Source organism: Mesoplodon densirostris, chromosome 2 (assembly GCF_025265405.1).
Source record: "Mesoplodon densirostris isolate mMesDen1 chromosome 2, mMesDen1 primary haplotype, whole genome shotgun sequence".
NCBI lineage: Eukaryota > Metazoa > Chordata > Mammalia > Artiodactyla > Ziphiidae > Mesoplodon > Mesoplodon densirostris.
Genome location: NC_082662.1, coordinates 99,850,024 through 99,922,112, shown reverse-complemented (window position 1 = coordinate 99,922,112; position 72,089 = coordinate 99,850,024). Strand labels below are relative to the sequence as shown.

At 38.8% G+C, this 72,089-nt stretch overlaps 1 protein-coding gene and 1 non-coding gene across 3 annotated transcripts; both read right to left on the bottom strand.

The window, feature by feature from the left end:
* Positions 1–12,212: 12,212 nt before the first annotated feature.
* Positions 12,213–12,315, bottom strand: LOC132484693 (U6 spliceosomal RNA). Its single transcript, XR_009531255.1, has one exon. It is a non-coding gene; the product is annotated as a U6 spliceosomal RNA (small nuclear RNA).
* A 24,713-nt stretch (positions 12,316–37,028) lies between these two features.
* Positions 37,029–50,595, bottom strand: CD53 (CD53 molecule). Of its 2 annotated transcripts, XM_060086465.1 has the most exons (7): positions 50,533–50,595; positions 49,451–49,639; positions 47,311–47,385; positions 46,642–46,737; positions 39,085–39,165; positions 37,956–38,039; positions 37,029–37,100 (listed from the first exon to the last, which is right to left on the bottom strand). In XM_060086465.1, exons 1-7 carry the CDS (start codon positions 50,593–50,595, stop codon positions 37,029–37,031), a joined length of 660 nt encoding a protein of 219 aa, XP_059942448.1. The 2 variants fall into 2 exon arrangements, with proteins under 2 accessions (XP_059942448.1, XP_059942450.1); XM_060086467.1 differs by lacking the exons at positions 39,085–39,165; positions 46,642–46,737.
* Positions 50,596–72,089: the final 21,494 nt, after the last annotated feature.

Below are 72,089 nucleotides of genomic sequence, written 5' to 3'. Positions count from 1 at the left end.
TATGTATTTTTTATGCCAAAATCATTCTGTTTTGATGACCATGCTTTGTAAAATAGGTTTTTAAAAAATATTTATTTTTATTTTGGCTGCACTTGGTCTTAATTGCAACGTGTGGGACATTTGTTGCAGCATGTGGACCACTTAGTTGCAGCATGCAAACTCTTATCTGCATGTGGGATCTAGTTCCCCAACTGGGGATTGAACCTGGGCCTGCTGCATTGGGAGTGTGGAGTCTTACCCACTGAAACACCAGGGAAGTCCCTGTAAAATAGTTTGAAATCAGGAAATGTGATGCCTCCAGCTTTGTTCTTCTTTCACAAGATTGCTTTGGCTATTTGGGGTATTTTGTGGTTCCATATAAATTTTAGGGTTTTTTTCTTATTTATGAGAAAAATGTCATTGGAATTTATAGGGACTATGTTGAATCTGTAGATTGCTTTGGGCAATATGGACTTTTTTTCTTTTTTGGCTACGTTGGGTCTTTGTTGCTGTGCGCAGGTTTTCTCTAGTTGCAGTGAGTGGGGGCTACTCTTCGTTGTGGTGTGTGGGTTTCTCATTGTGGTGGGTTCTCTTGTTTTTGAGCACAGACTCTAAGGTGTTCAGGCTTCAGTAGTTGTGGCAGATGGGCTCAGTAGTTGTGGTACACGGGCTCTAGAGTGCAGGCTCAGTAGTTGTGGTGCATGGGCTTAGTTGTTCCACAGCATGTGAGATCTTCCAGATCAGGGCATGAACCCCTGTCTCCTGCATTGGCAGGTGGATTCTTAACCACTGCACCGCCAGGGAAGTCCCCAGAATGGACATTTAACGATTTTCTTCCAATCCGTGAACAAGAACATCTTTCCATTACTTTGGGTTTTCTTCAGTTTCTTTTAGTTTTCAGTATATAGAACTTAGAACTCCTTGGTTAAATGTATTTCTAAGTATTTTATTCTTTCTGATGCTATGGTAAATAGGATTGTTCTCGGTTTCTCTTTCTGATAGTTCAATGTTGGTGTATAGAAACAATTTACATTTTTATATTAATTTTTATCCCGCAACTTCACTGAACTCGTTTATTAGTTCTAGCAGTGTTTCTGGTGGGGTTTTCAGAGTTTTCTATACATAATATATGTCATCTGCAGATAGAAATAATTTTATGTGTTCCTTTCTTATTCAGATGTTTTTTATTTCTTTTTCTTGCCTGATTGCTCTGGCTAGGAATTTCACTACTATGTTGAGTAAAAGTAGCAAGAGTGGGCATCCTCGTCTTGTTCCTGATCTTAGAGGAAACTAATTCAACTTTTCACTGTTGAGTATGATGTTAGCTATGGGCTTGTAATTTATGGACTTTATTACTTTGTGATACATTCCCCTATAGTCAATTCGTTAAGAGTTTTATCAGGAAATGTTGTTGAATTTTGTCAAATGCTTTTTCTGCATCTGTTAAGATGATCATATAATTTTTATTTTTTCAGTTTGTTAATGTGGTATATCACATTGATTTATTTGCGGATGTTAAATCATCCTTGTTTCCCTGGAATAAATCCCACTTGGTTATGGTGTATGATCTTTTTAATGTAGTGTTGAATTTGATTTGCTAATATTTTGTTGAGGATATTTGCATCGATGGTTGTCAGGGATTTTGGACTATAATTCTCTTTTCTTGTAGTGTCCTTGCCTAACTTAGGTATCAGGGTAATGACGACCTCATAAAAAGAGTTTGGAAGTGCCCCTCCCTCTTTTATTTTTTGGAAAAGTTTGAGAAGGATATATATTACTTCTTCAAATGTTTGGTAGAGTTTATCAGTGAAGGCTTCTGATTATAAACTTTTCTTTCTTGGGAGGTTTTTGATTACTGACTCAAGCTCTTTACTAGTAATTGGACTGCTCAAATTCTTCATGATTCAATCTTGGAAGGTTTTATGTTTCTAGGAATTTATCACTTTATTCTACATTGTTCAATAAACAAGCATATACTTGTTTTTATGGGTTTTTGTATTTCTGTGGTATCAGTTGTAATGTCTCTTCTTCCATTTCCAATTTTATTTATTTGAATCCTTTCTCTTTTTTTCTTGGTAAATATAACTAAAGGTTTGTATATTTTCTTTTTCTTTTAAAAAAACAGCTCTTGGTTTCATTGATTTTTTTTTCTATTTTCTTTTTAGTCTCTATTTCCACTCTGTTCTTTATTATTTCCTTCCTTCTACTAACTTGGGGTTTAGTTTCTTCTTATTATTCTAGTGTCTTGAGGTTTACAGTTAGTTTATGTCAGATCATCCTTTTTTCTTAATGTAGGCATTTATCACTCTAAACTTTCCCCTTAGTACTGGTTTTGCTCCATTCCATAAGTTTTGGTATGTTGTGTTTCCATTTTTATTTGTCTCAAGTTTTTTTGTTTTTTTGTTTTTTTTTTTGATTTCTTCTTTGACCCTTGGTTGTTCAGGAGCATGTTGTTTATTCTCCACATATTTGTGAATTTTCTAGTTTTCTTTTTGTATTTGATTTCTAATTTCATACCATTGTGGTAGGAACAGATGCTGGATATAATATTAATATTCTTAAATTTATTAAGACTTTTGTGGCCTAAATTATGATCTGTCTTGGAGAATGTTTCATGCGAGCTTGAGAAAAATGTATATTGTACTACTGTTAGATGGAATGTTCTTTAAGTGTCTGATATGACCATCTGATCTAATGTGTAGTTAAAATTGAATATTTCTATATGGATTTTCTGTCAGGATGATCTATCCATTATTGAATTGTGGTATTTAAGTTCTCTATTATTATTATATGGCTGTCAATTTCTCTCTTCAGATCTGTTAATATTTTCTTTATATATTTATGTGCTTCTATATTTGGTTCAGAAATATTTACTACTTTTATATACCCTTTGGTGAATTGATCCCTTTCTCATTAGAGAAAAACCTTCTGTGTCTCTTGTAACAGTCATTAGCTTAAAGCGTATTTTGTCTGATATAAGTATAGCTACCCCTGATTTCTTTTGATTTCTATTTGCATAGAATATCTTTGTTCCATTCCTTCACTTTCAGTTATGTGTGTCCTTAAAGCTGAGGTACATCTCTGGTACACAACATATAGTTGGGTCTTGGTTTTTGTTTTTTTGGTTTTTTGAATCCATGTAGTCACTCTGTGTGTTTTGATTGGAAAATTTAGTCCATTTACATTTAAAGTAATTATTGATAGATGTGGACTTACTATTGACATTTTTTTGTATTGGTATTGTTTGATTCCTTTCTCTTTATCTTCTGTGTATCTACTATAAGTTTTAACTTTGTGGTTTTTTTGAGACATATAAAATATATTATATTTATAACAGTCTCTTTTAAGCTGATCACTTGTCTTTGAATGCATACAAATGCTCTACATTTTTACACTCCCTCTCTCCACATTTGGTTTTTTTTTTTTTTTTTTTTGCGGTACGCGGGCCTCTCACTGTTGTGGCCACTCCCGTTGCAGAGCACAGGCTCCGTATGCGCAGGCTCAGCGGCCATGGCTCACGGGCCCAGCCGCTCCGCGGCATGTGGGATCTTCCCGGACCGGGGCACGAACCCGTATCCCCTGCATCGGCAGGCGGACTCTCAACCACTGTGCCACCAGGGAAGCCCCACATTTGGTTTTGATATCACTAATTTATACCTTTTTACAATGTGTATCCATTAACAAATTGATGTAATTATAGCTGTTTTTTTAATACTGTTGTTTTATACTTTCATATATTTTTCTGTTATTAATTAGAGCCCTTTTGTTTCAACTTGGAGATGTTCTTTAACATTTATTGTTAGGTCAGTCTAATGGTAATTAATTTCATAAGCTTTTGCTTGTCTGGAAAACTCTTTATCTTTCCTTCAATTCTAAAGGCACACCTTGCCAGGTAGTGTATTCTTGGTTGGCAGACTTTTGTTCAACACTTTGAATACATCTTCCTGCCTGCCAAGTTTCTGCTGAAATATCTGCTGAAAGTTTATGGGGGTTGCCTTGTAAATTATAAGTTGGTTTTCTCTTGCTGTTTAAGATTGTCTCCTTGTTTTTAACTTTTGACAAGTTAATTATAATGTGTCTTGGTATGGTTCTTTGGGTTTATTTATTTGGGTCCCTCTCTAGGATTCCTGAACCTGGATATCTTTATCTTTCTCCAGGTTAGGGCAGTTTTCAGCCATTATTATTATTAATTTTTTACATCTTTATTGGAGTATAATTGCTTTACAATTGTGTGTTAGTTTCTGCTTTATAACAAAGTGAATCAGTTATACATATACATATGTTCCCAAATCTCTTCCCTCTTCTGTCTCCCTCCCTCCCACCCTCCCTATCCCACCCCTCTAGGTGGTCACAAAGCACCGAGCTGATCTCCCTGTGTTATGTGGCTGCTTCCCACTAGCTATCTACTTTACGTTTGGTAGTGTATATATGTCCATGCCTCTCTCTCGCTTTATCACAGCTTACACTTCCCCCTCCCCATATCCTCAAGTCCATTCTCAAGTAGGTCTGTGTCTTTATTCCTGTCTTACCCCTAGGTTCTTCATGACATTTTTTTCTTAAATTCCATATATATGTGTTAGCATACGGTATTTGTCTTTCTCTTTCTGACTTACTTCACTCTGTATGACAGACTCTAGGTCTATCAACCTCATTACAAATAGCTCAATTTCGTTTCAGCCATTTTTAAAAATAAGCTTTCTGCTCCCTTTCTCTCTCTTTTCTCCTTGTGGGACCTCTATAATGCATATATTGGTTGGCTTGATGATGTCTTCTATCATCATCAGGCTATATTCACTTTTTTTCATTCTTTTTTATTTACTCATCTGATTGGATGAATTCCACTGCCTTGGAATTCTTTCCTCTAATTGGTCTAGTCTGCTATTGAACCCTTCTAGTGAAATTTTCAGTTAAGTTATATTTTTCATCTCTATGATTTCTTTTTGTTACTTTTTAATATTTTCTATCTCTTCATTAAAATTCTCCCTTTGTCCTGCATTACTCTTCTGATATCAGTGAGCATCTTTATGACTATGATTTTGAACTCTCTATCAGGTAAGTCACTTATCTCCAATTCATTAAGATCTGTTTCTGGAGATTTATCTTGCTTTTTTGTTTGGTACTTACTCCTCTGTTTCTTCATCTTCTTTGACTGTGTTTGTTTCTGTGCATTAGATAAAACAGCCACCTCTCCCCATCTTGATAGAGTGGTCTTTTATAGGATACTGAACCTCATTGATGGCTTGGCCTGAGCTCCTAGCTGTCTTTCAATCTTCTGTGACTGTCCAAGCCTCTGTCTTCATTTTCAGTGGCTCCCAGTAGTTTAGGGTATGCCAAGACATCTCAGTGTCCCAAAAGGGAGGATTTCAATCAGCATCTAGATGCAGGTTGATTAGAACCTGGATCCTCAGGTAGCAGCTGGGAAAGTATGCATTTAAGCTCCTCCAAGGGAGAAACTGGGAGATGGCCATTTTGCCTGTCCCTTCTGTACTGATCCTGATGTACAGCCACGGAGAAGGGGATGCTCCTACACCTGTTAAGAAAGTTTTTCTATATTTGTTACAGTCCTGTGGGACTCATGAATGCAAGCAGCACTAGCTATAGAGCCAAGTGATCCAGTGACCTATCCCTCATATGGGACCTGCAAATCCTGGGGCACTATATGTGTGTACAAGCTCCTTTCAGGAAGACACAGCCAACTTCATCTTGTTATTGGATCAGGGTGTACATAAGCTTTCTTGGTCTCTGGGGAAGATGGCAGCCAGTCCCTAGTGAATGCTAAGTTAGAAGTCTGGCATTCAGACAATAGTTTTTAAAGTATGCAAATAAACCTCTTTCAGGGAAAGTTTTAGAGATGTATGATTTTGCCTGCTCCCTTTGCACTAAGCCTTGAAGGATAGCCTGTTAAGAATTATTTCTTTATATGCTGTATGAGTCCTATGGGACTTTTGAAGGAAGTCTCTTTGGTTATCAGAGCCACGCAATCTGGGGACATTCCCTTTTTGTGGAAGCTCTAAAAACTTTGTTGCACACATGTGTACAATCTCCTTCCAGTCAGATACTAATAATTTGGAATGGGCTGAAGGGAGATGGTGGAATGGGTGTCTGCCATTTTCCCTGGTCTTTGGGGAGAATTTCAGCCAGTCCCTAGTACCTGCAAAACTGGAAGGCTGGCCCTCAGATAGAAGATTTCAAAGTATTCCGATAAGTTTCTTTCAAGGAAATACTAGGAGATGCGTGATTTTACCTGCTTCGTCTGTGCTGAGCCCTGGAGGGAGAGGCATGGTGAGTTCTCATGCACCCATTAGGAATTGCTTTTTTTTTGTTTGCCATTGTATTGTGGGTCTCTTAGACACAAGCCCCACTGGGTTTCAGAGCTAGATGCTTTGGGAACCTGTCCCTCTGATGGGAGTCTCAAAAGTTGGGGTCCAAACTTTTGTGGGGTCCAAACTCTTCACTCTTTGAGAAGAATCTGGGAGTTGGGTGTTCCCTCCCAACTGTATGGCACTGTGCTAAAGGTGGGATTTATGGTGTAAGAGAGTTTCTCAGTCTTTCCTACCCATTTCAGTGTCAGTGTTTTCTCATTAGTCTGTTGTGTAGAAATCACTCAGCTAGTTTCTGGATCTCTTTCAGAGGGAATTTCTATGTGTGTAACTGTACATTCATTGCATCCATGGGAGGAGGGAAACTCAGGATCCTCCTATGTCACCATCTTGTTGAGTCCCAATCTAGAATTTCTTTTAATGAGGTTTTCCTGGTGATAAATTCCTGTATTATTTTTGCCTCAAATTGTCTTTATTTCACTTTCATTTTTTAGATTGCAAAGTTTATTTTAGAGCAGTTTTAGATTCACAGAAAAATATAGCAGAAAGTACAGAGTTTCCATATACCTCATGTCCCCATACATGCACATCCTTTCCCCACTGTTGGCACCCTTCTCCACATACTTCTCCACAGTTGTACATTTGTTAAACTTGATGCACCTACATTGACAAATCATGATCATCCAAAGCCCATAGTTTACATAGTGTTCACTTTGGTGAACATTCTATGGGTTTTGGCAAATGTATAATGACATGTATCAACCATTATAGTATTGTACATAATGGTTTCACTGCCCTAAAAATACTCTTTGCTCTGCCTATTCATCCTCCTTCCCCCCAACCCCTGGTGATCACTAATCTTTTTTACTGTCTCCATAATTTTTCCTTCTCCAGAATGTCATATAGTTGGAATCATACATATGTAACTTTCAGATTGGCTTCTTTCACTCTGTAATATGCATTTAAGATTCCTCCATATCTTTTCATGACTTGATAGCTAATTTCTTTTTAGCACTGAATAATATTCTATTGCCTGGATGTACCACAGTGTGTTTATCCATTCACCTACTGAAGGACATCTTGCTTGCTTCCAAGTTTTTGCAATTATGAATAAAATTGCTATAAACCTGTGCACAGGATTTTTTGTGGGTATAAATAAATTTCAACTCCATTAGCCAGGATGTCTGAGTGACTTCAGTGAGAAGTGGCCCTCTCCCAACAATAAATATGTAATACAAGCAAGAAATAAATCTGTGTTGTTTTCTGCTAGTGTAGAATTATCTAGCTTATTCTAATAGATGATGCTCTTATTATCTGTTTAATATCATTGCAGCATCTGTAATGATGTCCCCTTTTCCATTCCTGGTATTTGCTTTTTCTCTCTGGTTTTCTCTCTCTCTCTCTCTCTCTCTCCCTCTCTTTCTCCTTTCTCCCCACCCCACCCCTAAGTCTCACCACCAGAAGTTTGTCTTTTCAAAGAACATACTTTGGACTTTGCTTATGCTTGTTTTTTTATTTTTTAACTTCTGCTCCTTTGTTTAATTTTCTTCCTTCTGCTTTAAAAAATGTTTATGTTCAATTATTTTGCTTCTCTTTTTCTAACTTCTTGAGATGTTAGCTCATTAATTCTCATCGTTTCTTTTTTTCTAATATATGTATTTAAGGCTGTAAACTCTCTCCAAATTGCAGTGCCTTCTCATAGATCATGATATATAGTATTAGTGTTATCATTCAGTTCAAAATATATTCTAATTTATATTGGAAAATTTATATTTAATATATATTTCTTCTCTGTTCCATGGGTTTCTAGGAAGTGTACTTCTTAAATTCTAAACGAATGGAAGTGCTTTTTTGTCTTTCTTTAGTAGATTTCCAGTCTAAATGGATTATGAGCAAGGGACATATCCTATATATTTTCATTCCTTTGAAATTTTAGATATTTCTCTTGAAAACAATATATAATTTAATGTTAAAAAATTCAGTATGATAATTTGTCCTTTGACTAGTTAATATCATTCATTTACATTCAATTTAATTACTTATAAATTAGGGTTTCTTTCTACCCTCTTATTTTGTTCTTTACATTTATCATATATGTTCACTCTGTTTTTTTTTCTTGACTTTGCTTTAATTGACTAAATATTATTTTATCATTATTTTATTCTCTTGGAAGATTTAAAATGTTATTTCTCCTCTTATGGTGCCTACCCTAGAAATTATAACTTGCACACTTTACTTTTCAAAGTCTGAATTTTAAAAACTATTTATCTACCTCCTAGATATACAATGAACATTTTAACTCCATTTATCCTCTTTTTGACTTGTTGTTGTCTAGTGTTTTAAATCTATCTCTTTTTCCACCCCAACAATACATTATTATAATTATTCTATAGAATCAATGGTCATTTACATTTACCCACATATTTACTACTATTTTTTTTCTCCTTGATTCTATTTGTATTTCAGACCTTCAATCTAGGATCACTTTCTTTATGCCTGAAATTTATCCTTTAGAATTTTCCTTAGTGAAGATCTGCTGATGACAAATTCTCTTGACTGTTATTTCTCTAAGAACATTCTTATTTCAAACTCAGCACTTTGAAGTCCACTGTCTTCGGAGAGATTTACTGCTGATCAATGGTCAATCTGTCATTTCTTCAGAAATAATCTTTCTTTGGCTGCTGTCAAGATTTTTCTGTCTTTGGTTTTCTTCAGTTTTCATATGATAGTCATGACTGTGGATTTATTTTTACTTATCCTTAAAATTAAATGGACCTTTTCAATCTATATATTGGAGCCTTTCATCAATTCTTAGATATATTCTCTTCAAATATTTCCTTTGGCTCATTTCTCTCTATTCCTTCCAGGACTAAAATCAAATGAACTCAAACTGTATTTTATGTATCTTTTGTCCTCTGTACATTTTCTATATTTATATATATCTATGCTGCATTCTCAATATATTTTTCTCTTCTATCTTCCTGGTCACAAATTTTGTCTTTTGTTTGTATTCAATCTGTTACCACATACATCTGTTGAGGTTTTTAATTTCAGTTATTGCTTTTTTCATTTCTAGATGTTATTTGGTTCTTTTTAAAGTCTGTGGGTTTTTTTTATAGTTTCCTATTTCTGTTAGAAATTTTAACATTTGTGACTTACTTTTATAACATGGTAAACACAATTGATTTAAAACATGTGTCTGAAAATTTCAACATCTGAACTCTGTCTCTGATGACTCTGGTTTATGTTGGTTCTTGCTCATGTTATATTGTTGCTTTCTTTTTTGGCTCAGAAACTTTGTTTGCTTGCTAGCCATTGTCCTTGAAAAATTATTTTGGGACATTTCCTGAGGCATAAGATGGATTTTACCTCCTCAATATATGTTTTTGATTTACCTCTCTTAGGTCTCTGGGCATGTTTAATTGGGACAACTTCAAACCAAATTTAAGTTCTGCGAGTCATTAGTCCACCTAGACCTTGCTTACCTAGTGTGAAACAACATGGGAGACTTGGTCTGCTGTTATAACCACACAAGTATGTTTCTTTTGCTTTTCCTGTTCTTTTTCCTTTCCTACTTGGTTCAAAACCACAGTAGTCCATTACACAGTTAATCAGAGTTTGAAGGAAATATAGTGGGTCAACCTCTGGTTTGTTATGACTGAGGGTGTGGTTCAATATAAAGGTCTCCCACAAGACTTTTTCCCCACCCCCAAAAAATCAAAATGCAAGTACTTGTGGCATTAGTTCATACCTTTGGACATAGGCAGCTTTGGTGTTCTAATATACTTCTGTTTGCCCATTACTAGAACCACAACGTCTATGGCTGCTTAAAAGTTCTTCTCTTTATTTTTACTGGGCGTCATCATGCTATGTCTAGGTGTGAGTTTCTATTTTCCCTCATGAAAAAATTCATTGGACTTCTTATTTATTAATTTTATTTTTCAGCATTTCTGGAATATTCTCAGCTGTTATCACTTCAAGTATTGTGTCTACCATGCTTTGTATCTCCTCTCTCTGGAACTCCAGTTACATTTATGTTAGACTCTCTAACTCAGTCCTCATCATTTCTTAACTTCACTTTTATATTTTTCACTCTTTCTGTGTGATACTGTGTTCATTTGCTAGAGCTGCTGGAACAAATTTCCATAAATTTGGTGCCTTCAAACTACAGAAATTTATTCTCTCATGGTTCTGAAGGCTAGAAGTCCAAAATCAAGGTGTCTTCAGGGTTTGTTCCTTCTGGATGCTCTGGGGAAGAATCTGTTCCATGTCACTCTCTTACTTCTTGTGGTTATTGGCAATTCTTGGTGTTCCTTGGCTTGTAGACCCATCACTCCATTCCCTGCCTCTGACTTTACATGGTCTTTCCTTATGGGTCTTCTCATCTGTATCTGTGTTTCAAATCTTCCTCTCCTTTCTCTTATAGAGACAACAGACATTGGATTTAGAGCCCACCCTAAATTTAGGATGAACTCATCTCAAGATTAACTTAATCAGATCTGCAAAAACCCTATTTCTGAATAAGGTCATATTCATAGGTGCCAAGGATTTTTTAAAAGATTTATTTATTATTAATTAATTAATTAATTAATTAATTTTTGGCTGTGTTGGGTCTTAGTTGCAGTGCATGGGATCTTCACTGAGGCATGCAAGATCTTTCATTGCAGCACACTGGCTTCTGTCTAGTTGTGGCATGTGGGTTTTTTCTTCTCTAGTTGTGGTGTGCAGGCTCCAGGGTGCGTGGGCTCTGTAGTGGTGCACGGGTTCCAGAGCATGTGGGCTCTGTAGTTTGTGGCACACAAGCTCTCTAGTTGAGGTGTGCAAGCTCAGTGGTCATGGCACGCTGGCTTAGTTGCCTCATGGCATGTGAGATCTTAGTTCCCTGACCAGGGATTGAACCCATGTTCCCTGCATTTGAAGGCAGATTCTTTACCACTGGACAACTAGGGAAGTCCCAGTGCCAAGGATTTGAACATATCTTTTTGGGGGACACAATTCAACACACTGCAGCTACATTCTTATTAATCTACTTGTATGAATCTTCCTGTTTATTAATCTATCTTTAGTTGAATCAAATCTGCTGTTAAACGTATTAATTTATGTTTTTAAAATTTCAATGATTAAATTTTCATTATTCAAAATGCTTAGTCTTTTAGATTCTTCTCCACACATTTTTAAAAACTGTCCTTAATTTTTGTAAATATATAAAAACATGACTATATTTTGTGTCAGGTTACTGCAATATCTGAAGTTTCATGCGTTCTTTCCTATTTTGTTTTTTCTCTTGGTTAAGAGTGCCTTGTTTTCTCATATGTTTAGTGAATCTTGTCTATGAGTAGTTCAATTTCATTGAAAATTTGCTTTTAAAGATTCATGGAGACCTGGTATTATGTGGGTTCCTTCAGAAATTGTGTGATTTTGTTTCTGTTAGAGCTAAAGATAACATTTTATTTGGAACTACATTAAATTTTTAGTTTGAGAGTTTAAGAATGATTCAGACAGTATAAATTTGCACCTTAAGTGCAAATTTAATCTCACACCTTAAGCCAGATTATGAATTCAGTTTTTTAGGGCTGTTGCCTTCCTCTGGTAAACTGCCAAGTTTCAGACAGATTTTCATGTAATCTTTGGTGAAAGTGAGCAGTATTTCTAGTTCTCTCTTACACTAAGGTGAAACCCTTTGGGGTCTTTGACGTAAAGGGAGAAAGATCTCTTCTTATACGCCCCATTTTGAGCAGATCACAAAATTTTCCTCGCGTACTCCATGTGCCACGAGACTACGAAAACGGATACCCAAGTTCACCTAGTTTGGCAAAGGCCCTCAAATTCCTTTTACGTCTCTGGTTCACACCATAACTATATCCCTGGATTGAGAATTTCTTACTTTCTTTGCATCTCAAAAGTGCTTTTTTAAAAAATATGGAATGCTTCGCAAATTTGTGTATTATCATTGTGCAGGGGCCATGCTAATCTTCTCTGTATCATTCCAATTTTAGCATATGTGCTGCCAAAGCAAGCATTCAACAGTGCTCATAATAAAACGTTTTAAAGTTTTTATCTAGCATCTTAGTTATTTAAAATAGGAAATTTAGTCTAGTAATATTGTCTGTTGTCTTATCAGAAACAGAAATCCTCTTTTTCTTTTTTAATTAATTTGGATGATTTCTATTATTTTAGAAAATTATCTCCACCACCTACATTTAAAAAATTGATTGGCCTAATTTTTTTTTTTTTTACCATATTCTCTCAAGGGCTGTAAAATTTTAACTATATCTGTGGTTATGGCCCAATGTATATTTATAGTTAATTTTTACATTTCCCCTCTCTTTTTCTAATGTGATCAGACCAATATAATTAATTTAGACAAATAATTGATAAAAGAAAATGTGATAAGAACTATGAAATTTCTATGAGTGTGTTATGGAGATAAACACAAGAGACATTTTGTTAAGATTTAAATAGGAATATGTATGTAAACCTCTTAGCACACTGTCTCATACTTGATAAAACCTCAATAGATATTGATGCCAAAAGCTCAGCCTCTGTGCACCAGTGCCAAATCGAATCTTGGAGACAGAGTTTTGGTTGAAGTAGAAAAGAATAGCTTTACTGCTTTGCCAGGCAAAGGTGGACACAGTGAGCTCCTGCCCCAACAGCTATGTGTCCCAACAGGGGAGGATTTGATGAGGAGTTTTATAGCAATGGTTCAAGGGTGAGGTTGCTGATAAGATTAGGGTGTATGCAGGGCCTCCACTCCTCTAATCTGATCTCAGGTAATCTTCTTGATGAGTTTCTCTGGTTCCTTTAATGTAGCCTCAGGGGGTCTTTCTCTGGTATGAAGAATGATGACATGTTAAAGAGCTTAAAGACATTGTTATGTGCATCCCTTGAGGTGGAACCAGGACCATGCCTTAAGGCTGCACTATTGTTTCCTGGCTGCCCCTCCCTTGTCTTTGCATCCCTTCCTTTCCCAGATTAGAAACTGTTGGAATCTGCCCTTTGGAACTCAGGGAAGGTCATGGAGCCCAAGTCAAGAAACAGGAGACAGAAGGGCTTTTGTGCCCAGGAGCCCCTCCGGGTTCTGCTCAATTTCAATATTAAACTTTACAGTATTAAGGAAAACTTTCTTAGAGAAAGCAGAAGGTAAGAATTGTCCAGACAAAGGGTATCAGTGGATGAGTGGGAAAAGTTTAGTACTGATAAAGTTTAGAGCAACTAAATAAATTTTAACATAACTAAAGCATAGAATAAAAGAGTGGTAAAGGCAGGGGTTGAGGTTGAAGACCTAAGAGTAAAGCATATCATGTAGAGCCTGGTAGGCATAATAAGGAATCTGGACTTTATTCTAAGAGAAATATAATTATTGAAGGGTTTCAAACAGGAAAGACTCCTGATTTTTTTTTATTGTAGTAAAAGTCACATAATATAAAACACATGATTTTAACCATATTTAACTGTACAGTTCAGTGGCACTAAGTACATTCACATTGTTGTGCAAATCTCACCATCATTCATCTCCAGAATTTTTCAACTTCCTAAACTGAAACTTTGTCCTCATTAAACACTAAATCCCCATTCCCCCTCCCCAACCCACCCATCACCCCGGCCCCTGGCATCTTTCAATGTACTTTCTGACTCTATGAATTTAACTATTATAGGTATCTCGTATAAGTGGAGTCAAACAGGATTTGTCTACAGCTACTGTATATTAGAATGCATTTTTAAGGTTACCTTAATATATGTCTTACAAACAGATGGTATCTTCTTTTTCTTTCCCCCTGTGCTATAAAGTAAGTTCTCATTAGTTATCTATTTTATACATAGTAGTGTATATATATCAATCCCAATCTCCAAATTTATCCCACCCCAACCCCTTTCCTCCCTTGGTGTCCATAAGTTTGTTCTTTATGTCTCTGTCTCTATTTCTGCTTTGCAAATAGGATCATCTGTACTATTTATCTACATTCCACATGTATGTGTTAATAAACGATATTTGTTTTTCTCTTGCTGACTTACTTCACCCTGTAAGACAGTATCTAGGTCCACCCATGTCTCTGCATATGGCACAATTTTATTCCTTTTTATGGCTGAATAATATTCCATTGTATATATGTACCAGAACTTCTTTATCCATTCCACTGTTGATGGACATTTAGGTTGCTTCCATGTCCTGGCAATTGTAAATAGAGCTGCAATGAATATTGGGGTGCATGCATCTTTTGGAATTATGGTTTTCTCTGGGTATATACCCAGTAGTGGGATTGCTGGATCATATGGCAGTTCTATTTTTAGTTTTTTAAGGAACCTGCATACTGTTCTCCATAGTGGCTGTATCAGTTTGCATTCCCACCAACAGTGTAAGAGGGTTCCCTTTCTCCACACCCACTCCAGCATTTATTGTTTGTAGATTTTTTGATGATGGCAATTTTGACCAGTGTGAGGTGATACCTCATTGTAGTTGTGATTTGCATTTCTCTAACAATTAGTTATGCTGAGAATCTTTTCATGTGCCTCTTGGCCATCTGTATCTCTTCTTTGGAGAAATGTCTATTTAGCTCTTCCACCCATGTTTTGATTGGGTTTTTTGTTTTTGTGATATTGAGCTGCACGTGCTATTTGTATATGTTGGACATTAATCCCTTCTCAGCTGCTTCGTTTCCATATACTTTCTCCCATTCTGAGGGTTGTTTTTTCATCTCATTTGTGGATTCCTTTGCTGTGCAAAAGATTTTAAGTTTCATTAGGTCTTATTTGTTTATTATTGTTTTTATTTTCATTACTCTAGAAGGTGGTCAAAAAGATCTTGTTGTAATTTATGTCAAAGAATGTTCTGCCTATGTTTTCATCTAAGAGTTCTGTAGTGTCTGGTCTTACATTTAGGTCTTTAAACCATTTTGAGTTTAGTTTTGTGTATGGTGTTAGGGAGTGTCTGAATTTCATTCTTTTACATGTAGCTGTACAGTTTTCCCAGCACCACTTATTGAAGAGGCTGTCTTTTCTCCACTTATATTCTTGCCTCCTTTATGAAAGATAAGGTGACCACATGTGCGTGTGCTTATCTCTGGGCTTTCTATTCTGTTCCATTGATCTATATTTCTGTTTTTGTGTCAGTACCATACTGTCTTGATTACTGTAGCTTTGTAGTATTGTCTGAAGTCAAGGAGTCTGACACCTTCACCTCCATGTTTGTTTGTTTGTTTTGTTCCTTTTTGTTTTTTTCTCAAGATTGCTTTGGCTATTTGGGGTCTTTACTTTTTCCATACAAATTGTAAAATATTTTGCCCTGGTTATGTGAAAAATACCATTGGTAATTTGATAGGGATTGCACTGAATCTGTAGACTGCTTTGGGTAATATAATCATTTTGACAAACTTGTTTCTTCCAATCTAAGAACATGGTATATATTGCCATCTGTTTGTGTCATCTTTGAATTCTTTCAGCACTATCTTATAGTTTTCTGCATACAGGTCTTTTGCCCCCTTAGGTAGTTTTATTCCTAGGTATTTTACTCTTTTTGTTGCAATGGTAAATGGAATTGTTTCCTTAATTTCTTTTTTTGATTTATTTTTTACATGTTTTTTTACATCTTTATTGGAGTATAATTGCTTCACAATAGTGTGTTAGTTTCTGCTTTATAAAAAGTGAATCAGGGCCTCCCTGGTGGCGCAAGTGGTTGGGAGTCCGCCTGCCGATGCAGGGGATACGGGTTCGTGCCCCGGTCTGGGAGGATCCCATGTGCCGCGGGGCGGCTGGGCCCGTGGGCCGTGGCCGCTGAGCCTGCGCGTCCGGAGCCTGCGCGTCCGGAGCCTGTGCTCCGCAGCGGGGGAGGCCACAACAGTGAGAGGCCCGCATACCGCAAAAAAAAAAAAAAAAAAAAAAAGTGAATCAATTATACATATACATATGTTCCCACATCTCTTCCCTCTTGTGTCTCCCTCCCTCCCACCCTCCCTATCCCACCCCTCTGGGTGGTCAAAAACCACTGAGCTGATCTCCCTGTGCTATTCAGCTGCTTCCCACTAGCTATTTTACGTTTGGTAGTGTATATATGTCCATGCCACTCTCTCACTTTGTCACAGCTTACACTTCCCTTCCCCATATCCCCAAGTCCATTCTCTAGTAGTTCTGTGTCTTACCAGTCTTACCTGTCTTACCACTAGGTTCTTCATGAAATTTTTTTCTTAAATTCCCTATATATGTGTTAGCATACTGTATTTGTCTTTCTCTTTCTGACTTACTTCACTCTGTATGACAGACTCTAATTCTATCCACCAGATTAAAAATAGCTCAATTTCGTTTCTTTTTATGGCTGAGTAATATTCCATTGTATATATGTGCCATATCTTCTTTATCCATTCATCTGATGATGGACATTTAGCTTGTTTCCATCTCTGGGCTATTGTAAATAGAGCTGCAATGAACATTTTGGTACATGTCTCTTTTTGAATTATGGTTTTCTCAGGGTATATGCCCAGTAGTGGGATTGCTGGGTCATATGGTAGTTCTATTTGTAGTTTTTTAAGGAACCTCCATACTGTTCTCCATAGTGGCTGTACCAATTCTCATTCACACCAGCAGTGCAAGAGGGTTCTCTTTTCTCCACAGCCTCTCCAAAATTTATTGTTTGTAGATTTTTTGATGATGGCCATTCTGACTGGTGTGAGATGATATCTCATTGTAGTTTTGATTTGCATTTCTCTAATGATTAATGATGTTGAGAATTCTTTCATGTGTTTGTTGGCAGTCTGCATATCTTCTTTGGAGAAATGTCTATTTAGGTCTTCTGCCCATTTTTGGATTGGGTTATTTGTTTTATTGTTATTGAGTTGCGTGAGCTGCATATAAATTTTGGAGATTAATCCTTTGTCAGTTCCTTCATTTGCAAATATTTTTTCCATCCTGAGGGTTGTCTTTTGGTCTTGTTTATGGTTTCTTCTGCTGTGCAAAAGCTTTGAAGTTTCATTCGGTCCCATTTGTTTATTTTGGTTTTTATTTCCATTTCTCTAGTAGGTGGGTCAAAAAGGATCTTGCTGTGATTTATGTCATAGAGTGTTCTGCCTATGTTTTCCTCTAAGAGTTTTATAGTTTCTGGTCTTACATTTAGGTCTTTAATCCATTTTGAGCTTATTTTTTTGTATGGTGTTAGTGAGTGATCTAATCTCATACTTATACATGTACCTGTGCAGTTTTCTCAGCACCTATTATTGAAGAGGCTGTCCTATCTCCACTGTACATTCCTGCCTCCTTTGTCAAAGATAAGGTGACCATATGTGCGTGGCTTTATCTCTGGACTTTGTATCCTGTTCCATTGATCTATCTTTCTGTTTTTGTGCCAGTACCATACTGTCTTGATTACTGTAGCTTTGTAGTATAGTCTGAAGTCAGGGAGCCTGATTCCTCCAGCTCTGTTTTTCATTTTCAAAATTGTTTGGCTACTCGGGGTCTTTTGTGTTTCCATACAAATTGTGAAAAAAATTTTTCTAGTTCTGTGAAAAATGCCAGTGGTAGTTTTATAGGGATTGCATTGAATCTGTAGATTGCTTTGTGTAGAAGAGTCATTTTCACAATGTTGATTCTTCCAATCCAAGAACATGGTATATCTCTCCATCTGTTTGTATCATCTTTAATTTCTTTCATCAGTGTCTTATAATTTTCTGCATACAACTCTTTTGTCTACATAGGTAAGTTTATTCCTAGATATTTTAATCTTTTTTGTTGCAATGGTAAATGGGGGTATTTTCTTGATTTCACCTTAAGATCTTTCATCATTAGTGTATAGGAATGCCAGAGACTTCTGTGCATTAATTTGGTATCCTGCTACTTTACCAAATTTGTTGATTAGCTCTAGTAGTTTTCTGATAGCATCTTTAGGATTCTCCATGTATAGTATCATGTCATCTGCAAACAGTGACAGCTTTACTTCTTCTTTTCCAATTTGGATTACTTTTATTTCATTTTCTTCTCTGATTGCTGTGGCTAAAACTTCCAAAAGTATGTTGAATAAGAGTCGTGAGTGTGGGCAACCTTGTCTTGTTCTGATCTTAGTGGAAATGCTTTCAGTTTTTCACCATTGATGATGCTGTTGGCTGTGGGGTTGTCATATATGGCCTTTATTAGGTTGAGGAAAGTTCCCTTTATGCCTACTTTCTGCAGGGTTTTTATCATAAATGGGTGTTGCATTTTGTCAAAAGCTTTCTCTGCATCTATTGAGAGGATCATATAGTTTTTCTCCTTCAATTTGTTAATATGGTGTATCACATTGATTGATTTGCATATATTGAAGAATCCTTGCATTCCTGAAATAAACTCAACTTGATCATGATCCTTTTAATGTGCTGTTGGATTCTGTTGGCCAGTATTTTGTTGACTATTTTTCTGTCTATGTTCATCAGTGATATTGGCCTGTAGTTTTCTTTCTTTGTGACATCCTTTTCCGGTTTTGGTATCAAGGTGATGGTGACCTCATAGAATGAATTTAGGAGTGTTCCTCCCTCTGCTATATTTTGGAAGAATTTGAGAAGGATAGGTGCTAACTCTTCTCTAAATGTTTGATAGAATTCGCCTGTAAAGCCATCTGGTCCTGGGCTTCTGTTTGTGGGAAGATTTTAATCTCAGTTTCAATTTCAGTGCTTGTGATTGGTCTGTTCATATTTTCTATTTCTTCCTGATTCAGTCTTGGCACATTGTGCGTTTCTAAGAATTTGTCCATTTCTTCCAGGTTGTCCATTTTACTGGCATAGAGTTGCTTGAGTAATCTCTCATGATCTTTTGTATTTCTGCAGTGTCAGTTGTTACTTCTCCTTTTCCATTTCTAATTCTATTGATTTGAGTTTTCTCCCTTTTTTTCTGATGAGTCTGGCTAATGGTTTAACAATTTTGTTTATCTTCTCAAAGAACCAGCTTTTAGTTTTATTGATCTTTGCTATCGTTTCCCTCATTTCCTTTTCATTTATTTCTGATCTTATATTTATGATTTCTTTCCTTCTGCTAACTTTTGGGGTGTTTTTGTTCTTCTTTCTCTAATAGCTTTAGGTGCAAGGTTAGGTTGTTTATTCGAAATGTATCCTTTTTCTTAAGGTAGGATTGTATTGCTATAAACTTCCCTCTTAGAACTGCTTCTGCTATATCCCATAGGTTTGGGTCATTGTGTCTCCATTTTCATTTGTTTCTAGGTATTTTTTTATTTCCTCTTTGATTTCTTCATTGATCACTTCGTTATTAAATAGTGTATTGTTTAGTTTCCATGTATTTGTATTTTTTACAGACCGTTTCCTGTAATTGATATCTAGTATCATAGCGTTGTGGCCAGAAAATATACTTGACACAATTTCAAATTTCTTAAATATACCGAGGCTTGATTTGTGACCCAAGATACGATCTATCCTGGAGAATGTTCCATGAGCACTTGAGAAAAATGTGTATTCTGTTGTTTTTGGATGGAATGTCCTATAAATATCAATTAAGCCCATCTTGCTTAATGTATCATTTAAAGCTTGTGTTTCCTTATTTATTTTCATGTTGGATTATTTGTCCATTGGTGAAAGTGGGGTGTTAATGTCCCCTACTATGAATGTGTTACTATCGATTTCTGCTTTTATGACTCTTAGTATTTGCCTTATGTATTGATGTGCTCCTATGTTGGGTGCAAAAATATTAACAATTGTTTTATCTTCTTCTTGGAACGTTCCCTTGATTATTTTCTAGTGTCCTTCTTTGTCTCTTCTAATAATCTTTTTTTAAGTCTATTTTGTCTAATATGAGAATTGTTACTCCAGCTTTATTTTGGTTTCCAGTTGCATGGAATATCTTTTTCCATCCCCTTACTTTCAGTCTGTATGTGTCTCTAGGTCTGAAGTGGGTCTCTTGTAGACAGAATATATATGGGTCTTGTTTTTGTATCCATTCAGCCAATCTGTGTCTTTTGGTGGGAGCATTTAGTCCATTTACATTTAACGTAATTATCGATATGTGTGTTCTTATTCCCATTTTCTTAATTGTTTTGGGTTCCTTTTTGTAGGGCTTTTCCTTCTCTTGTGTTTCTTGCGTAGAGAATTTCCTTTAGTATTTGTTGTAAAGCTGGTTTGGTGGTGCTGAACTCTCTCAGCTTTTGCTTGACTGTAAAGATTTTAATTTCTCCATGAAATCTGAATGAGATCCTTGCTGTGTAGAGTAATCTTGGTTGCTGGTTTTTCTCCTTCATCACTTTAAGTAAGTCCTACCAGTCCCTTCTGGCTTGCAGAGTTTCTCCTGAAAGATCAGCTGTTAACGTTATGGGGATACCCTTGTGTGTTATTTATTGTTTTTCCCTTGCTGCTTTTAATATGTTTTATTTGTATTTAATTTTTGACAGTTTGATTAGTATGTGTCTTGGCATATTTCTCCTTGGATTTATTCTGTATGGGAGTCTCTGTGCTTCCTGGACTTGATTAACTATTTCCTTTCCCATATTGGGGAAGTTTTCAATTATAATCTCTTCAAATATTTTCTCAGTCCCTTTCTTTTTCTCTTCTTCTTCTGGAAACCCTATAATTCGAATGTTGGTGTGATAAATGTTGTCCCAGAGTTCTCTGAGACTGTCCTCAGTTCTTTTCATTCTTTATTCTTTATTCTGCTCTGCAGTAGTTATTTGCAATATTTTATATTTCAGGTCACTTATCCATTCTTCTGCCTCAGTTATTCTGCTATTGATCCCATCTAGAGTATTTTTAATTTCATTTATTGTATTGTTCATCATTGCTTTTTTCATCTTTAGTTCTTCTAGGTCCTTTTTAAATGTTTCTTGCATTTTGTCTATTATATTTCCAATATTTTGGATCATCTTTACTATCATTATTCTGAATTCTTTTTCAGGTAGACTGCCTATTTCGTCTTCTTTTGTTAGGTCTGGTGGGTATTTATCTTGCTCATTCATCTGCTGTGTGTTTTTCTGTCTTCTTATTTTGCTTATCTTACTGTGTTTGGGGTCTCCTTTTTGCAGGCTGCAGGTTCATAGTTCCCGTTGTTTTTGGTGTCTGTCCCCAGTAGCTAAATTTGGTTCAGTGGGTTGTGTAGGTTTCCTGGTGCAGGGGACTAGTGCCTGTGCTCTGGTGGATGAGGCTGGATCTTTGCTTTCTGGTGGGCAGGTCCACGTCTGGTGGTGTGTTTTGGGGTATCTGTGGACTTATTATGATTTTAGGCAGCCTCTCTGCTAATGGGTGGGGTTGTGTTCCTGTCTTGCTAGTTGTTTGGCATAGAATGTCCAGAACTGTAGCTTGCTGGTCGTTGAGTGGAGCTGGGGGCTGGTGTTGAGGTGGGCATCTCTGGGAGATTTTCACCGTTTGATATTATGTGTAGCTGGGAGGTCTCTTGTGGACCAGTGTGCTGAAGTTGGCTCTCCCAACTCAGAGGCACAGCACTGACTCCTGTCTGAAGCACCAAAAGCCTTTCATCTACACAGCTCAGAACAAAAGGGAGAAAAAGTAGAAAGAATGAAAGAAAGAAAGAAAGAAAGAAAGAGAGAAAGAAAGAAGGGAGGCAGTCGGTCAGAGCAACGGGAGAGGACTGGAGTTGGCGGCAAGAACACAGCCTGAAGGGGTTAGGGCACCACGGCTGGCTGGGAGGGAGTCTGGGAAAATGTCTGGACCTGCCGAAGAGGCAAGACACTTTTTCTTCCCTCTTTGTTCCCTGGTGTTCAAGGAGGGGAGGTTAAGAGTGCTGTTAAAGGAGCTCCAGAGATGGGCGCAAGCCACGCCCAAAAGCGTGGAACCCAGAGACTGGTGTGGGAAGCTGAGGCTGCTCCTGGCGCAACCAAGAGGCCTGTGTGTGAGTGCAGGTCACTGTCCACACCCACTTTCCGGGGAGCCTGTGCAGCCCTCCACTGCCAGGGTCCCGGGATCCAGGGATGGCTTCCCAGGAGAGCACACAGAGCGCCTCAGGCTGATGCAACGTCTCACTGGCCTCTGCTGCCGCAGGCTCACCCTGCACTCTGTATCCCTCCCTCCCCCTGGCCTGAGTGAACCAGAGTCCCCGAGGCAGCTTCTCCTTTAACCCCGTCCTCTCTGTGCAAAGAACAGATGCCCTCCGGCGGCCTACACGCAGAGGTGGGGCCAAATCCAAAGCTGAGACCCAGGAGCTGGGAGAATAAAGAAGAGAAAGGACAATCTCTCCCAGAAGTCTCAGAAGCAGTGGATTAAAGCTTCACAATCAACTTGATGTACCCTGCATCTGTGGAATACATGAATAGACAACGAATCATCCCAAATTGAGGAGGTGGACTTTGAGAACAAGATTTATGATTTTTTCCCCTTTTCCTCTTTTTGTGAATGTGTATGTGTATGCTTCTGTGTGAGATTTTGTCTGTATAGATTTGCTTCCACCATTTGTGCCAGGGTTCTATCTGTCCGTTTTTTTTAATATGTATTTTTTATTGTAATAACTCTATTATATTTTATCATACTTAATTCTATTTTACTTTATCTTCACTCTTTTTTTCTACCTTCCCTCCTTCCTCCCTCCCTCCTTTTTTCTTTCTTTCTTTCTTTCTACTTCTACTACTTCTTTCTTTCTACATTTCTCCCTTTTATTCTGAGCCGTGTAGATGAAGGGCTCTGGGTGCTGAAGCCCGGAGTCAGTGCTGTGCCTCTGAGGGGGGAGAGCCAACTTCAGGACACTGGTCCACAAGAGACCTCCCAGCTACACATAATATCAAATGGTGAAAATCTCCCAGAGATCTCCATCTCAACACCAGCACCCAGCTTCACTCAACGACCAGCAAGCTACAGTGCTGGACACCCTATGCCAAACAACTAACAAGACAGGAACACAACCCCACCCATTAGCAGAGAGGCTGCCTAAAATCATAATAAGTCCACAGATACCCCAAAACACACCACCAGACGTGGACCTGCCCACCAAAAAGCAAAGATCCAGCCTCATCCACCAGAACACAGGCACTAGTCCCCTGCACCAGGAAACCTACACAACCCACTGAACCAAATTTAGCTACTGGGGACAGACACCAAAAACAACGGGAACTACGAACCTGCAGCCTGCAAAAAGGAGACCCCAAACACAGTAAGATAAGCAAAATGAGAAGACAGAAAAACACACAGCAGGTGCAGGAGCAAGATAAAAACCCACTAGACCTAACAAATGAAGAGGAAATAGATGGTCTACCTGAAAAACTATTCAAAATAATAATAGTAAAGATGTTACAAAATCTTGGAAATAGAATAGACAAAATGCAAGAAACAGTTAACAAGAACCTAGAAGAACTAATGGTGAAGCAAGTAACAATGAGCAACACAATAAATGAAATTAAAAATACTCTAGATGGGATCAACAGCAGAATAACTGAGGCAGAAGAATGCATAAGTCATGCGGAAGTAAAAATAGTGAAATAACTGCTGCAGAGCAAAATTAAAAATAAGAATGAAAAGAAATGAGGACAGTCTCAGAGAACTCTGGGACAACATTAAATGCACCAACGTTCGAATTTTAGAGGTTTCAGATGAAGAAGAGAAAAAGAAAGGGACTGAGCAAATATTTGAAGAGATTATGGATGAAAACTTCCCTAATATGGGAAAGGGAATAGTTAATCAAGTACAGGAGGCACAGAGAGTCCCATACAGAATAAATCCAAGGAGAAATATGCCAAGACACATATTAATCAAACTGTCAAAAATTAAACACAAAGAAAACATATTAAAAGCAGCAAGGGAAAAACAACAAATAACACACAAGGGTATCCCCATAACGTTAACAGCTGATCTTTCAGGAGAAACTCTGCAAGCCAGAAGGGACTGGTAGGACTTACTTAAAGTGATGAAGGAGAAAAACCAGCAACCAAGATTACTCTACACAGCAAGGATCTCATTCAGATTTCATGGAGAAATTAAAATCTTTACAGTCAAGCAAAAGCTGAGAGAGTTCAGCACCACCAAACCAGCTTTACAACAAATGCTATAGGAACTTGTCTAGGCAAGAAACACAACAGAAGGAAAATACATACAATAACGAACCCAAAATAATTAAGAAAATGGGAATAAGAACATACATATCGATAATTACGTTAAATGTAAATGGACTAAATGTTCCCACCAAAAGACACAGCTTGGCTGAATGGATAGAAAAACAAGACCCATATATATTCTGTCTACAAGAGACCCACTTCAGACCTAGAGACACATACAGACTGAAAGTAAGGGCATGGAAAAAGATTCCATGCAAATAGAAATCAAAGAAAGCTGTAGTAGCAATTCTCATATCAGACAAAATAGACTTTAAAATAAAGACTATTAGAAGAGACAAAGAAGGACACTACATAATGATCTAGGGATTGATCCAAGAAGAATACATAACAATTGAAAATATTTATGCACCCAACATAAGAGCACCTCAATACATAAGGCAAATACTAATGGCCATAAAAGGGGAAATTGACACTAACACAATCATACTAGGGGACTTTAACACCCGACTTTCACCAATGGACAGATCATCCAAAATGAAAATAAAACAGGAAACACAAGCTTTAAATGATACATTAAACAGGATGGACTTAATTGATATTTATAGGACATTCCATCCAAAAACAACAGAATACACATTTTTTTCAAGTGCTCATGGAACATTCTCCAGGATAGATCATATCTTGGGTTACAAATCAAGCCTTGGTAAATTTAAGAAACTTGAAATTGTACCAAGTATCTTTTCCAATCACAATGCTATGAGACTAGATATTAATTACAGGAAAAGATCTGTGAAAAATACAAACACATGGAGGCTAAACAATACCCTGCTCAATACCGAAGTGATCGCTGAAGAAATCAAAGAGGAAATAAAAAAATACCTAGAAACAAATGACAATGGAGACACGATGGCCCAAAACCTATGGGACGCAGCAAAAGCAGTTCTAAGGGGGAAGTTTATAGCAATACAATCCCACCTTAAGAAACAGGAAGCATCTCGAGTAAACAACCTGACCCTGCACCTAAAGCAATTAGAGAAAGAAGAACAAAAAGCCCCCAAAGTTAGCAGAAGGAAAGAAATCATAAAGACCAGAAATAAATGAAAAAGAAATGAGGGAAACGATAGCAAAGATCAATAAAACTAAAAGCTGGTTCTTTGAGAAGATAAACAAAATTGATAAACCATTAGCCAGACTCATCAAGAAAAAAAGGGAGAAGACTCAAATCCATAGAATTAGAAATGAAAAAGTAGAAGTAACAACTGACACTGCAGAAATACAAAAGATCATGAGAGATTACTACAAGCAACTCTATGCCAATAAAATGGACAACCTGGAAGAAATGGACAAATTCTTAGAAATGCACAATGTGCCAAGACTGAATCAGGAAGAAATAGAAAATATGCACAGACCAATCACAAGCACTGAAATTGAAACTGTGATTAAAAATCTTCCCACAAACAAGACCATGAGCAGATGGCTTCACAGGCGAATTCTATCAAGCATTTAGAGAAGAGCTAACACCTATCCTTCTCAAACTCTTCCAAAATATAGCAGAGGGAGGAACACTCCTAAACTCATTCTATGAGGTCACCATCACCTTGATACCAAAACCGGAAAAGGATGTCACAAAGAAAGAAAACTACAGGCCAATATCACTGATGAACATAGAAAGAAAAATAGTCAACCAAATACTAGCAAACAGAATCCAAAAGCACATTAAAAGGATCATACACCATGATCAAGTTGAGTTTATTTCAGGAATGCAAGGATTCTTCAATATACGCAAATCAATCAACGTGATACACCATTTTAAAAAATTGAAGGAGAAAAACCACATGATCATCTCAATAGATGCAGAGAAAGCTTTTGACAAAATGCAACACCCATTTATGTTAAAAAAAAAAAACCCTGCAGAAAGTAGGCATAGAGGGAACTTTCCTCAACCTAATAAAGGCCATATATGACAACCCCACAGCCAACAGCATCATCAATGGTGAAAAACTTAAACCATTTCCACTAAGATCAGGAACAAGACAAGGCTGCTCACCCTCACCACTCTTATTCAACATACGTTTGGAAGTTTTAGCCACAGCAATCAGAGAAGAAAAGGAAATAAAAGTAATCTAAATTGGAAAAGAAGAAGTAAAGCTGTCACTGTTTGCAGATGACACGATACTATACATGGAGAATCCTAAAGATGCTACCAGAAAACTACTAGAGTTAATCAATGAATTTGGTAAAGTAGAAGGATACAAAATTAATGCACAGAAATCTCTGGCATTGTTGCACACTAATGATGAAATATCTGAAAATGAAATCAAGAAAACACTCCCATTTACCATTGCAACAAAAAGAATAAAATATCTAGGAATAAACCTACAAAAGGAGTCAAAAGACTTGTATGCAGAAAATTATAAGACACTGATGAAAGAAATTAAAGATGATATAAATAAATGGAGAGATATACCATGTTCCTGGATTGGAAGAATCAATATTGTGAAAATGACTCTACTACCCAAAGCAATCTACAGATTCAATGCAATCCCTATCAAAGTACTACTGGCATTTTTCACAAAAGTAGAAAAAAAATTTCAAAATTTGTTTGGAAAAACATAAGACCCCGAATAGCCAAAGCAATATTGAGAACGAAAAACGGAGCTGGAGGAATCAGGCTCCCTGACATCAGACTATACTACAAAGCTACAGTAATCAAGACAGTATGGTACTGGCACAAAAACAGAAAGATAGATCAATGGAATAGGATAGAAAGCCCAGAGATAAAGCCACGCACATATGGTCACCTTATCTTTGATAAAGGAGGCAGGAATGTACAGTGGAGAAAGAAGAGCCTCTTCAATAAGTGGTGCTGGGAAAACTGGACAGGTACATGTAAAAGTATGAGATTAGATCACTCACTAACACCATACACAAAAATAAGCTCAAAATGGATTAAAGACATAAATGTAAGACCAGAAACTATCAAACTCTTAGTGGAAAACCGTGGGCAGAACACTCTATGACATAAATCACAGCAAGATCCTTTTTGACCCACCTCCTAGAGAAATGGAAATAAAAACAGAAATAAACAAATGGGACCTGATGAAATTTCAAACTTTTGCACAGCAAAGGAAACCATAAACAAGACCAAAAGACAACCCTCAGAATGCGAGAAAATATTTGCTAATGAAGCAACTGACAAAGGATTAATCTCCAAAATTTATAAGCAGCTCAGGCAGCTCAATAGCAAAAAAACAAACAACCCAATCTAAAAATGGGCAGAAGACCTAAATAGACATTTCTCCAAAGAAGATATACAGACTGCCAACAAACACATGAAAGAATGTTCAACATCATTAATCATTAGAGAAATGCAAATCAAAACTACAATGAGATATCACCTCACACCAGTCAGAATGGCCATCATCAAAAAATCTACAAACAATAAATGCTGGAGAGGGTGTGGAGAAAAGGGAACACTCTTGCACTGCTGGTGGGAATGTGAACTGGTACAGCCACTATGGAGATCAGTATGGAGGTTACTTAAAAAACTACAAATAGAACTACCATATGACCCAGCAATCCCACTACTGGGCATATACCCTGAGAAAACCATAATTCAAAAAGAGACATGTACCAAAATGTTCATTGCAGCTCTATTTACAATAGCCCAGAGATGGAAACAACCTAAGTGTCCATCATCATATGAATGGATAAAGAAGATGTGGCACAGATATACAATGGAATATTACTCAGCCATAAAAAGAAACGAAATTGAACTATTTTTAATGAGTTGGATAGACCTAGCGTCTGTCATACAGAGTGAAGTAAGTCTGAAAGAGAAAGACAAATACCGTATGCTAACACATATATATGGAAGTTAAGAACAAAAATGTAAAGAACCTAGGGGTAAAACAGGAATAAAGACACATACCTACTTGAGCATGGACTTGAGGATATGGGGAGGGGGAAGGGTAAGCTGTGACAAAGCGAGAGAGAGGCATGGACATATATACACTACCAAGCGTAAGGTAGATAGCTTGTGCGAAGCAGTGGTCAGCACAGGGAGATCAGTTGGGTGCTTTGTGACCACCTGGAGGGATGGGATAGGGAGGGTGGGAGGGAGGGAGATGCAAGAGGGAAGGGATATGGGAACAGATGTGTATGTATAACTGATTCACTTTGTTATAAAGCAGAAACTAATAAAAAATAGTGGGGGTAGAGCAGTAAAACAGAAAAAAAAGAAGGCAGGGAGGGAGGGAGGGAAGGAGGGGGAGGGAAGGAGGGAGGGAAGGAAGGAAGGAAGGAATGAAAGAAAGAAAGAAAGAAAGGAGGGAGAGAAGGAGGGAGAGAGGAAGGAAGGAGGGAAGGAAGGAAAGAAAGAAAGAAAGAATATAAAGTAAAATAAAATAAATTAAATAAATTAAAGTTATTAAAATAAAAAATAATTATTAAGAAAAAAAATTTTTTTAAGAAAAAGAAAAAAAAAAACAGACGGATAGAACCTTAGGACAAATGGTGGAAGCAAAGCTATACAGACAAAATCTCACACAGAAGCATACACATACACACTCACAAAAAGAGGAAAAGGAGAAAAAATCATAAATCTTGCTCTCAAAGTCCACCTCCTCAATTTGGGATGATTCGTTGTCTATTCATGTATTCCACAGATGCAGGGTACATCAAGTTGATTGTGGAGATTTAATCTGCTGCTTCTGAGACTGCTGGGAGAGATTTCCCTTTCTCTTCTTTGTTCTCACAGCTCCCGGGCCCCGCCTCTGTGTGTAGGTCACTGGAGGGTGTCTGTTCTTCGATCAGACAGGACGGGGTTAAAGGAGCAGCGGCTTCTGGGATTCTGGCTCACTCAGGCCAGCGGGAGGGAGGAGTACAGAGTGCGGGGCGAGCCTGCGGTGGTAGAGGCTGGCATGACGTTGCACCAGCCTGAGGCGCACCGTGCGCTCTTCCGGGGAAGTTGTCCCTGGATCCCGGGACCCTGGCAGTGGCGGGCTGCACAGGCTCCCTGGAAGCGGGGTGTGGATAGTGACATGTGCTCGCACACAGGCTTCTTGGTGGCGGCAGCAGCAGCCTTAGCATCTCATGCCCGTCTCTGGGGTCCGCGCTTTTAGCCACGGCTCGCGCCCGTCTCTGGAGCTCCTTTAAGCAGCGCTCTTAATCCCCTCTCCTCGCGCACCAGGAAACAAAGAGGGAAGAAAAAGTCTCTTGCCTCCTCGGCAGGTCCAGACTTTTTCCCGGACTCCCTCCTGGCTAGCTGTGGTGCACTAACACCTGCAAGCTGTGTTCATGCCGCCAACCCCAGTCCTCTCCCTGCGCTCCGAACGAAGCTCGAGCCTCAGCTCCCAGCCCCGCCTGCCCCGGCGGATGAGCAGACAAGCCTCTCGGGCTGGTGAGTGGTGGTCGGCACCGATCCTCTGTGCGGGAATCTCCCCGCTTTGCCCTCCTCACCCCTGTTGCTGCGCTCTCCTCCGTGGCTCCGAAGCTCCCCCCTCCGCCACCCACAGTCTCCGCCCTTGAAGGGGCTTCCTAGTGTGTGGAAACCTTTCCTCCTTCACAGCTCTTTCCCACTGGTGCAGGTCCGGTCCCTATCCTTTTGTCTCTCTTTATTCTTTTTTCTTTTGCCCTACCCAGGTAGGTGGGGACTTTCTTGCCTTTTGGGAGGTCTGAGGTCTTCTGCCAGCCTTCAGTAGGTGTTCTGTAGGAGTTGTTCCACGTGTAGATGTATTTCTGGTGTATCTGTGGGGAGGAAGGTGATCTCCGTGTCTTACTCTTCTGCCATCTTCCCCTCCCTATATCTTCCTTAATTTCTATTTCTGCTAATTTATTGCTAGTGTATAGGAATGCAAGAGATTTCTGTGCATTAATTTTGTATCCTGCAACTTTACTAAATTCATTGACTAGCATCAGTAGTTTTCTGGTGACATCGTTAGGATTTTCTATGTATAGTATCATGTCATCTGCAAACAGTGACATTTTACTTCTTTTCCAATTTGTATTCCTTTTATTTCTTTTTCTTCTCTGTTTTCCATGGCTAGGATTTCCAAAACTATGTTGAATAAGGGTCAAGAGTGGATATCCTTGTCTTGTTCCTGATCTTAGAGGAAATGCTTTCAATTTTTCACCATTGAGAATGATGTTTGCTGTGTGTTTGTCATATATGGCCTTTATTATGTTGAGGTAGGTTCCCACTATGCCCACTTTCTGGTGAGTTTTTATCATAAATGGGTGTTGAATTTTGTCAAAAGCTTTTTCTGCACCTATTGAGATTATCATATGGTTTTTATCCTTCAATTTGTTAATATGGTGTATACGTTGTTTGATTTGCATATAGTGAAGAATCCTTGCATTCCTGGGATAAACCCCACTTGATCATGGTGTATGATCCTTTTAATGTGCTGCTGGATTCTGTTTGCTAGTATTTTGTTGAGGATTTTTGCATCTATATTCATCACTGATATTGGTCTGTAATTTTCTTTTTTTGTAGTGTCTTTGTCTGGTTTTGGTATCAGTGTGATGGTGGCCTCATAGTTAGAGTTTGGGAGTGTTCCTCCCTCTGCTACATTTTGGAAGAATTTGAGGATAGGTGTTAGGTCTTCTCTAAATGTCTGATAGAATTCTCCTGTGAAGCCATCTGGTCCTGGACTTTTGTTTGCTGGAAGATTTTTAATCACAGTCTCAATTTCAGTGATTGTGATTGGTCTGTTTATATTTTCTATTTCTTCCTGGTTCAGTCTGGGAAGTTTGTGTTTTTCTGTGAATTTGTCCATTTCTTCCAGGTTGTCCATTTTATTGGCATATAGTTGCTTGTAGTAATCTCTCATGATCCTTTGTATTTCTGTAGTGTCAATTGTTACTTCTCCTTTTTCATTTCTAATTCTATTTTTCTGAGTCTTCTCCCTTTTTTTTTCTTGATGAGTCTTGTTAAAGGTTTATAAATTTTGTTTATCTTTTCAAAGAACCAGCTTTTTGTTTCATTGATCTTTGCTACTGCTTCCTTTGTTTCTATTTCATTTATTTCTCCACTAACTTTTATGATTTCTTTCCTTCTACTAACTTTGGATTTTGTTTGTTCTTCTTTCTCTAGTTCCTTTAGGTGTAAGTTTAGATTGTTTATTTGAGATTTTTCTCATATCTTGAGGTAGGATTGTATTGCTATAGACTTCCCTCTTAGGACTGCTTTTGCTGCATCCCAGAGGTTTTGGATGGTTGTGTTTTCTTTGTCATTTGTCTCTAGGTATTTTTGGATTTCCTCTTTGATTTCTTCAGTGATCTCTTCATTGTTTAGTAACATATTGTTTAGCCTCCAAGTGTTTGTGTTTTTTATGCGTTTTTCCCCCCTGTAATTGATTTGTAATCTCATAGCATTGTGGTCAGTAAAGATGCTTGATAAGATTTCAATTTTCTTAAATTTACCGAGGCTGGATTTGTGACCCAAGGTGTGATCTATCCTGGAGAATGGTCAGTGTGCACTTGAGAAGAAAGTGTAATCCGCTGTTTTCAGATGGAATGGGCTATAAATATCAATTAAATCTATCTAGTCTACTGTGTTATTTAAAGCTTGTGTTTCCTTTTTCATATTTTGTTTGGATGATCTGTCCATTGGTGTAAGTGAGGTGTTAAAGTCCCCCACTATTATTGTGTTACTGTCAATCTCCTCTTTTATAGCTGTTAGCAGTTGCTTATGTATTGAGGTGCTCCTATGTTGGGTACATATATATTTAAGATTGTTATATCTTCTTCTTGGATTGATCCCTTGATCATTATGTAGTGTCCTTCTTTGTCTCTTGTAATAGTCTTTATTTTAAAGTCTCTTTTTTCTGATATGAGAATTGCTATTCCAGCTTTCTTTTGATTTCTATTTGCATGGAATATCTTTTTCCATCCCCTTACTTTCAGTCTGTATGTGTCCTTAGGTCTGAAGTGGGACTCTTGTACACAGCATACATACAAGTCTTGTGTTTGTATCCATTCAGGGAGCCTGTGTCTTTTGGTTGGAGCATTTAATCCATTCACATTTAAGGTAATTATTGATATGTATGTTCCTAGTACCATTTTCTTAACTGTTTTGGGTTTGTTTTTGTAAGTCCTTTTCTTCTCTTGTGTTTCCCACTTAGAGAAGTTCCTTTAGCATTTGTTGTATAGCTAGTTTGGTGGTGCTGAATTCTCTTAGCTTTTTCTTGTCTGTAAAGCTCTTTATTTCTCTGTCAAATCTGAATGAGATCCTTGCTGGGTAGACTAATCTTGGTTGTAGGTTCTTCCCTTTCATCACTTTAAACATATCCTGCCACTCTATTCTGGACTGCAGAGTTTCTGCTGAAAAATCAGTTGATAACATTATGGGGTTTCCCTTGTCTGTTTTTTGTTGCTTTTCCCTTGCTGCTTTTAATATTTCTTTGAATTTAACTTTTGTTAGTTTGATTAATAGGTGTCTCGACATGTTTCTCCTTGGATTTATCCTGTGTGGGATTCTCTGCCCTTCCTGGACTTGGGTGGCTACTTCCTTTCCCATGTTAGGAAAGTTTTCAACTATAATCTCTTCAAGTGTTTTCTCAGGTCTTTTCTCTCTTTCTTCTTCTTCTGGGACCCCTATAATTCGAATGTTGGTTCATTTAATGTGGTTGCAGAAGTCTCTGTGACTGTCCTCATTTCTTTTCATTCTTTTTTCTTTTTTCTGCTCCTAGGCAGTTATTTCCACCATTCTATCTTCCAGCTCACTCATTCATTCTTCTCCCTCAATTATTCTGCTATTGATTCCTTCTAGTGTATTTTTCATTTCAATTATTGTGTTGTTCATCACTGATTGTTTGTTCTTTAGTTCTTCTAGGTCCTTGTTAAACATTTCTTGTATTTTCTTGACCCATGCCTCCATTCTATATCTGAGATTTTGGATCATCTTTACTATCATTACTCTGAATTCTTTTTCAGGTAGATTGCCTATTTCCTCTTCATTTATTTGGTCTTGCAGGCTTTTGCCTTGCTCCTCTATCTGTAACATATTTCTCTGTCATCTCATTTTTGTTGATAGGTGGGGCTATGTTCCTGTCTTGCTGGTCGTTTGGCTTGTGGCATCCAACACTGGAGTTTGCATTCAGTTGGGTGGAGCTGGGTCTTGGTGCCAAGGTGAGGATCTCTGTGAGAACTCACAGAGATTAATGTTGCCTGGTGTCTGAAGTTCTCTGTTAGTCCAATGCTCCCACCACAGGGGCTCAGGCCCAACCTCCAGCCTGGAAACTAAGATCCCACAAGCCATGAAGTGCAGCAAAAAGGAACAAAAAAGAAAAACAGACAACAAACAAAAAAGAGCAGAACAATAACAAAGAATAAAAAATAAAATAAAATTAGAAAAATAAAAAATATATTAGAAAAAATAAAAATAAAAATGAAACAACAAAACACAATAGCCAAAAAAATTTTTTAACTTAAGAAAAATTTTAAATTAAAAAATTAAAATTCCCTTGTGCCTCTGCTATCAGTTTCATTGCCCCCACAGTGAGCTACATCCAACCCCTGTCTCCCCAGGAGGGCCTCGAATACCTTTAGGTAGTTATCTGTACCCTCTCTGTCAGTCCCACCTTTGCGTGTGTTTCTTTCACCTGTGTCTGCTCTTGAAGCTGACCCAGAGCACACGTGCTCGTGCAAGCCAGCTTGGGTGCAGGCTTCCATGTGTGTGTCCACAGGGGCCATCACGGCTTGAGGAAGCTTTGGAGAATGGCAGTGCTCGGCCTGCCTGGACCCTCACAGCCCTAGGAGGGGCTTTGTTAGGGGCAGCACATGGGCCACCAGGACCTGCGCAGCCTTTGTAGGTTTTGTGGGGGACAGTCCTCAGGTCCACCAGGACTCAAGCTGCCCCCAGAAGCCCTGGGGGGTGTTGTACTTGGGTCCATTGGGATCCGAGAAGCCAGAGGAGGCCTCAGCAGGGGCAGGGCTCAGGCATGGGACCTATATGGCCTGAAGAGACCTCCATGAGGTTAGGGCTCAGGCCCAGCACCATAGCAGGCTTGCTGGGGCCTGAGTGGTGGGGGGAAACCCTGGTTTGAGGGGTGGTTGAGCCTGCTTAGGTGTGTGTCCCTGCCACTGCCCAAGGAGGCCAGGCTGGTGGGCAGAGAATGGTGTTGCAATGGTGGCCTTGCCCTCTGCGCACCACTCAACAATTGTGCCCCACTTCCCTGGTGGCCTGGGCCTCCTACACCAACCTTCCTGGCTGTGGAACCCTTCCCCCCTGCCACCCCAGGTCATCTCCCCACCTCCCACAGTGGTCCCCTCCCTGGGCCCACCCTCCAAACCCCACTCTCCAGCACCCAGCCCTTCTCCCCACCAGGGGACACACATCCCAGGCTGGGGTATGTAGGGGCCTGGCACAGACCACACACACAGGCCCCACCCCATCCCTCCCCCCACAGACCTTTGCAGGGCACCCCTCTGAACCCCTGCCCCTTGAAGGTCCCCCCTGTCCCTGCTGATCCCCCTGCCAGTAGTGGGTCCCCCTGAGTGCTGAAACCTCTCTTCTCCCCAAGCCCCTCCCCCTAGGGGTGCCAGCCCTGTCCCATCTCCATCACTCTTCCCTCCCTCCTTCCCTCTTTCCTTCCCTCCCATGTCCCACCAAGCTGCACACGGACCCCTCCTGTCCGCCAGGTGTCCAAGTTTCCCCATCAAAACCCAGCAGGTGCTCTGGAAGAACTGTTCTGATGCACCCCTGCTGTACCTGTGAGGAGATGAAAACTCCACTTTCTCCCACTCTGCCATCTTGACCCAGGGTTCGAAAGTCTCCTGATTATATTTATGTTTTAGAAATATTATTTTGGCTACTGTATGGAGAAAAGCTTAGATGGGGCCAATAGTAGGTACTAGGAGAACAGATAGTAGACAACTGAAGGAATATAGGCAAGAAATGAAATGGGGAGAGTGGATGAATTAGGTATTTTGTAGCTGAATCCTTAGAACTTTATGACTGACTGGAGGTTGGGAGTGAAGGGCAGGCTAGAGTTAGGACAAAGCCCTGGTTTCTGGCTACGGCAACCAGAAGGTGGTCTTATCACTCACTGATATGGGGGAACAAAGAAGAGAAACAGGCTTGGAAGATATGATAAGTTTTATTTTGTGCATGTTGAATGTGAGACATGTTTGATACTTGTGATAATCATGAGAATGTCTCCTCTGCTACTTTGCCTCAGGAAAGTGCAAAAGATATATATTTCCCTATAAACTACTATGAATTTGGTCAATTTTCCTAAAAGGAAGTTGTAGATCCTACACAAATCTTTGAGAATAGAAACCAATTCTGTCACCCCTTTCTTTAATTTCTCTACATTTGACTCTGTATTAGATGTGGTCTGATCTTTTGCTTTCAAAGTATGGTTATCATATAGACAATTAAATTTAGCTTCTCCTGACCCCACAAACATGGTGTAGTTGACCACCTCTAAGATAGCCTCCAGTGATCTCCACCCCATAGTATCTATACACTTGTGTAATTTCCTCCCCTTGAGTTTGAACTTTTCAACTTTCTTCTAAGGAATAGTATACAGCAGGACTGATGTGATGGCACTTCTGAGTTAGGTTGTAAAAGGAGTGTATGGCTTGTTTTGGGTGCTGTATTTCATGCTGTCTCTTGAATACCTTGCTATGGGGAGAATCAGATTCCATGTCATAAGGCAGTGCTATGGAAAGGTGCATGTGGCAAAGAACTGATGCCTATCAGGAACCATATGAGAACTTGGAAGTGTATCCTCTTCTAGTTGAGACTTGAGATGACTGCAGCTGACATCTTGATTGTAGTCATGTGAGAGTTCACGAGCCAGAATCACCCAATAAAGCTGCTCCCAGATTCATGATCAACAAAAACTGTCAGATAATAAATGTTCATTGTTCTCAGTGACAAGTTTTAGAGTAATTCATTATGCAGCAATAGATAACTAATATCCCTAACTTGCTGGCAGGGCAATCAGGCTGAGTCATGGAAATTATATTTGAGACAAAAGAATGAGAATGTAGTGACTGACAGAGCATAAGCTATTTTATTTATTGAAGAATTAAAATAGTACATTAACAAAACCTTATCTGAAAGAGAAATAACACCAGAACTCTTTTGAATATGATTATCACCTAAACCACCAGAAATACCTATCCTGCTGAATTCCTTCATAGTTATGTAAATCAAAGGCTAAGAGATTGGCTGAAATCAGGGAGTGAGTGATTGGATAGTTTATCTTGGAAAGACTTAGATGAATCAATAAGACCCTTTAAGAAATTGAAATGAAACCTAACGTTTGGAGAAAGGGTACTCTGTCATTCCTGTAGCCAAGGCCCCCAGTCAAAAGGAAACAGAGGATTGTGACAATGATCCAGTGAACCTGGCCCCAGAGCTCCCTTAAGCTTATCTCTTGGTTGACTTTGGAGAGTGGACTGGGCAAGATTTAGAGGCCAGAGACTTGTTTGACAATGGGAAGATGCAAAAACTCAAGCTGCAGACCCATCCTTTGATCTTGAGCCATTGGTACAACAGGTTCTCTTGGACTTTCATGTCTGACAAATGCTCAGTTATTAATGAGTGACAAGGCTGCTGCCATGAATAGTAAAGGATTGTCTTGTTATCTGAGATGGGAAGTGCCTGACCAACACCCTCTTCTCTGGTTGTATGGGACAACAGGGAAGAGATGGGAGGGGGACAAAGGTACCAGTTCAGGAGGTGGTCATTTAGGGCTTCATGTTACAAGTTGTTTTGGATTTCCAGTGGTGAACAAGTCTCTCCAGCACAAGGCAGCCTCAGGTCATAATCCTAGGACCTGGCTGGTTTTGTCAATCTGGCAGTTCAACGTCAGTGCAAAGGACATCCCCAATACCTGAGGAAAGAGTTGGGAAAATGTGAGGTCTTTACGGATGGAAACATCTCACCCACAGTCCCTGGAATCAGTCTCAGAGAAAAGGAAATTGTCCATCACACTGAGACTACCCTTCCTACTATCACTTCTAATTCTTTCTCAGGAGTTTTCTCCTTTAGCTTTAGAATGGCAGTGGGGAGACAAGTGGGGGTAATGATGGCAAGACAGTAGAGTATAAAGTGTTGGGACATCTTTTGTCTCCTTAAGAAATCACAGAAATCCTGCTGCTGGTATAATCAAGTTCTGCACAGGTCAACACTGTGCAGTGAGTGATCTCTACCCTTGCCTTAGGCCTCCTTGGTTTTCAAGTAGAGAAAAATCATTTCTCTCTGAGCTTCTTGATTAGGTCTTAGCTAATCTGTGGTACACTCAAGACACTTGGGTATAAAAATGGTAGAAATATTACATAATAAAAAAAACAAAAAACTACCCCCCATTCACCCCTGACTTGTCAAACTAAGCAGAGAAGCAATGAGGAAATTGATTACAGTTTTCATCACCAACTCCTGCTTAGCACACAAGGCCAATTTTTCAAGTGGAATGCTTTATTCATCCCAGGCTTTTCCAGACCAGCTCTGTGAGGGACCAAAGTAAGGTTCTGCTTGGTGGCTTTTAATTTGACAATGAAACACTCATTTCCCTTAGGGATAAATTGACCAGATAGATCTTACAGCATATTTTCTGTATGCCTTAAACTGGTAATAACATCATTTTCTACTTGACTGGAGGAGCCCATATATATGTACCTGGTACCGTTCTAAAAATTACATTACATCGCATTTAATCCTCAAAGTAGTCCTCTGGTTAAGCTCTTACCTGGATCACACATACACAGATAGTGATGATTCCAATATACAGGAAATTGGAGTGAAACCACAGTTTTGCTTTTACATAGCAACCCTAGAAAAAATTACAAGTACAAATGACACTACTATATTACTCAACTTTATCAGGAGGTTTATTTGGGAAGACAGTTTGTATTTTGCCTTATGCCAAGAGACTTAGGCCAGGCATTATATTTTTATTTTTTTATATGGATGAAGAAATGGGCATAAAATAGAAAATATTAAACTAGAGACTTTTCTGATATTGTTATCATTACAGTGTCATCTAATGTAGAAGTCTTAGATCTTTACACACTGAATTAAACTAGATTCTAAGACACAGGTCAACAACATATGTCTTTGTGTTTTTTGAATATTCATTAGTGTCTTGGGATTGACAAATGGGAATATAGGCTATGCAATCCTAGGACTGGTTGCATTTCAGCTTCTGCTTCAAAAGTCAGTAAACATAATAGGCCTGCCAAGCTGCAGGGCAGTTGCTTGTTGGTAGGTGTCCCAGTCTTTCTTCACAGACCCTCCCAAATTCTAGAGATTTCCAAACAACTTCAAGTGAGTAACATGGGTTAACAGGACCTTAGGGACTTAGTCTAGTTGAAAGTTGATTTGGGCTTCTTCTCTGGGTCTAGTCAAAAGTTCCATCACCTCTCTCTTCCCCAACTCCTCACTCCTTCACTTATGATTCATTCTGCTAAAGGGTTGGATGCTGCCATCTCCAAGGAAGGAGAGCAGGGAAACAGGTAGAGAGAAGCTTTTCTGCTTCAACCTTACAATTTCACTTTCAACCATAAGAAGACCTAATTCTTGCTCAAGAAAAATCTAGACATAGTCTTCTGCCACTATCACATAAATCTTCCCCTCTAATGTAATAGTTTAGAGTAGCAAGATTCTTCATGGCATCTCTAATCTAGATGAACTTATTCTTTTTCTTTTTTGTTTTTCTTATTCGTTTAGTTATATGGGTTGTTTCCCTGGTCTCTCTTTTGTTTAAGGTTTCCTGTTTCTGGCTGGGAGGACTAGGTCCTGTACGACTGGAGTTTCTAAGGTAATTTAAAGTTTAACCACAGTGGCCAATAGCAGAAAAGTTTCTAAAAATAAATTACCTTAACTTGTGGGTCTGGGGGGCAAGATGCTGGTGGGCTGCCCATCCAATCACTCGTGCCATTTACACCACAACATTGCAGCTGAAAACCAAACCCCAAACAAGTGATCGTTAGTAAGATAACAGAAAGAAAACCATGGACCTTGGAGAAATGGTAGGCCCTTCAGATCTGACTCTGTAGCAGAAAATCCAGAATTAGCCTGACTACTATGGCTCCTTAGAACTAAGTACTTTCAAACCTGTGATACCATTTCCTTCACACAAAACTTCTTGAAGTAGAGAGGGCATATCTAATTTATTCACATTTTACAAATAAAAAATTAGGCACACAGGAGACTTTATAATGGAGGGATCAGGCTGACCACACCTAGACCCATTATATGGCTGTTAGCATAGCTGATGCTATCTTGGGCCCTTACAGTTTCTCCTGCCCTACCACTGACCCTACCCAAGGTACAGTAAATCACTTCTATGTCATAAAGAGCTTTGTAATTAATAGATATTGTGGCCTCTATGCTCTGTTAGTCCCCAAACAATGATGATAACTTTGCTGATGTACTCCCGGTGCCCACAAGACTAGTTACCATTCATTCTGACTTAGAAATGTATGTCCTGCTTCCAAGCATCTACCTCCATACCCTAAGTTAACTATAAAATTGTCCCAACAGCTCCTTGGCAGTGTGGAGTGTAGCTGCGAATGCTTCCTGATTGTTGTCCTCCAGATCCTAATACTACCCTGTGAGTAAGTTACCCTATAATAAACTGATCCAGTGATTATATGAAGCTGCCTGCCTTGATTTTTGGTCTCAAAATGCCTCCTCAGTTCACTGGGCACTTTTCATTCCCTCCATCATTGGACAATTGGCAAGCCAGGCAGGAGACTTAAAATAATGCAGAAATGGGTGAAGGGGACAAACAGGGAAAAGCTTGTTGTCTGTGGGGGAAATCCCAGGCTGGCCAGCCATGTTCATGTGGGGTGATCTGGCTATATTTATGGAACACTTCAGGCTGGTGCAAGAGTAGAGGGATACCCTGAAAACACCAAAGGGCATACTAGATGTATTAATGGAAGAGGTAGCAAAGCGAAAGTGGGGTGAAAAAAAGTGAGCAAGCTATTGCAGCTGTTGCATGGCCTTTGTTATGCATTCTAAGTATTAGCACAGAAAAGGAATTACAGTTCACCTGGGAACTAGAGAAGACTAAAGAGGCGCTGGCACTAGAGAGGACTGTCTGGATGGCATGTTCTTCAACTTAGGACATTATATCAAAGAAAATAGAACAAGAGGAAGAACATATTGAAGTGATGGAATGTAAGATGGCTAATCTTGACCTAGGAATGCACGTCCTGCTTCCAAGTATCTACCCCCATACCCTAGGTTACCTATAAGACCATCCCAATGGTCCCTTGGCAATGTGGAATGCATCTGCAAATGCCTCCAAATCATCTGCCCACTCCCAATCCCACTCTGTAAGTTACCCTATAATAAGCTGATCCATTGATTATATGGAGCTGTATGCCTCGCTTTTTGGTCTCAAGATACCTTCTCAGTTTTTTGGGCAGTTTTTTTTTCCCTCTGTCCTCTGACACTCACCAACAAGTCTTAAGATCACAAAAAGTAGGACAATCAGATATTCTGTGCCTGCTTACGTGATGCTGTAGGAAATATCTATGTTAGTCTCACCAAAAATGGAACCTTTATCAAGCCTCCAGATTCACAAAGGAGACAGAGACTCCCTGATGCTAAAATACTTTGAGAAGCAAATAGCCAAATCCAGAAATTGGGGAATTCTATAGGACAAACAACCTAATTTCTTTCCACAAATAAATAGCATGAACACAGAGAGATACTATCATAGATTAAAAGAGATTTAGAGACATATTATCCAAATATAATATGTGGACCTCATTTGGATCTTGGTTGGAAGAAACCAATTAAAAATAATATTTTTAGGTAAATGATTATAGATATTTATTAATGATATTAAGGAATTATTGTAAAATTTTAGGTGTATTAAAAATACCTTATTTTACAAGAAGATTAAACAACACACTTCTAAATAACACATGATCAGAGAAAAAATCTCAAGGGAAATTTAAAAATATTGGAAAACGTATATAAAAATGAAAACACACGTGAAAACACAACATAAAAATATATGGGATGCAGCAAAAGCAGTGCTTAGAGGTAAATTTATACACTGAATAAAAATATTAGAAAAGAAAAAAGATTTAAAAATCAATAATCTCAGTGTATATCTTAGAAAACTAGAAAAAGAAGAGCAAATTAAGTTCAAAGTAAGAAGAAAAATAAATGAGAATTAAAGCAGAAATCAATGAAATTGAAAACAGGAAATCAATAGAGAAAATCATCAAAATTAAAAGGTGGCCTGGAGAGATTGATCAAGATGGTGGAGTATGAGGACATGAAGCTCACCTCCCCCTATGTACGCATCAAAAATACATCTACATGTGGAAAAATTCTCACTGAAAACTAACTAAAAACTGGCAGAAGGACTCCTGTACAACCAAGGCTGTAAAAAAAAATACACATATAATTGAGCAGGAAGGGAAAAAAAGTGATTAGGTCAGGACCTGTGCCCCTGGGAGGGAACTCAGAGTAAAACGGAGAATCATGGGTGGGATACCGAACCTGGGGAGTGAGTGGTGAGAACCACAAATTTGGAGCCCCAGTCGTGGGGTCCTATGCTTGTGAGAAAAGGTGTCTTGTCTGACTGGAGTACTGGTTGGATCAACAGGAGGGCTGTGGAAGCCTGGACTCCACTCATGAGGAGTGCATGCATGCTGGCTTGCCTCCAAGGCAGGGTGGAGAGATGTTTGCTTTAGCAGCTGCCAGATTTCTTGCAACCACCTACTCACATGCCCTAACCCAAGCCAAGCAAACGCTCTGGCCCCACTCATTCCATGTCATAGTGCAGCACTTGACCTGGGGTGGCCATGACCAAGGAGAAGATGGAAACCGTGGGACACAGAGGTGACCCAGTATCAGGGCGGAGCCTGGGTGGGGCAGCAGCTGCCATTGTTGGTGTTTACTCAAGCAGTGCATCAGAAACATCCTAGATCTCTGATGGAGGCTGTTCCACCACCTTCCCCCCACCCGCCATACACTGAGAATCCATGCGGACCCCACCTGCCCTGAGGTGTGGCTCCACAACAGAGCAGGGGAAGCAGAGGCTGGGGGCAGTGATTGGCTGTGAGGGACAAGGGGATTTGCACCCAAGGCTGCTTCTGAGCAGAATGAGGGAAACAATTGCAGGTGTCTGTGAAGCAGCACATCAAAGACAGCTCAGATGTCTGTCTTCAGCTGACACGAGCCAAGAGCCCACAGAGGTCCCACATGCTTCAGTACGTCCCCTTTCTGGGTCAAGGGTCCCAGTGCAGGCAGAGGGGAAAACACACATTTAAAGGGAACAGATCCAGTTCAGGTCTGACTCTCAGGGCTTTGGCTCCAGCAACTTGGACCAGACCCTGCCACTGATAGGGCAGTGATGATCACTGAGCAGAGGGGAAGTTCTGCCTTACATCTGGCTCTAGATCTAGCCCTTCCATCTCTAGTCCCACTCCCCACCAAGGTGATAGCTGTCAGCACACACTAAGGAAAGATGTGACTTGCATCCACATCAAATCCAGCTCTCCCACCAAAGGCTTTGGGCATGCACAGTCTATACAGGGACACTCCCACATAACAACACCCCTTCAAGACTGCAATAGGTAAAACTTTCATCTAAATTCATAGAGGCAGAGAAAGTTAAGTAAAATGAAAAGGCAGAGGACCTGCTCTCAATTGAAAGAGCAAAAGAAAACATCTGAATAAATAAATAATGCAATAGAAATAATTTACAGATAAAGAATTCAAAATATTGGTAATAAAAATGTTAACTGAATTAGGGAAAATAAGAGATGTACACAGTGAAAACTTTAGAGGGGAGCACAAAAATATAAAAAAGAAAGAAAGAAAGAGTATACAGAGTGGGAAGGAAGACATAAAATTGTTTTTGTTCACAGGTGATATGATCATCTATGATGAGAATCTGAAAGAATTGACATAAAAAATTCCTGGGACTAACAAGCGATTATAACAAGGCTGCAGAACATAAAGTTAATATACAAAAGTCAATTGCTTTCCTATATTACAACAATGAATAAGTGGAATTTGAAATTAAAAACACAATACCATTTACACTAGCATCCCCCAAAATGAAATATTTAGGTAGTCAATATAAATCTAACAAAATATGTACAAGATCTCTATGAGGAAAAACTCATAAAACTCTGATGAACAAAATCAAAGAAGAACCAAGTAAATGGGGAGATATGCCATGTTCGTGGATACGAAGACTCAATGTTAAGGTATTAGTTCTTCCCAACTTGATCTATAGATTCAGTGCTACCCCAATCAAAATCCCAGCCAGCTATTTTATGGATATGAACCAACTGATTCTAAAGTTTATATAGAGAGGCAAAAGACTCAGAGTAGTCAATACAATATTGAAGAAAAAGAACAAAGTTAGAGGACTGATGCTACCCAACTTCAAGACTTACTATAAAGCTACAGTAATCAAGAGAGTACGGTATTGGTGAAAGAATAGACAAATAGATTTAGAGAGCCCAGAAACAGGCCTGCAAAAATATAGTCATATGATCTTTGACAAAGGAGGAAAGGCAATACAATGGAAAAAAGATAGTCTGTTTAACAAATGGTGCTGGAACAACTGGACATTCACATGCAAAAAAAAAAAGAAAAAGAGAGAAAAGAAAAGAAAGAAAGAAAGAAAAAAATCTAGACTGAGACCTTACACCCTTCACAAAAATTAACTCCAAATAGATCATAGACCTAAAAGTAAAACATAAAACTATAAAAATCCTAGAAGATAATACAGGAGAAAACTTACATGACCTCGGTTATGATGATATATTTTTAGAAGAAACACCAAAGGTATGACCCATGAAAGAAATAATTGATAAGCTGGACTCAGTTAAAATTTAAAACTTATATTCTGCAAAAGACAATATCAGGAGACTTAGAAGCCACAGACTGGGAGAAAATATTTGCAAAAGACACGTCTGATAAAGGATTGTTGACTAAATATTAAAAAAAACTCTTAAAATTCAACAATAAGAAAACAACCAACCTGATTAAAAAATGAACCAACGACCTTAGCAGACACCTCACCACAGAAGATATACAGATGGCAAATAAACATATGAAAATCCACATCATACGTCATCAAGGAAATGAAAATTAAAACAATGAGCTACCAGTACACACCTATGAAGGTGGTCAAAATCTGGAACACTGACACTAAATACTCATGAGATGTGGAGCAACAGGAACACCCATACATTGCTGGTGGGAATGAGAAATGGTACAGATGCTTTGGAAGACCATTTGGAGGCTTTTTACAAATTATATATACTTTCACCAAATGAACCAGCAATCATGTTCCTCGGTATTTATCCAAAGGAGTTGAAAAGTTATGTCCACAGAAAAACAACTGCTCATGGATGATTATAGCAGCTTTATTCTTAATTGCCAAAACTTGGAAGCAACCAAGATGTCCTTCAGTAGGTGAATGAATAAGTAAACTGTGGTATATCCAGAAAATGGAATATTAACATTAAAAGTAAATGAGCTATCAAGCCATGAAAAGACATGGAGGGATCTTAAAAGTATATTAGTAAGTGGAAGAAGCCAGCTTGAAATGATTATATACAGTATGACTTCAACTATACGACATTCTGGAAAAGGCAAAACTATGGAGACAATAAAAAGATCAGTGGTTGCCAAGGATGAGGGTAGGAGGAGGTATAAATAGGCAGAGCACAGAGGGTTTCTAGGGTAGGGAAACTACTCTGTATGATATTATACTGATGCACATATGTCGTTATAAGTTTGTTCAAATGCATAGAAGGTGCAACACCAAGAGTGAACCCTAATGTTAACTATGGACTTTGGGTGATAATTATGTGTCAATGTAGGCTCATCCTTCATCTAAAAAATTGTACCATTCTGGTGAGTGATGTTGATAATGGGGGAGGTTATGCATTTGTGGGAGTATATGGGAAATCTCTGTACCTCCCTCTCAGTTCTGTTGTAAACCTAAGACTGCTCTAAAAAAATAAAGTGTTTGGGGTTTCCCTGGTGGCGCGGTGGTTGAGAGTCCGCCTGCTGATGCAGGGGACATAGCTTCATGCCCCGGTCCGAGAGGGTCCCACGTGCCACGGAGTGGCTGGGCCTGTGAGCCATGGCCACTGAACCTGCGCGTCCGGAGCCTGTGCGTCCGGAGCCTGCGCATCGGAGCCTGTGCATCCAGAGCCTGTGCTCTGCAGCAGGAGAGGCCGCAGCAGTAAGAGGTCCGTGTACCGCAAAAAATAAATAAATAAAGTGTTTGTTAAAAAAGAAGTTATTATCTTTATATTTAATTTTAAATGATATAATATCTATTATTTGCTTTAATAAATACTAGCAAAAAAAGCATAGAGGGTTAGCTAAAACAACATTGGCAAAATGTTGACTATTGAAGCTGGGTGATATGTACCCAGAGATTCATTTTTCTATTATTCTCTTTTCTTTTGTATAAGTCTAGAAATTCTATAATAAGAAGGCTTCTAAACAGGATTTTTAAAAAAAACAAGAAAGAAAAAGAAAGAATTGGGGATCCAGAAAGGTTAAGTGACTTTTCCAAGACTACCCAATCCTGGTCTCTGGGCTTTAATTCCTGTGCTATTTCTTTTCTTTTTTCTTTTTCTTTCTTTTTTTTTTTTTTTTTGCTGTACGTGGGCCTCTCACTGTGGCCTCTTCTGTTGCAGAGAACAGGCTCCGGACGCGCAGGCTCAGAGGCCATGGCTCACGGGCCTAGCCGCTCCTCGGCATGTGGGATCTTTCCAGACCGGGGCACGAACCCATGTCCCCTGCATCGGCAGGCAGACTCTCAACCACTGCGCCACCAGGGAAGCCCTGTGCTATTTCTTTTACTCCACACTAAGCAGGCATAGCAGGGCCACAGGCGGCTCCATGTGGTCATAATGGTATTGTCTGAGACACAAGCTATGCCAGTATCATGCTGGCTCCCTGACCCCAACACATCAAGGCAGGAATACCAAGTTAATATATATGTTTGTTAGTGGGTTAGGGCATGAGGAATGGGGTGCTGGTGAGCTAGATAACAAGAATGATTTGGGCTACTCAGAACTTCAAAAGAGATTTCTTGCATTAAACAATTTCTGTTTTCAGAAAAATTTTGGAAAATACATAAATGAATCTAGTATAACATGTTTGGGTCTTTCTTACATCTTAGTAAGGCTTAAAAAATGAACCTGAGTGGGTGAAGGGTAAAAGAGAGAATGTAGATAACTTTGTACCAATCAAGCTGATTCCTGTGCTCTCCTGTTTGTGATAGCCAAGCATTGTTCTGAACCTAGGGGCTGTGGACCTTAGATTCTGAAACTTTCATGAAAGGAAGACCTGTCTAGTCCCCAGGGACTGAGGTTGGAAAATTATGTCTGAAATGAACTGAGGAGGATTCCACTTGTACTCACAAATGACTGGATGGAGTCCCATGCCGCCTTGGTGCTGTTGTCTGAGTAATACTGCTGGATGCTGTCCGTCAGACCCTCAGCCACACAGTCATTCAGCTGGGTGGGGCACATTCCAGCAGAGAAGACATTGTAAAAAGCAAGTGAGTTCAAGGAACAAGGAATTTCTAATGTAGGCTAATAAAATGGTTCCATCTGCTCCTCCCTTCCAAATGGTCTCCTCAGAACTAGGAAGTGAGGGGAAGGATCTTATATATAAGAAGAAATGCTGAGGATGAGATGGCATTGAAGGAAGAAGTACACAGTGGTCTCTTGTCCTTCCAGAACTCTGGTTTTACAAAGGAAGAAAATGCACAATTAAAGCGTGAGTTCTCTTAGGCACTGAGACAGATATTTTGTACTGCCAAACACATGGAGAAAAGTAAATAGGTAAATAGGAGGAAGATAAACTTACTTTTTTACTGTTCTTCCTATTCATCCTTCAAAACACCACTCAAATGCAATCTCCTTCATGATTTTTTTCTCTCCCCAATTGCAATTAATCCCTCTTTCTTTCCTCCTTCTACTTTGATTCTAACTCTATTATAGGACTTATTTTGTGCCACTTTCTTCTCCACTGCACACTACCCAATCTTAGCAATACAAAAATGAGTTTGATTCTCTATAACTTACCTTCTGTTCATACACGAAGAGCAGGATGGCCAAGGTCACCTCAGAAAGGAGGATAATCAGCAGCAGGACAAAAAACTGGGGCAAAGAAGAGAGATGCTCACAGCACTGACCCTCATTCCTCCCCCACTTCTACTCCACCCTGGGAGCATCCAGGCATGTCTCTGCACATGTGCAGGAGGTTCTGTTCCTGCCTGTTTGAGCCTTCATAAGCTTTCTCTTGTTTTGTGAGGAATATTTGTTCTTTTCCTACAACTAGACTCCAAGACTCTAGAGGGCAGATCAGCTGTCTTCTAACTTTGTTCTCTTCTTCCCATTGTGCTTCTACCCATTGTACCCACTGAGCTCCATGTGCATAATGTATAGGTAATACCATTTGCTGAATCAGTGGAGAAGTTTTGGCATCAGCCTATTGAAACAACTGAGCAAAAACTAGTAAACTAAACCATGTGTCTTTAGAGTTTGGGGTCTGGTCCTTTCTGCAAGCAAAGGGCTATTTTGGGGTGGAGGAAGGTAATGGTAGTGGTTGAGAGGAGCCCTGTACAGATGGGGAGAAAAGGTGCTCTAATCATGGTCTTAACTCATATTTATCTCCAACTCTCGGTGCTTATGCCAATCACAATTAACAGAAAACACATTTTCACTTATTCACTTTCCTTCAATTTTTACCCCAACACAAATTTTGACTACTTAAAACCTCTTTCCCAAGTCTATAATCTTCCATCTTTTGCCACTATCTGGGAACTATCTGAGAACAAGGACTTTCTTATTCTATCCCCCCTTTTTAATTAATTAATTTATTTTTGGCTGTGTTGGGTCTTTGTTGCTGTGCGCCCGCTTCTCATTGTGGTGGCTTGTCTTGTTGCAGAACATGGGCTCTAGGCGCACAGGCTTCAGTAGTCATGGCTCGCGGGGCTCTACAGTGCAGGCTAAGTAGTGGTGGCACATGGGCTTAGTTGCTCTGCGACATGTGGGATCTTCCCAGAGCAGGGCTCGAAGCCATGTCCCCTGCATTGACAGGTGGATTCTTAACCACTGTGTCACCAGGAAAGTCCTCTTATTCTATATCTTGACTCCAGTTTAACAGTTGACCCATAATGGAAAGAAGAATAACCACATGACTTGAGGAAAAAGAAAGGTGATTGGGAACCCATATTTATGGATAGAGCGGCACTGTTATACCGAGCTTTGTTCTGAGCACACCAGAGAAACGAAGAGCTCTTCCTCCATAGATCTTACAGGAAAAACCTAAGTCTAAAGGTGCTCCTTAGGATAGGTAACTGACAGGGAGCAAGTGAAAAGCTCTAGCATCTCTCATGTTAGACCTCAATGGCTGCAGCCTAGGCCTTCACCCAGTTTGGTCACTCAAACTATGGTGTATCTAGTGCAGGTATCAGAAAGGTAAGCATCCTCTGCCATTTTAGGAGTGTTACAGCACTCAGAAGAATCTAGAGACTATATTTTCCATCAGTTAGTGACTCTGAGTCAGATCCTGGAAATATATACTAATGTGAGGAGGATTTAGGCAGACGGACGACAGTTGATTTCAACCAGATATAAATAAGAAATGGGGGGAGATAAATTGGGAAATTGAGGTTGACATAGAAACACTACTATATATAAAATAGGTAACTAATAAGAACCTGCTGTATCTCACAGGGAACTCTACTCAATACTCTGTAATGACCTACATGGGAAAAGAATCTAAAAACAACAAAAAAAGAGTGGATATATGTTTATGTATAACAGATTCACTTTGCTGTACACTGGAAACCAACACAACATTGTTAATCAACTATACTCCAATAAAAAATTTAAAAATAAAATAAATGATGAAATCTATAGAAAAAAAGAAGAAATAAAAGTTATGAAGGCAAGTTATAATGATAAGGTCATCATTAACAGTGTAAAATGGATGTCAAGGAGGATAGCAATGCCCTCCCTTATCTATCCCTGGGACCCCAGTCAAGAACAAAATACTACTGGTCTAGACAGAGTGGACTGACCTGAGGTGCCAATTTTATGTTCTTATGATTTCCCTGCACTAATAGGTGAGCTGCCAGAAAACATCTTGCTTGTGGCTTAAGTGAAGGCATCATGTCACCCCACTTAGGGCACCACATCAACTGTGAGAGTAACTCACCGACATAAGCAGGCACTTATTCTCCTTGATGGATCCCATGCAGCCCAGGAAGGCAACCACCATGATAATGGAACCCACGATGACAAGCACATTGCCCAGCGTGAGAGAGGGGAGGTTATGGAAGAGCACTCCAAAGTTGTTATGGATCAGGAGGTAGATCCCAAAGCCCAAAATGCAACAGCCACAGAACTGAAAGGAAGAATCACATAACATTCTGAAATAAAATGTGGTTCTTGAATATCTCCTCATACTCACTTAATTGAGATTAGAATCACCTTTTTCTATTGGTTCTACCCAACAAACTCTTTACCCAGATTTCCCCATGCACCTAGAAAAAAAGTTATCATCTCCTGTGATGTCCCACTCATGACTCATCCTACCCATACCAGATACCAGGGAAAGCTCTTTCCTATGGGTAACACAGTATCTTCATGCTTCAGATTCCCACTCTTGCTTCCAGATCTTCATGATTCAGATCCCTACTCCTTGTTCCCTCTACTGCTTATATATGGTCTTCTCTTTGGAAACCATAAGCATGTAAAGGGAATACCCTGGTTGAGAAGTTCATCTTTCTTGGCAGAAAACTAGAGAAGCCAAACTTTTAAGAATCTTCTCATAGAAACATGAGTACCAACCTATCCTATGTCTGAAATTCAATTGCTTAATCTGGTATAGTGACACCTCCCCAGAAAAGGTGACTTCCTCTTCAATCAGCTATTTTTTCCAAGGGGTCAGGTTTGGGCATGGGGGAGCAAAAAGAAAAGAGCCATTCAATACAGGGAATGTAGAGTCTTAGGTTTCTGACCCATAGATGTCAGCAGTGAGCAGTAATAGCCTAAAGCTCCCAGAGAAACAGTATACCCTACTGCACTGGTATCTTTCAATTTTGCAGGCTTATATTATGGCAGGATGGAAAAAGAGGGGAGAAAATTATCATTCCCTTCTTCTTAGGCTGTGTATACTGCACCTGACCTGGGCATGTGTGGGTTCCACTCCACACCAGGCTCTTCAGGAGAGGAGAGAGAAGGAGAGTGTAGCTAGGAAGAGGTGAGTTCAACCATGCTCAGAAGAGACAGACTTACCCAAAAGATCAAATTGAAGAAAAACAGGACATATTTCAGCAATTTCAAGCTACTCATGCCCATGCTGAGATATTCTTGCCCTGAAAAGTAGAAGGAAGGAAAGAGGACATAAGTGACCTGGCTCTGCAAAGTGGTACCAGAGATCAGAGGACACATATGTCCAGGGTTCAAGGATCTCCAGCATCACCTTGGGTTTGAGCTGTGAATCTTTTATGGATAGTTTCCCTAAACTTCTTTCTCTTTTAGTCTCTGAACTGAGGAACCAATTGGTTCATCTTGGACACCACGTTTGTTTCAATTCAGCAAGCTAAAGATGCTTAACATTGAATTAAGCACTCTAGAAGTAAGCAATAGAGCCATTCTCAGAGGAGGCTGAGTCAGTGACACATACCAGGTCAGTGCTCAGGGACTGAAGGAAGCCCTGGGATCAGGGATACGTTGGTCAATCAGCTTGGAGAAGGTCAGTGACTTGATCCACCAGTTTCTTATATACCCTGAGATGCATATACACTCTACATTTGGTCTATGAACTTCTCCACATGAAAACGTGGGGAACATATCTATGCCTCATTCATTCTTCTACTGAAGAAACATATATGGTGTTTTCTGTTCTAGGTGCTGTGGGAGATATAAACATGACTAAGCAATAGCAATCCTCCAGAAAATATCAACCTTACAGCAGAGATAACACTGACCAACAAATATCCAGGGAAGAAACAAAAAGAGATTACAATGACAGCTTGAATCTTTTAAAAATAGAATTTTGTTTTTCAGTGAGGACATCAGTATCCACAGTCTGGTCCTCAATTCTAGAGATCCAGATACACAGTTTTGAATTTTCGCTCAGAAGTAATGAGTTTCTGTAGAGTGACTCATATTTTAAAACTGCACATAAGACTGATATACAAAGCAAGAAAGTCAATTTATTGCTTTTTCTCCCATTAGAACTATGTTTCTTCTAGTGCATAGATTGCTTTTATAATCCATCATACCCTCATTGCAGTGTCAAGATACCCAGAAATCAGATGGTCTTAAAGGATAGTTCATTCAGGCTATAAATAAGCCTGATGAGCTACTTATGTTACATAATAGAGTAATCTTCGCTGTTGAAAAGGTCAAATACTTATATCTATCTCATACCATTTTCCTATTTCTTTATTTTGTCCTTATCTTTTCCCTTCCTTCTTATCTTGACCCTCAGAATTATTCTTAATTGTTAATAATTACTTTAACCAAGTTAAAATAAAGGTAGATTTTAATTTTATTTGGAAATGCTTAGGAGGTAAAAAGAAAATAAAAGTATGATGATTTATTACATAAGTTTTGAAGTTAAACTTGAAGTCAACTTTCACATATGCCACTGAACAGATGTGTGAGATTTGTAAACCTACTTAACATTTCCAGTTACAATTTATCCCTGTGTAAAATGGGGTAATACTTATACATTATAGGGTAGAAGTAAAGGTTAAATCATCTTACCACAGAGACTGATATATGACCAGTACTCAATAAATGGAACCCATGTTTATTTAGATGGATTTGAGTATTTCCCAGGCCTCATAGTCAAGGGTTAGCTGCTCAAAATGACTACACTCATTTGAAAGTGTTTCTTTGAATGTCACCTCCTTCATCAATCCAGCTGAAAATCTTTGTATTTCCATGGCAGTTAGTACTGTTCTTTGGGACTTGACATATTCATCTTTCATTACTTGATATTGCCTGTGCAAAGGGCTATCATAAGGAATCTCAAAAATTTGGAGATAAGGCCTGGTAAATTTCACATCTTAAGAGTTAAATTAATTAAAAATTCTAGTTAAACAAATAATTTATCCATAGATATATCTTAGTCTTGGAGATACTTGGTCAATGTACAGAGAAAAAAGAACAAACTGAGATTATAACCCTCCCAGACTTCACACATACTATTGGGTTGGCCAAAAAGTTCTTGTGGGCTTTTCTATAATATTTTATCCATAAGATCAATACAAAGTTACAGTAATCAAAACAGCATGGTATCAGCCCAAAACCAGATACATAGATCAATGGAAATGAATAGAGAACCCAGAAATAAACCTATGCACCTATGGTCAATTAATCTATGGCAAAAGAGGCAAGAATATACAATGGAGAAAAGACAGTCTCTTCAAAAAGTTGTGCTGGGAAAACTGGACAGCCACATGTAAAACAGAGAGCTTAGAACATTCTCTCACACCATATACAAAAATAAATGCAAAATGGTTTAAAGACCTAAATGTAAGACTGGAAACTATAAAACTCCTAGAGGAGAACATAAGCTGAACACTCTCAACATAAATCATAGCAATATTTTCTTATATCAGTCTCCTAAGGCAAAAGAAATAAAAGCAAAGATAAACAAATGAGACCTAATTAAAGTTAAAAGTTTTTGCACAGCAAAGGAAACCATCAACAAAATAAAAAAAAAACAACCTATGGGATGGGAGAAAATATTTGCAAATTATGCAACCAACAAGGGGTTAGTATCCAAAATATATAAACAGCTCATACAACCCAATATCAAGAAAACAGATAATCCAATAAAAAAATGGGCAGAAGACTTGAACAGACATTTTTCCAAAGAAGACATGCAGATAGATGGTTAACAGGTGCATGAAAAGATACTCAGCATCATTAATTATTAGAGAAATGCAAATCAAAACCACAGCGAGGTATCACCTCACATCTGTCAGAATGGTTGTCGTCAAAAACTCTACAAATAACAAATGTTGGCGAGGATGTGGAGAAAAGGGAACACTTTTACACTGTTGGTGGGAATGTAAATTGGTGCAACCACTAAGGAACTATGGAGGTTCCTCAAATAATTAAAAATAGAACTACCATATTATCTAGCAGTTCTACTCACGGTTATATACCAAGAAAAAACAAAAACTCTAATCCAAAAAGATAATTGCACCCTAATATTCATAGCAGCACTATTGAAAATAGCCAAGACATGGAAGCAACCCAAGTGCCTATCAACAGATGATTGAATAAAGAAGATATTGAATTGAATAAAGCAATATATATATATAATATATATATATTAGCTATAAAAAAGAATGAAATACTGCCATTTGCAACAATGTGGATGGGCCTAGAGAATATTGTGCATAGTTAAACATGTCAGAGAAAGTCAAATACTATATGATATCACTTACATGTGGAATCTAAAACATAATACAAATGAATGTATATGCAGAAGAGAAACAGATTCATAGATATAGAAAATAAACTTGTGATTACCAAATGGGAGAGGGAAGATGGAGGAACAAATTAAAGGTATGGGATAACAGATACAAATTACTATTTGTAAAATACATAAGAAGCAAGGATATACTGTATAGCACAGGGAATTATACCCATCATCTTGTAATAACCTATAATGAGTATAATCTGCAAAAATACTGAATCACTATGCTGTACACCTGAAACAACACAATATTATAAATCAACTATACTTAAATAAAGAAAGAAAATCCATAGTACTTCTGTATATTAGCAACAAATAATCAGAAGTCAATTTTTAAAAAATACATTTACAATAGCATCAAACTATGAAATATTTAAGGATTAATCTTACAAAAGATGTGAAACACCTACACACTGAAAACTAAAAAACAAACATAAATAAACAAAAAAACATTGCTGAGAGAAATTGAAAAAGATATAAATAAATGGAGAGATATACCATGTACATGGGCTAAGAGACAGTGCTGTTAAAATGTCAATTCTTCCCAAATTTATTGATAGATTCATTGCAATTGCAATCAATGTCACAGCAGACTTCTTTGTAGACATTCGAATATTGATTCTAAAATTCACTTGGGAATGCAAAGGTCTTAGAATAGCAAAAAAAAAAATTGATAAAGAACAAAGATGGAGGACAAGCATTACCTGATTTTGTTACTTTCTATGAAGTTACAACAAAAAAGAAGGTATAATATTGGCATGAAAATAAACAAATAGATTAATGGAACAGAATAGAGAACTAGACATATGTGAACAACTGATTTGCAACAAAGATAAAAAGTTAATACAATAGAGAAAGGAAATTTTTTCAACATGATACTGGAACAGTTGGATATTGCAAATATGCAAAAGAAATTAATTTGGATATATATATATATATATATATATATATATATATATATATATCAAAAATTAAGTAAAAAAATAGATCATAGACCTAAATATAAAACCTACAACTATAATACTCCAGAAGAAAATATAGGAGAAAGTATTTGCAACCTCGTTAGGCAAAGAATTCTCTGATAAGGCACCAAAAGCACAATCCATAAAAGAACTGATAAATTGGACTTCTATAAAAATTTTAAAAACTTTTGCTGTTCAAAAGATACTGTTAAGAGAATGAAAAGACAAGCCACAGATGAGGAGAAAATATTTCCAAATCACATATGAGATAAAGGGCTTCTACCCAGATTCCAAAAAGAAGTTATGGGAACCTCTGACTTATAGGAAGTAGGTCAGAAGCACAGGTTACAACCTGGGTTTGGGACTGGTATCTTAAGTGGAAGGAAGTCTTGTGGGACTGAGCCCTTTACCCATGGGATCTGATTCTATCTCTGGGTAAACAGTATCAGAATTGAGTTAATTCTTGGACACTCTGCTGGTCTCCAAGAATTGCTTGTTAGTGTGGGGAAGCCGCCACACACACATGTGTTTGAATTAGGTCCAGGAAGCTAATTTACAACCTAGAGCTCTAACAACAGGTGAATGGATAAACAAACAGTGTTATAACTATATAGTGGTATACTACTCAGGAATAAAAAGGAATGAACTGTTGGTAAACTCTAGAGCATAGATGAATCTACAAATGATTAAGGTGAGTGAAAGAAACAAGACAAAACAGGAGTACCTAATGTGTGATTACAGTTATATAACATTTTAGAAAATGAAAACTATAGCAACAGAAAGCAGATGGATGATTGCCTGCAGACTGGGGTAGAGGAGTATGGGGTGGGGTAAATAGAGGGGGAGCAGGGAAGGAGAGGAAGAAGAGATCACAAAAGACCATGAGTAATCTTTTGTGAGTGACGAATATGTTAGTTACCTTGGCTGTAGTGACGGTTATTTTATTTTATTTTTTTAGGTAGCTACTGCATGCAGTCTGTATTCTTTTCCTATTGTTGTCACAACTTAGCATCCTTTTTTCTTGATTTTTGAATTTTATTTTACCTTTTTATACATCAGGTTCTTATTAGTGATCAATTTTATACACATCAGTGTATACATGTCAATCCCAATCGCCCAATTCATCACACCACCACACCCACCCACCCGTGGCTTTCCCCCCTTGGTGTACATCTGTTTGTTCTCTATATCTGTGTCTCAATTTCTGCCCTGCAAACTGGTTCATCTGTACCATTTTTCTAGGTTCCACATATATGCTTTAATATATGATACTTGTTTTTCTCTTTCTGACTTACTTCACTCTCTATGACAGTCTCTACATCCATCCACGTCTCAAAAAATGACCCAATTTCATTCCTTTTTATGGCTGAGTAATATTCCATTGTATATATGTACCACATCTTCTTTATCCATTCATCTGTCGATGGGCATTTAGGTTGCTTCCATGACCTGGCTATTGTAAATAGTGCTGCAGTGAACATTGGGGTGCATGTGTCTTTTTGAAATGTGGTTTTCTCTGGGTATATGCCCAGTAGTGGGATTGCTGGATCATATGGTAATTCTATTTTTAGTTTTTTAAGGAACCTCCATACTGTTCTCCATAGTGGCTGTATCAGTTCACATTCCCACCAACAGTGCAAGAGGGTTCGCTTTTCTCCACACCCTCTCCAGCATTTGTTGGTTGTAGATTTTCTGATGAAGCTGATTCTAACTGGTGTGAGGTGATATCTCATTGTAGTTTTGATTTGCATTTCTCTAATAATTAGTGATGTTGAGCAGGTTTTCATGTGCTTCTTGGTCATCTGTATGTCTTCTTTGGAGAAATGTCTATTTAGTTCTTCTGCCCATTTTTGGATTGCATTTTTTGTTTTTTTAATATTGAGCTGCATGAGCTGGTTATATATTTTGGAGATTAATCCTTTGTCTGTTGATTCATTTGCAAATATTTTCTCCCATTCTGACGGTTGTCTTTTCATCTTGTTTGTGGTTTCCTTTGCTGTGCAAAAGCTTTTAAGTTTCATTAGGTCCTATTTGTTTATTTTTGCTTTTATTTCCATTACTGTAGGAGGTGGATCAAAAAAGATCTTGCTGTGATTTATGTCAAAGTGTTCTTCCTATGTTTTCCTCTAAGAATTTTATAGTGTCAGGTCTTACACTTAGGTTTCTAATCCATTTTGAGTTTATTTTTGTGTATGGTGTTAGGGAGTGTTCTAAATTCATTCTTTTACATGTAGCTGCCCAGTTTTCCCAGCACCACTTGTTGAAGAGACTGTCTTTTCTCCATTGTATATCCTTGCCTCCTTTGTCATAGATTAGTTGACCATAGGTGCGTGGGTTTAACTCTAGGCTTTCTATCTTGTTCCATTGATCTATATTTCTGTTTTTGGGCCAGTACCATATTGTCTTGATTACTGTAGCTTTGTAGTGTAGTCTGAAGTCAGGGAGTCTGATTCCTCCAGCTCCGTTTTTTTCCCTCAAGACTGCTTTGGCTATTCGGAGTCTTTTGTGTCTCCATACACATTTTATGATTTTTTGTTCTAGTTCCATAAAAAATGCCATTGGTAATTTGATAGGGATTGCACTGAATCTGTAGATTGCTTTGGGTAGTAGAGTCATTTTCACAATATTGATTCTTCCAATCCAAGAACATGGTATATCTCTCCATCTGTTGGTATCATCTTTAATTTCTTTCATCCGTGTCTTATACTTTTCTGCATACAGGTCTTTTTTCTCCCTAGGAAGGTTTATTCCTAGGTATTTTATTCTTTTTGTCACAATGGTAAATGGAAGTGTTTCCTTAATTTCCCTGTCAGATTTGTCATCATTAGTGTATAGGAATGCAAGAGACTTCTGTTCATTAATTTTGTATCCTGCAACTTTACCAAATTCATTGATTACCTCTAGTAGTTTTCTGGTGGCATCTCTATGTATAATATGTCATCTGCAAACAGTGGAAGTTTTACTTCTTCTTTTCCACTTTGTATTCCTTTCATTTCTTTTTCTTCTCTGATTGCCATGGCTAGGACTTCCAAAACTGTGTTAAATAATAGTGGTGAGAGTGGACATCCTTGTCTTGTTCCTGATCTTAGAGGAAATGCTTTCAGTTTTTCACCATTGAGATGATGTTTGCTGTGAGTTTGTCATATATGGCCTTTATTATGTTGAGGTAGGTTCCCTGTATGCCCACTTTCTGGAGAGTTTTTATCATAAATGGGTGTTGAATTTTGTCAAAAGCTTTTTCTGCATCTATTGAGATGATCAGATATTTTTATTCTTCAATTTGTTAATATGGTGTATCACATTGATTGATTTGTGTATATTGAAGAATCCTTGCTTCCCTGGGATAAATCCCACTTGATCATGGTGTATGATCCTTTTAATGTGTTGTTGGATTCTGTTTTCTAGTATTTTGTTGAGGATTTTTGCATCTGTGTTCATCAGTGATGTTGGCCTGTAGTTTTCTTTCTTTGTGACATCGTTGTCTGGTTTTGATATCAGAGTGATGGTGGCCTCATAGAATGAGTTTGGGATTGTTCCTTCCTCTGCTATATTTTGGAAGACTTTGAGAAGGATAGGTGTTAGCTCTTCTCTAAATGTTTGATAGAATTCGCCTGTGAAGCCATCTGGTCCTGGGCTTTTGTTTGATGGAAGATTTTTAATCACAATCTCAATTTCAGTGCTTGTGATTGTTCTGTTTATATTTTCTATTTCTTCCTGGTTCAGTCTCAGAAGGTTGTGCTTTTCTAAGAATTTGTCCATTTCATCCAGCTTGTCCATTTTATTGGCATAGCGTTGCTTGTAGTAATCTCTCATGATCTTTTGCATTTCTGCAGTGTCTGTTGTTACTTCTTTTTCATTTCTAGTTCTATTGATTTGAGTCTTCTCCCTTTTTTTCTTGATGACTCTGATTTATCAATTTTGTTTATCTTCTCAAAGAACCAACTTTTAGTTTTATTGATCTTTGTTATCATTTCCTTCATTTCTTTTTCATTTATTTCTGATCTGATCTTAATCATTTCTTTTCTGCTGCTAAATTGGGGGGGTTTTTTGCTCTTCTCTAATTGCTTTAGGTGCAAGGTTAGGTTGTTTATTTGAAATGTTTCCGTTTTCTTAAGGTAGGATTTTATTCCTATAAAATTCCCTCTTAGAACTGCTTTTCCTGCATCCCATAGGTTTTGGGTCATCGTGTCTCCATTGTCATTTGTTTCTAGGTTTTTCTGTTTTCAGTACGTGGGCCTCTCACTGTTATGGCCTCTCCTGTTGTGGAGCACAGGCTGCAGATGCGCAGGCCCAGCGACCATGTCTCACGGGCCCAGCCGCTCCCCAGCATGTGGGATCCTCCTGTACCGGGACACGAACCTGTGTCTCCTGCATCGACAGGCGGACTCTCAACCACTGTGCCACCAGGGAAGACCCCTCTAGGTATTTTTTGATTTCCTCTTTGATTTCTTCAGTGATCACTTCGTTATTAAATAGTGTATTGTTTGCGTTTGTATATTTTACAGATCTTTTCCTGTAATTGATACCTAGTCTCATAGTGTTGTGGTCGGACAGATACATTATATGATTTCAAGTTTTTGAAATTAACCAAGGCTAGATTTGTGACCCAAGAAATGATCTATCCTAGAGAATGTTCCATGAGCACTTGAGAAAAATGTGTATTCTGTTGTTTTGGGATGGAATGTCCTATAAATATCAATTAAGTCCATCTTGTTTTATGTATCATGTAAAACTTGTGTTTCCTTATTTACTTTCATTTTGGGTGATCTGTCCATTGGTGAAAGTGGGGTGTTAAAGTCCCCTAGTATGATTGTGTTAGTGTCAATTTCCCCTTTTATGGCTGTTAGTATTTGCCTTATGTATTGAGGTGCTCTTATGTTGGGTGCATAAATATTTACAACTGTTATATCTTCTTCTTGGATCGATCCCTTGATCATTATGTAGTGTCCTTCTTTGTCTCTTCTAATAATCTTTATTTTAAAGTTTAGTTTGTCTGATATGAGAATTGCTACTCCAGCTTTTTTCTGATTTCCATTTGCATGGAATATCTTTTTCCATCCCCTCACTTTCGTTCTGTGTGTGTTCCTAGGTCTGAAGCGGGTCTCTTGTAGACAGCATATATATGTGTCTTGTTTTTGTATCCATTCAACCAGTCTGTGTCTTTTGGTTGGAGCATTTAATCCATTCACATTTAAGGTAATTATCGATATGTATGGTCCTATGACCATTTTCCTAATTGTTTTGTGTTTGTTTTTGTAGGTCCTTTTCTTCTCTTGTGTTTCCCACTTAGAGAAGTTCCTTTAGTATTTGTTGTAGAGCTGGTTTGGTGGTGGTGAATTCTCTTAGCTGTTGCTTGTCTGTAAAGCTTTTGATTTCTCCATCGAATCTGAATGTGATCCTTTCCAGGTAGAGTAATCTTGGTTGTGGGTTCTTCCCTTTTATCATTTTAAGTATGTCATGCCACTCCATTCTGGCTTGTAGAGTTTCTGCTGAGAAATAAGCTGTTAACCTTATGGGAGTTCCCTTGTATGTTATTTGTCATTTTTCCCTTGCTGCTTTCAATAATTTTTCTTTGTCTTTAATTTTTGCCAAGTTGATTACTATGTGTCTCAGTATGTTTCTCCTTGGGTTTATCCTGTATGGCACTTGCTGCGCTTCCTGGACTTGAGTGGATATTTCCTTTCCTATGTTAGGGAAGTTTTCGACTATAATTTCTGCAAATGTTTTCTCTGGTCTTTTCTCTCTCTCTTCTCCTTCTGGGACCCCTATAATGTGAATGTTGTTGCATTTAATGTTGTCCCAGAGGTCTCTTATGCTGTCTTCATTTCTTTTCATTCTTTTTTCTTTATTCTGTTCTGCAGCAGTGAATTCCACCATTCTGTCTTCCAGGTCACTTATCCGTTCTTCTGACTCAGTCATTCTGCTATTGATTCCTTCTAGTGTAGTTTTCATTTCAGTTATTGTAGTATTCATCTCTGTTTGTTTGTTCTTTAATTCTTCTATGTCTTTGTTAAACATTTCTTGCATCTTCTCGATCTTTGCCTCCGTTCTTTTTCCGAGGTCCTGGATCATCTTAACTATCATTATTCTGAATTCTTTTTCTGGAAGGCTGCCTATCTCCACTTCATTTGGTAGTTTTTCAGGGGGTTTATCTTGTTCCTTCATCTGGTACATAGGCCTCTGCCTTTTCATCTTGTCTATCTTTCTGTGGATGTGGTTTTTGTTTCACAGGCTGCAGGATTGTACTTCTTCTTCCTTCTGCTGTCTTCCCTCTGGTAGATGAGGGTATCTAAGAGGCTTGTGCAAGTTTCCTGATGGGAGGTACTGGCGGTGGGTATAGCTGACTGTTGCTCTACAGTTTTTTTTTTTAGAGGAAAATTTAAAACTTTATTTATTTATTTATTTATTTTTTGTATTAAAGTATTGTTAATTTACAGTGTCTGTAGTTATGGTTTTATGCATGTATACGTATGTTAAAATGTCCTTCCTAATTTGCTCCTGTCCATCTCTCCAAATTCATAGCAATGTTCTTGGTCTTATACTTTAAAATCTAGCAAGTAACATTGAACATTTTTCTCCATGCTTCCTTCCTTACATTTGCTCAGCAGTCCTTTGCTGGAATTTGCCCCTTTCTTTCCCTCTGACCCCTTAATTAGGTTATCTACTAATCATCCTGAGACTCAGCTCACTAGACTGTCAGCTCCTTGAGGGATTCATCTTTGAATCCTCGAGGCCTAACACAGTACCTAATTACACTAAAAAAGTAAGATGGTTGAATGAACAAATGACTGGAACTTTGCTCATTAACTCTAAGTTATCTTGTGTCGTGGAATGAACATGACACTGCAGAGTGAGGAGGTTTGGGCTTGAGATTTATTGTGCCATTAATCTAATCTTTTACACATGGAAAATAACTGACCCAGAAGAAGACTGGGCCAGATGCCTCCTAGAGTCACCTCATGTCCAGTATCTTCAGATCCTGTGACAGCTGCTTCAGGACCCTGTAATCTAATTGTCCACAGAGCACCAACTAATGAGGTGCCCACAAACCTGTGGATATCCCCACTGATTCTTTCTTTCACAGACAGGAAAAACAACCTCTTTCTCCTTCCTGATTTTCCACTTAGACTTGCACCAAACTGAAGGAGAAAAGCTGCCCATTTTGTGAAGATCATTATCACTTTTACCATATGCAACAATGAACCCAGCTTTTACATAAATCAAGAGAGAATTCCCCTTTCCTTTCTTCACTGTAGCTGGTCAGTTATTGAGTTTCCACCCCTTCCAACCCCACTGGAAAAACTGACACCCCTCTGCAGTCAAAATCTGTGACTAATGTGGCCCTGTGAAGAAAGTCCCTGACGTCAGCTTCCAGGAAACCTCCGTGACTGAGCTGCAGTTAATTGCAGCACCTCCCACACCCAACGTGGAGGCCAGGGAGGAAGTTCACCCTTTACTAATTTTCCTCCAAGCAAAGAGCTCGGGCTGATAAGCTGTCTCATGGATTTCTAGTTCAATCTCTTTCTTTTCTTCAACCCATACTTGCAGGTCATCTAATACAGTCTTGAAGGTAATCAAGCTTAGAAGTGGCTAAAGTTGGACAGAAGTTCCAAGAAACTATCAATTCTTGCTCTCCAGCCTTATCTGATCCAATTTTAGATTTGGAGTCACAGCAAGACATCTTTGGTGTTACATGGACTATTAGATTTATGAGATGTTAATAAACATTACTTAAACAAACAAACAAACAAAAAACAAACAAAACCATAGGGAGTGAGAGGAATCCATGGTCAATAATTTTGGAAGTGAGATTAAACAAAAATAAAACATAAAATAATAAACAGTTTTTTTAATGAGTGACTTCCGTGAAAACTGATATGTACTAATGTACATTGTGGGTGTCTAAGAGAAAAGTCTACTTATATAACTACAAACCTATTCATATATTACAGATTACTTATTAACAGCTCAGAGAACATAGTGTTCCATGGAATACAGTTTGACAAACACTAGTAATGGATACAGGCAAGTTTAGTTTTGAATTCTAGCAGTGGTACATACCAGAAGTATGGCCCTGGGCAACTTCCTTAATCTCTCTAACTTTTCCAATTTCCTCATCTTTAAAATGGTGATACATTAATACATACCTTATAGGTTGTTCTGAGAGTTAAATGAGATAATATTTCCTGGATTGTTCAGTATCAGAGTGCCTGGTTCCGTGAAAACTGAGGAAAAGATCAAGTTCAGAGCTTCTCTAACAGTCCATTCTTAAAGGTAACTCTGAAATTTCTGCTAGATTTTCAGGAATAAAATTCATTAGGTGCCAGAACACCTTTTTAGTAATCCTTTGCTTGTTTCAGTTTTTGTAAATATTTTTAAAAAATGTTTTGCGTGTTCTTGTGAAAAAATTTAAACCATAAAGAGAGTACAAAGAAGAAAACATAAAATATTCTGAAACGCCACATCCCAGAGATAACCACCATTAACATTTTTGGTGAACATCTTTCCAGACATTTCTTGATATACAGATCTATTTGCTAATTTACATAGAAGAACATGTAATGTTCTTACATCCAGCAAAGTAATTATTGGCTTCCCATTTATTCCTACACAGAGTCTGTGGAGGTCTTTAATTCATCGCTGAACAATATTGGGGCCATTATTAACATAAGTTTTTTTTCTAAATAGGAAAGGAAATCTGTTCTCCATGAGGGCTCCCAAATTATGGCCGTCTTGATAAAATAAATTTAGATAAATGATATAGTTCACTGAACTCTGCAAAATGCCAAGCTCTTCATAAATAAATTTTATTTATAATCCTCATATCAACCTCGTAATTTAGGTGTCAATAGCCCTACTTTTCAAACAGGAAGTCCAAGACTCAGACAGCCTATGTAACTGGCACAAGATCACCAGCTAATAATCAACAATGACAGGGCACAGGCCAAGGTCTTTCAGTCTCCCAAGCCTATGTTCCTTCCATTGTCCCAGGTTCTGAGTTCTTACCTCCCACTTCCCAACTCAATTCCCCCCACTGCAATGTGATGAGCCTCCAGGAGGACTCCTTCCATCTTTCACAGTTTTAACCCCTGTGAGCAGTGGCTGAGGTAGGATATGGGTTTTGCATGTCTGTCTATTCATGGAGTAATAAGTAGTTACAGGGGGAGGAGTGATACTAAAATTAAACCAAATCAAACCATCAACTTTCATGAATTAGTTTCCTCTCACCTCTCCATCACTTTGTCAAAGGAATGTGTCTGTCATCTTATTCTTCCCTGAAATTGTGTTCCAGTGAAAATTTCCTTTCAAGGCTGTCCTCAAGGGAGAGGAATTGGTGATTTATAAAAGAGAGGAAGAAGGAAGAAGCAAAGAGAAGAGAAAAAATGAGGGAAAAAAATCCAGATGATCTTGGATGTCTCATTTTCCTCCATTTGGGAGCTTAGGAAGATCATCGCTCAACAGAAAAATCATAGATGTTCCTAGCAGCTGAACTGAGACAGGGACTTATATAACAAGGCCTCTCTGTAAATCAGGAGCAGTTACATAAAACAGTTACCATTGTTCCAGAGTCAGTGGACTAGTGGTTCTCTTTCCTTAGCATAAAATATGTAGAATTTTACTGTGGAGGGTCCCTGTCCTAGAGACCTGTTCATGGTGTGTTCAGGCAAGATATGCCCACGGTGGACAAGGCTCTCTGTGGGATAATGAAAGCCGTTTCTCTGATATTCCTATCAAAAGTTGGTAGAGCCTGAATCTAGTCACAAGGAAACATCAGAAATTTTAAAAGATGTGAGTTTTCAAAATCATTTCTCACCTTTATTTTTCAATCTAGTTCTCCTGAAATATAAAATGTCAAACAAAAGTTTGACAAATTAAATAAATATTAAATACTTGATTTGTTAGCATATTGATTTCAGATCATCTGGATTTATAGTTAAGTTATATTTTCATGTCTACCTATGTTAAAAGCACTGGAAACTTCCTTATGTGAACAAATAACACAGTTTAATGATGCCTATTTAAAAAGTCTATAAGAAAAGGTGTATAGTGTAGTGTGGAGAAAAGAACATTTCACAGAGACTCAGGAAACATTCTAGATAACTAGTTAAGTAATTTTATGACTTTGGACAAGTCATCTGACCTGAAAAATACACAGATTGGAATGTTATAATAGCAAAACAGGGCTCCCACTATGAGTTGGACAATTTATTTAAGCTTAAATAATCTCTAAGTTCCCTTTAAGCATCAACATTCTAACACTTGGAATATAGTGCATTTATTTTAAATGGCTATGGAAATGTATCCTTGTGGCTGAACAACTTTTGGCCATAGCTAAGATGTATTGTTGCTACTGCTTGGGTAGGAACTCTACTGTGAAATGGGAAATGAATAGAGGAATTGCCTCTATATCCCAACACAGAGATGAACGGCCTGAGGGCTCACCCACTGGCTTTGGAAAAATGTTATCTTCCTCTTTCAGAAGGCCTACTTCCAGACGGCCTTCCCAAACTGACCACCCAACCTCCAGTTGCAATCCTCTCCTCCTCTGTCCCAGCAGCCACCCTGGAGGCCCACTCTGCAGAGCTGTCTAATGTCTCTGCATTACTCTGCTTCGGTGCTCTGCACCTGAAGTGGCAGCTGGGTCCTGGAGGTTCCTGAAGGCAGGTGTCCAGTCTCTAGGCCCATGGTGATCTGCACACATTGGATGCTCACTCGGTACAGGAAGTACTGTAGGCTGACTAATTCAGGAACATAAACCAAACCACCGTGACTAAATCAACACAGCATTTCCGGAAACAGAAGCTGAGAGAAAGAGAAGGGCTGTAACCTTGCAAAAAGCTCCACCTTTCACTTAAATCTAGGGGGGAAACCTAGGTTGAAGAAGAAGAAATCTGACTCTTACCCTCATTTCAAGCCACATTCCATCAAGCCTGTCAAGTGGAGGTTTCAGGCATAGCTCCATCCAGGGCTGGGCTTGGGACCCTCCTGGTTAGAGATCTTGCCTTCCACTTTCAGGTGTTGGGGTTCTAGAACCAAGTAGGAAAAATTCCTACTTCCTGTGGTCCTGCAACCATGGTTTGTTATAGTCCAATCTTATTTGCTTACTCTCATTTCTAGCATGCCTGGGTGTTCACATTTCTTTGAGTTTGCATATACTGTGTCTTGTCCGAAATGCCATTACCCCCAGTCTCCATAGTAAACTCATCCTTCCTTGAAAATGAACCCAAGCAGTCACCTCTCCCAGGGAGTCTTTGGCACACTCCTGAACTCCTACATTTTGTGCACACGCTTGCTCCATTATAGAAAAGATCACATTGTGTCATATTTGTGTATTGCTGTGTCTGTCCTTCATGTTACTCTACAAATGCTCTGAAATTGATAACCACAACAGTTATCCTTGGGTCTCCAGTGTTTAGCATATGCCTAGCTGCTGGCATGTTGCAAAGTAGGAGTGAGGAAGTTTAAACAGACCTCACGTCCTAGTCTGAAGCCCTCTGCAGGGTCAGAAGTCAACCTGAGGACATAAGAAACTAAAGATCAACAGAGTTTGAAGTTTCCAGTGTGTGTCTCTTGTCAATTACCAAATGCAAGGTCACTTAGATAGTAGTAGGTGTAAAAGGCTGGGCTTTGAATCATTCCTTGCTGGTATAAAGGTGTCCAATCCTTTCAGTTAAAGCATAAATATTCTAATTGGCCCACACAGGAAACATCACAGGAAATCATGTTTCAGTTCAGCCTCTGCTCTAATTCAACCACAATTTCAAAATAGTGCAGATTCTGGTAGAGATTGAGAAAGCAAAACATCTTTGTTTAGCCAGCAGCTAAGATTCTGCTTTTGCTCAGTTCTCTTCCAAAGTCCTTGCATACATATCTGATATTTCTTATCTCCCAAGGGAGTTCCTTAAAGGCAAGATTTTTTGCTGGACAAATATTTTCTTTCTACTTTGCCCCCTTCCTCCCAGGCACAGTGCCTGGTCCTAGGAGGTACTTAACATCTGATTATTTTTTAAATTCAAAGCGCAATAGCCCCTGAGGTGCTTTGGGAATCTAGAGCCAGTTTCCCCATTCCCATGCCTCATTGTTAGGTGGGTGAGTGTGGTTCTAGGGGACTTTCCTCTCCATTCCCAGTAAGATCCTTGCAAATATTGGAAGGAGAAAGCTTTCATCTAGAGTTCCCTGTGGTAACCTTACCCCCAGTGACTATAGTGGTTACAGAAAGCCAGGAGCAAAGCTTAGCTATCACTTTCTGAGTCCATAAGACCTCAGTTATTAGTTATGGGGCCTGAATTAGAAATCATTGCAATATCAAGTTTGTTTTGCAAGTCATGCAAAGTTGGTGCATGTCATATTATATTTATCAATATTCTAATTTTGAATACTAAGGACAATTTTATTTGGGGGAAACCTGAGGATCACAGTGGTCTTCCTGCCCTTTAAAAACAACCAATCTAAGTATCTCTTAGTGGTGTCTAGCTTTTACTTCTCGAAACACAGTTTCTGAGTATGTCCTGTGTCCTTGACTCTGAGCTGAGTATTGTGATATATATTAGTTCTTCTGTTTAGTGTCTCTGAGGAATCACAGTGGGAGTCACTAACTTTACTTTTGAAAATTTCTCAAATGAAGAAGATCTGCATCTCCCAGCTACCTTTTAAAATAGCTATGACTTTTGGTTCTCTGCTCACTTTAAAATCACAAGACAAATCTTCTGAAGATCAGCACATGTAGGAAACCTCCCCAACTTCATCTTGTACAGATGGCTCTGGTCAACAGAAATGACCAAACAGAGAAATTCAAGTTCTGAAGCAATTTAAGCACATAAATGCCCTGATCCAAAGAAATATCAGATAATGGGAATCCGGTTAATTGAAACTCCTCTGGCCTCATTGCCTTTTGAGGGTCACTAGAATCTTGTTCATAATTTTACCACTTGCAGTAAATATTTGCAAAAGTTTCAGGAAATTGTAGTTACTAGAGAGGTATATAGAGACTCCTAAGAAGATATCCTAGCCCACATAATATGGTTCAGGTCTCTGCTCTCAAACCAGATTAAAATATCACCAATCTTACCTTTTGCAGGCTCCTTTCCTCAGTCCTTTAGGCAGAATTGGTGATTATCAATGAGGCGCCGAGACAAGGCTGGTAACACGGATGTCGGGGCTATTTGTGTAAAAGGAGAAGTGAAGGGGGAATAAATGTGATCACACTGTGACGACAGGAAGCCCAGATGAGGAGACAGAGGAAGTGGGGCTGGGCCCGCCCTCTTTAGCCTCAAAGATACAATCCTTCCCCCGTGGCTTTTTAGAAGCTTACTCCACAACCCACCCAAATGTCTAAGCCAGTTTCTCTGCAACTCAGGAAAAACTCGAAGACCAAGTTGGTTCAGGCAGGAATCTATGAGAACTGGTGGGTTCTGGGGAGATTTTGACATTGGTTTTTGTCTAGAAAAGGGCAGTGCTTCTCAATCAAGGTGACATCTCAGAATTACCTGTGGATCTGTTCAAGAATAAGTAGGCCTGACCCCACCATACTTCTTCAGTCCCGTTCAGGTAGAGAGACTGGAGTGGAACCCAAGAATCAATATTTTAAGAAGTTTTCTAGGACTGAGACTTAGGAATGTCTCTTAAGCCACTCCACCTTCTCTCCACCCTCCCTCCAGCTTCCTTCCAGAAGATCTGTAGTCTCCAGTTTGATTGGGTCACTATTTTCAGATTTCCATGTCTCAAAAGCTGGACTGTCCTTATGTAAGGGTATTGTCAGGAGCAAACTCCAAGGTGCAATCCAGCAGGCACTAGTAGAAATGATTTGGTTAGTAGAGGGAGCTCCAGGTTTAGAGTCCCAAGATCTGGGTTTCAGTCTCAGCTTTATTTCTGTTAGCTGTGAGATACTGAGAAACCCTCAACCTCTCAGCCTCAGTTTATTAATAATAGCATCCAAGAATAATTCTACTATCTTCCTTTGCCCTGAGACATTAAGATTCTGGAATAATTTCTGGCCAGGTTTGGCTCATCGGGAAAGCGGAGTTAAACAAAGAAGAAAATGTTCTTTACTGCAGACTGTGCTGTGTCACTCCTTAATATTCTCTTAACATTCCCTAAATATGTAGCTTTTCCCAAACTGGTTATATCATAGAACAATGTGTGTGTGTGTGTGTGTGTGTGTGTGTGTGTGTGTGTGTGTGTGTGTGTGTGTGAGGTATTTCTCAGGGAACAATTTTTCAGTGTAACTATACTTCAGGAAATGCTGTTATAAACTCTCCTCTCTTCAGCTGGCATCACTCTGAGAAATCACTGCCCCTCACCTGAGGCTGCTGTCACACTGACAGGCCCCTGAAGTGGAGTAATTGAGGAAAGACTTCTTGATGAGTTTGATTACTATATCTCTGTGTCAAAGATGCACATCTTTATGTGCAACCTGGTCTCTCACTTGAGCACCACGCAGGCACCTCAAGTACAGTATCCAAAATTCAGCTTAGTGAACTCAGCTTCCTCCCACTCAGCCTGATTTCCACCCCCTCACCCCCATTACCACCTCAGGGAAAGCTTGACTAAACTCTCAGTTGCCCAAGTCAGATTCAAAGCATCCTTTTAGACTACTCTCTCTCCCACACTACCACATATTATTGCTAAAAAATCATTAAAGAAGACAATTTTGGTGACAGGAGCAAATTTTATTTAACACTTCTTGAAGTACACAGTCTCCATTCAGAGAACTTCAAAGTGGGGCAGAAAGCAGGAAGCTTTTATAGAATAGAAAATAAAGAGCAAAGAAGAGAAAAATATCTGGTTGACTGGGGCCACATAGCCAAACTTGTTTGGGGTGAGAAGGAACAAGGAAATAAGTATAGAGCCTAGAGTTGATGTGTTGACCAGTCAAGCAAAGCATTTACAAGAACACAAAAGCTATAAAAAATTTCAGTTTGCTGACATGGCACCTGGGGCAGGAGCAGCTCCATCCTGGGCCTAAAGAGTTATGTTAATGTTATCAACCACCAAGTGTTTTAAATTATAACTTTGCCTAAATGTTTTTCAAATCAGCCTACTTCTTATCACTCCAGGGCCATTACACTAATCCTTATCTCTGGGTCACTGGATACCAGCCTCCTTTAAGATCAGCTTGGATGTTTTCTGCCTCAGTCCCGAAGAGCGCCTTTAAAAATGCATATTTAATCATGTCACTCCCCAGTTTAAAACTCTTCAATGGGACAAACTCTGGGAGGGCTCATGCCAAGGAGTACGTCCCAGAACTTCTGCTGCCAGTGTCCTTGTCCCCACGGTGAAACAGAGCCACTCCCGGCCTCTGCAGGAGACCCTCCAACACCAGCAGCTATTTCAGGGGAAATGAAAGCAATCTGTCCTGTTCCTCTGATCTTAGCCTGGAGTTCTGGTGTCTAGAAGCACTTATCTCTCAGAAAGCTGCCTCTCCAAGAGCAGATGCAGAGAGAGGACGTGTGTGCACTGGTCCACATGGGGAAGCAGTAGGGACAGAGCCTGGCACCACCTCCTAGTTCTCCTTCCAGGGAAATCAGGAAAACAAGAACTAGAAAGAGGTTGACAAATGCCTGGCTTTGAATTGGAGACCATTCACCTGCCTATTGCTTCATTCCTGGAAATTTCACTGCTACTAAGTAAGGAAAAAAAATGCTTGAAAGGAAGAAAACAAAGAACAATATACCACAGAATTCCTAAAGAACACTGTGTGGATGAAAGGCTCTTGGTGCACCGGCCAGGAGGCAGTGCTGTGCCTCTGAGGTGGGAGAGCCAACTTCAGGACACTGGTCCACAAGAGACCTCCCAGCTCCACGTAATATCAAATGGTGAAAATCTCTCAGAGATCTCCATCTCACGCCAAGAACCAGCTTCACTCAACGACCAGCAAGCTACAGTGCTGGTCACCCTATACCAAACAACTAGCAAGACAGGTACACAGCCCCATCCATTAGCAGAGAGGCTGCCTAAATTCATAATAAGGCTACAGACAACCCAAAACACACCACCAGACGTGGACCTGCCCACCAGAAATATAAGATCCAGCCTCATCCAGCATAACACAGGCAGTAGTCCCCTCCACCAGGAAGCCTACACAACCCACTGAACCAAACTTAGTCACTGGGGACAAACACCAAAAACAACAGGAACTAAGAACCTACAACCAGCTAAAAGGAGACCCCAAATACAGTAAGTTAAGCAAAATGAAAGGACAGAAAAACACACAGCAGATGAAGGAGCAAGGTAAAACCCACCAGACCTAACAAATGAAGAGGAAATAGGCAGTCTACCTGAAATATACTTCAGTATAATGATAGTAAAGATGATCCAAAATCTTGGAAATAAAATAGACAAAATGCAAGAAACATAAAACAAGGACCTAGAAGAACTAACAAGAAAGCAAGCAATGATGAACAACACAATAAATGAAATTAAAATTACTCTAGAAGGGATCAAGAGCAGAATAAATGAGGCAGAAGAATGGATAAGTGACCGGGAAGATAAAATAGTGGAAATAACTACTGCAGAGCAGAATAAAGAAAAAAGAATGAAAAGAACTGAGGACAGTCTCAGAGACTTCTGGAACAATATTAAACACACCAACGTTCGAATTATAGGGGTCCCAGAAGAAGAAGAGAAAAAGAAGGGGCCTGAGAAAATATTTGAAGAGATTATAGTTGAAAACTTCCCTAATATGGGAAAGAAAATAGTTCATCAAGTCCAGGAAGCACAGAGAGTCCCATACAGGATAAATCCAAGGAGAAACATGCCAAGACACATATTAATCAAACTATCAAAAATTAAATACAAAGAAAGCATATTAAAAGTAGCAAGGGAAAAACAACAAATAACACACAAGGGAATCCCCATAAGGTTAACAGCTGATCTTTCAGCAGAAACTCTGCAGGCCAGAAGGGACTGGCAGGACATATTTAAAGTGATGAAGGAGAAAAACGTACAACTAAGATTACTCTACCCAGCAAGGATCTCATTCAGATTTGATGGAGAAATTAAAATGTTTAGTCAAGCAAAAGCTGAGAGAGTTCAGCACCACCAAACCAGCGTTATAACAAATGATAAAGGAACTTCTCTAGGGAAGAAACACAACAGAAGGAAAAGACCTACAATAACAAACCCAAAACAATTAAGAAAATAGGAATAGGAACATACATATTGATAATTACCTTAAATCTAAATGGATTAAATTCTCCAACCAAAAGACACAGACTGGTTGAATGGATACAAAAACAAGACCTGTATATATGATGTCTACAAGAGACCCACTTCAGACCTAGGGACACATTCAGACTGAAAGTAAGGGGATGGAAAAAGATATTCCATGCAAATGGAAATCAGAAAAAAGCTGGAGTAGCAATTCTCATATCAGACAAAATAAACTT

Coding starts and splice junctions, on each gene's coding strand:
- CD53 (XM_060086465.1), bottom strand. CDS start 50,595: ATGGGCATGAGTAGCTTGAAATTGCTGAAATATGTCCTGTTTTTCTTC. Junction 49,640..50,532: donor TCTTCAATTTGATCTTTTGG/GTAAGTCTGTCT, acceptor TCTTCCTTTCAG/TTCTGTGGCTGTTGCATTTT. Junction 38,040..39,084: donor CCCCAGACCCACAAGTTAAG/GTAATTTATTTT, acceptor AATTTTTTCTAG/GGTTGCTATGTAAAAGCAAA.